This window comes from Anomaloglossus baeobatrachus, unplaced genomic scaffold (genome assembly GCF_048569485.1).
Source record: "Anomaloglossus baeobatrachus isolate aAnoBae1 unplaced genomic scaffold, aAnoBae1.hap1 Scaffold_187, whole genome shotgun sequence".
Lineage (NCBI taxonomy): Eukaryota > Metazoa > Chordata > Amphibia > Anura > Aromobatidae > Anomaloglossus > Anomaloglossus baeobatrachus.
This window is the reverse complement of record NW_027441957.1, coordinates 209,485-281,573: the sequence shown is the minus strand read 5'-3', so window position 1 is coordinate 281,573 and position 72,089 is coordinate 209,485. Positions and strand designations below refer to the sequence as shown.

At 47.4% G+C, this 72,089-nt stretch overlaps 2 pseudogenes; one reads left to right on the top strand and one right to left on the bottom strand.

Annotated features, from left to right (window-relative positions):
- Nucleotides 1–31,167: 31,167 nt before the first annotated feature.
- LOC142260796 (U2 spliceosomal RNA) lies at nt 31,168–31,374 on the bottom strand (annotated as a pseudogene).
- A 12,293-nt stretch (nt 31,375–43,667) lies between these two features.
- LOC142260795 (U2 spliceosomal RNA) lies at nt 43,668–43,874 on the top strand (annotated as a pseudogene).
- Nucleotides 43,875–72,089: the final 28,215 nt, after the last annotated feature.

Genomic DNA, 72,089 nt, shown 5'->3' with positions numbered 1-72,089 from the left:
TCATTATTGTTTAAAACACGTCATCCTTCATTCATGGGTTTCTGAATATCCGAACCCACAAAAATGCTTTTGTGCTGCCCCTGTGCCAGCAGCCGCCGTTGGTCGGATCCAGACCTTCTAAGAGAGTGGCTCGACCCGGGGGTCTCGCGGACATGTCGAATAAAAGGAGGAATGTAGATGTATGGGCTAGGCCGTATTAAGTTTGTGACGCCACCAACGGTGTGTGGTGAGGTGGGACACCACCGCTGCCGTTATGGGATACCCGGGAGAGATGTAGTGGCAGCTGGATGTTAACCCCTCCGTGTGTAGGGATGATTGCCCCGTGGCCCAGTGTCTTTGTGCAGGGTATGGTGATGGCAAGGGCCGGCGCGCCTGAGCAAGCAGGGGGATGTTTGGTTACTCACAGTAAATGAATCACACGAGTCTTTCGGTAAACCAAAGGTGCTGGTGGCCTGCCGCACCGGCCGGTTGCATTCAGGTCCCCCACCCAGGCTGGTGGTCGCTGTCCTTTACTCTGCACTTGTTTTTGTGTATGGTAGACTGCCTGGTCTGGAACTCAGGAGTCCGCTCCCGGCTGGATATGGCCGAAGGAGCCGTGCCCGCAGGCGCTGGCCCGTGGGATCTAAGGACCCTGGCGGTGGCCTTATCCCTATCAGTGGGCTGTTGTCTTCTTTGAGGGACTTTAGGTGGGATAGGACCTATAATCCTGCCCTCAATCATTTAATTAGCTAGGCCGCTGGTTTCGGTCCTGGCTTCAGGGTCCTAGGTGACTAGGGTTTCAGGTCGGCTGTGTGTTTCCTAAGTGAGGAAAGGTGTTGTGCGGGGGCCTATCTGTAACTACCTGGTTTTGCCAGGGCATCACACCTTCCTTCAGACTTGATTCTGACAGTCCCTGAAACTTGGTACACAGGTACTTAAACATCTCTCCTTCTTTCAGTAGCGCTTTCACAAACAGCTTCATCAGTCCAAGCTTACAGTGGAGTGGTGGCAAGAGAACTTTAGGTGGGATCAACTAAGCTTTATGCAACAATGTTCTTGAGTCCCGGTTACAAAGATGTTCTTGTTGGCCAATTTTTTTTGCTCCAGTGAAGAGTCCTAACCTGGCTTTCCAATTCACACAAAAAGCATGTGTTCTGCCTTCTTTTACGTAATGCTGTGAATCTCTAGCATACAGCTAAACCCTAGTTCACATTTCAAATAAACAGACTGTGGAGTTCAATAGCCTTGATTTATTAGCTGGTAACGTGAACTTGATTGCAGTATACATGGAATATACAGTGAATATAGGAATATCCAAGATGCAGTTGAAGACAGAATACGGTATATCCAAGATACTGTTTTATACGGGTAAAAACTATAACAAGAAAATGATTACAGTCAGTACAGTGTTAATACAGAGTTAACATAGCATAACAGTACATGAGATGCAGTTCTTACGAGAATGTAGGTGAAAGGTCACTGCATCTGCAATGCATAGAAATCTTATCTAGACAAACAAGACAGGGATGACACTAAAGGTGTAGAAGTACAATGTACAATGCATTTACTACACTCTTCCATCTAGGATTCTATCACTAACACATGTAATTTGCTTTGCTCACCGGATTACACTAGGCAGGGGTGAATGTACAGAGAGGTAAGTCGGCATGTCCTTTCCTGACAAATCCAAAGAGAAAATGGCTGCAGGCTTCTTCTCAGCTCAGGGAGGCATTCCTTACCCAGAATACATTTAGCTTAAAGGGAAACTCAGCAATTCAAAAGAATAACAATGACCTCTAGGGGTTGTAACAGAAATTTCAATGAATGACTATTAGCAGGCTGCCATGAGGCAGAACAGCATGGGTATTTAATATATCCTCCTTGCTGCCCAAGAAGCAATGAGAACATTTTTAGACCACCACATATTGACCACCCATGCTCCTTGTAGTTAAGTTTCTTGAGAATAAAGTCTAAATTCTCACAGCTTTCTTCCAAGTGCATAGCATGTGTGACGCCCTGGACTAGCCAGGCAGTCACAAACACAAAATCACACACACCCCCTCCCCTGGATAGTCTACATCAGTCACACAAAATCCTTGTTGCCTCCTCCAGGGTCTGATGTCCACACCAGGTGGGGCGGAGCCAGGCGGTTGGCCCCACCCACCGAGGAGTTCACAGGCCTGGAGGCGGGAAAAAGCAGTTAGTTTAGTTTTGTAGTGGAAAGTGAGAGGACAGAAACTGTTAGTGTCTGGGTAGGAGCCCAGGCACTGTCAGCAAGGTCGGCAGACGGTGGTGGCCGTCTGCAGGAGGTGGTACAAGTCAGCTGAACCGTAGGACCGGGGACGGGCGGTGACCCGAGGGGAACTGAACCGGTGAGCGGATCTGTACCAAGCACAAAGGCAGGGCCATTGGACCCTGACCAGGCTAGGAGCCGCCGACAATGGTCAAATCCGAGAGTGACCGGAATCCCAGGGGTTCCCTAACACCCAAGACCCGACAGAAGGCAACCGTCCACACCGTGAGGATAAAAAGCCACCGCCATAGGCTAGAGATCCAAGGGCCAGCGCCTGCGGGCAAACGGGCTCCCTCGGTACGTACACCCCAGCCACCCAGCCTCCCCGTACCGCCACCGGGCCCCGGGATCACCAACCCCTACCCACGGAGGGGGAACCAACATCCTAGCTGCTCCCTGCCATCGCTCCCGGGATCCCCGTCACCAGCAGTGGTGGTGCCCATTATCACCACGACCTGTGGGTGACGTCACTAACTATCTCCCCAAACAAACCACCCCCTTTTCACTCGTGGGCGAGGAGCGCTGCTCGAGTCCCCGGATCTGGCCCTCCGCTCGAGCCACCGAGCAGCAGCAGCAGCAGAAGTCCCCGAACCCGAGCGTAGCGTGCGTGGCCCCTCTGCCCGCGACACATGCCCTACACACACTGAAGAATACTTACTGCCATTGAGCAGTAGCACAGCTTTCAGACTTTTTGGATGAAACAATGACGTGTCTCCACTCGCTCACATTGTACTTAATGTTACATTTTCCATCAGCACAGGAACATCGCTTAAATACACTAGAGCACCATCTTCAGAAAAGTATGGAGGGAATCTTTTCAGAATTCTAACCTTTTGGAAACCTATTGTCACGCTCTCCGGGTCCCCTGCTCTGCCCCCCGACTCACCTGCCACGCTCCCCGGCTTCCCTGCTTCGCTCCCCGGCTCCTCTGGCAGACATCCCCCGCTCCACGGTCTCCAGCCTCCACCACCTGCGGTCCCCAGGCGGCCCGGTCCCCGCTCCCGGCGCCCGTCGGCAGCCCTGCTCCAGGCCGGCTCCCCTGCTTCCTATACACCGCTCCCTGCCCTGGCTTCTGGCACCCGGGCCTCGCGCATGCGCATTAGGGCGCGCGCGCGGTCATTGACCCTCTCTTAAAGGGCCAGCGTCCACTGACAGGAAATTGAACACACAGGTACAGGGTATAAAGGGGTTTAATGTCCAAGTGGGCGGGGCCTGTTCTTCGTGTTTCCTAAGCTAGGAGTCAGGTCTCCTTGTGTCTCTGTGATATACTTACCTATCTCTCTTCTAGAGCCGCTCCTGCCTCGCCATCCGGTCCTGCCGATTCCCGAACCCCGAACGCTGACTATCTGCCATCCCGTCAGTCCGTACCATCTCTGATCCCTGTGGTGACCCGTCCTCTCGCTCCATCGGTTCCGGACTCTGCCTGACATCTCGGCCTCCGAACCTGAGCTCCGTCACCCGGACTACCATCAGTGACTCCGTGGTCCCAGGGACTTCTCCATTCCACTCTTTTGCACGGACTGTCCTGCTACCCGTAGTGCTCCGGCTACCGGACCCCTTGCCTTCATTAAGGTGTTCGGCCCAGTGGATCCACCTCCTGGGTCTGCCCGTCCACCTGGCCCTAACACCTATAGAATCAGTGTTTGTGAAAAAACTGTACGTGATGATATTTTTTCAATATTTTTACTGAGTCCAATGATCGAAAGTATGAAAAAAATCACATCTTTCAAAAATTTTTACCCTTGGAAACCTGTGTTATTATTACTATGCACGAGCCCTAAATTGTCTGAAAAACAACAAATATGCTGGTTGGATAGACCTTGACCCCACAATTCAACGGCCACAATTAAGGAGAAAAGTGCTAAGAGAGTTAAATTTGCCCCTGAAATAACCCATGATACGGGCCAAGGAGGGACACACCATTTTGATCCGAAAATAGCCCAACACCATGAGAGACGGGCAAATCCGTGAAAAGACAAAGTTCCAAGCTACAACTGACGCAGGATCTACAGCACATACGCCCATTGTAATTGTTCATGATTTCCGGCCACTACGCATTTCAGCCTTCAGGGACCTGGTAATTCGAATGCTATGTCCAGGAGTAGAGATGAGCGAACCGGTCCCGGTTCGGCTCGAGGTCGGTTCGCCGAACGGAGCTCCCGTTCGAGTTCGGCTCGTCGAACGTTCGACGAACCGAACTCGAGCCAATAGGAAACAATGGCAGGCAATCACAAACACAGTAAAACACCTAGAAAACACCCTCAAAGGTGTCCAAAAGGTGACAAACAACTCACAACACAACACAAACACATGGGAAAGTGACAAGGACATATACTCATGCGAAAACAAAACAGCTGGACAAGGAAAAAGAGGAGGACACACAGATATAGGCATGGCACGCCATTCTAAAATCATGTAAAACACCGCAAGGTGACTCCAAGCGGAGTCTCCCTTTTTTCCAAAAATTGGGCCCCACACACACCCACCCCTTCAGTGGCAGCAGTTGTGCCCCAGTTGTACACTTCACAGCTACATTTGCATCAAGCACATTCAAAAATACGCTATTCTTAACCGTCCCCAGGATGACACCGGGGTAGGTAGCAAAGTCTTTCCTGATCCCAGCTCTGTTCATCTTGGCTTCTTTTAAAAACACAGCAAGCAAGGGTTACTCCAAGCGGAGTCTCCCTTTTTTCCAAAAATTGGGCCACACAGACACCCACCCCATCAGTGGCAGCACTTGGGCCCTAGTTGCAAACAGGATGTTTTGATTTGCATCAAGCATTTTCAAAAATACGCCATAATTAACCGTCCCCAGGATGACACCGGGGTAGGTAGCAAAGTCTTTCCTGATCCCAGCTCTGTTCATCTTGGCTTCTTTTAAAAACACAGCAAGCAAGGGTTACTCCAAGCGGAGTCTCCCTTTTTTCCAAAAATTGGGCCAAACAGACACCCACCCCATCAGTGGCAGGACTTGGGCCCTAGTTGCAAACAGGATGTTTTGATTTGCATCAAGCACATTCAAAAATACGCCATTCTTATCCGTCCCCAGGATGACACCGGGGTAGGTAGATAAAGTCTTTGCTGACCCATGACTTGTTCATCTTGGCTTCTTTTAAAAACACAGCAAGCAAGGGTTACTCCAAGCGGAGTCTCCCTTTTTTCCAAAAATTGGGCCACACAGACACCCACCCCATCAGTGGCAGCACTTGGGCCCTAGTTGCAAACAGGATGTTTTGATTTGCATCAAGCACATTCAAAAATACGCCATAATTAACCGTCCCCAGGATGACACCGGGGTAGGTAGCAAAGTCTTTCCTGATCCCAGCTCTGTTCATCTTGGCTTCTTTTAAAAACACAGCAAGCAAGGGTTACTCCAAGCGGAGTCTCCCTTTTTTCCAAAAATTGGGCCACACAGACACCCACCCCATCAGTGGCAGCACTTGGGCCCTAGTTGCAAACAGGATGTTTTGATTTGCATCAAGCACATTCAAAAATACGCCATAATTAACCGTCCCCAGGATGACACCGGGGTAGGTAGCAAAGTCTTTCCTGATCCCAGCTCTGTTCATCTTGGCTTCTTTTAAAAACACAGCAAGCAAGGGTTACTCCAAGCGGAGTCTCCCTTTTTTCCAAAAATTGGGCCACACAGACACCCACCCCATCAGTGGCAGCACTTGGGCCCTAGTTGCAAACAGGATGTTTTGATTTGCATCAAGCACATTCAAAAATACGCCATTCTTATCCGTCCCCAGGATGACACCGGGGTAGGTAGATAAAGTCTTTGCTGACCCATGACTTGTTCATCTTGGCTTCTTTTAAAAACACAGCAAGCAAGGGTTACTCCAAGCGGAGTCTCCCTTTTTTCCAAAAATTGGGCCACACAGACACCCACCCCATCAGTGGCAGCACTTGGGCCCTAGTTGCAAACAGGATGTTTTGATTTGCATCAAGCACATTCCAAAATTCGCCATAATTAACCGTCCCCAGGATGACACCGGGGTAGGTAGCAAAGTCTTTCCTGATCCCAGCTCTGTTCATCTTGGCTTCTTTTAAAAACACAGCAAGCAAGGGTTACTCCAAGCGGAGTCTCCCTTTTTTCCAAAAATTGGGCCACACAGACACCCACCCCATCAGTGGCAGCACTTGGGCCCTAGTTGCAAACAGGATGTTTTGATTTGCATCAAGCACATTCAAAAATACGCCATAATTAACCGTCCCCAGGATGACACCGGGGTAGGTAGCAAAGTCTTTCCTGATCCCAGCTCTGTTCATCTTGGCTTCTTTTAAAAACACAGCAAGCAAGGGTTACTCCAAGCGGAGTCTCCCTTTTTTCCAAAAATTGGGCCCCACACACACCCACCCCTTCAGTGGCAGCAGTTGTGCCCCAGTTGTACACTTCACAGCTACATTTGCATCAAGCACATTCAAAAATACGCTATTCTTAACCGTCCCCAGGATGACACCGGGGTAGGTAGCAAAGTCTTTCCTGATCCCAGCTCTGTTCATCTTGGCTTCTTTTAAAAACACAGCAAGCAAGGGTTACTCCAAGCGGAGTCTCCCTTTTTTCCAAAAATTGGGCCACACAGACACCCACCCCATCAGTGGCAGCACTTGGGCCCTACTTGCAAACAGGATGTTTTGATTTGCATCAAGCACATTCAAAAATACGCCATAATTAACCGTCCCCAGGATGACACTGGGGTAGGTAGCAAAGTCTTTCCTGATCCCAGCTCTGTTCATCTTGGCTTCTTTTAAAAACACAGCAAGCAAGGGTTACTCCAAGCGGAGTCTCCCTTTTTTCCAAAAATTGGGCCACACAGACACCCACCCCATCAGTGGCAGCACTTGGGCCCTAGTTGCAAACAGGATGTTTTGATTTGCATCAAGCACATTCAAAAATACGCCATAATTAACCGTCCCCAGGATGACACCGGGGTAGGTAGCAAAGTCTTTCCTGATCCCAGCTCTGTTCATCTTGGCTTCTTTTAAAAACACAGCAAGCAAGGGTTACTCCAAGCGGAGTCTCCCTTTTTTCCAAAAATTGGGCCCCACACACACCCACCCCTTCAGTGGCAGCAGTTGTGCCCCAGTTGTACACTTCACAGCTACATTTGCATCAAGCACATTCAAAAATACGCTATTCTTAACCGTCCCCAGGATGACACCGGGGTAGGTAGCAAAGTCTTTCCTGATCCCAGCTCTGTTCATCTTGGCTTCTTTTAAAAACACAGCAAGCAAGGGTTACTCCAAGCGGAGTCTCCCTTTTTTCCAAAAATTGGGCCACACAGACACCCACCCCATCAGTGGCAGCACTTGGGCCCTAGTTGCAAACAGGATGTTTTGATTTGCATCAAGCACATTCAAAAATACGCCATAATTAACCGTCCCCAGGATGACACCGGGGTAGGTAGCAAAGTCTTTCCTGATCCCAGCTCTGTTCATCTTGGCTTCTTTTAAAAACACAGCAAGCAAGGGTTACTCCAAGCGGAGTCTCCCTTTTTTCCAAAAATTGGGCCCCACACACACCCACCCCTTCAGTGGCAGCAGTTGTGCCCCAGTTGTACACTTCACAGCTACATTTGCATCAAGCACATTCAAAAATACGCTATTCTTAACCGTCCCCAGGATGACACCGGGGTAGGTAGCAAAGTCTTTCCTGATCCCAGCTCTGTTCATCTTGGCTTCTTTTAAAAACACAGCAAGCAAGGGTTACTCCAAGCGGAGTCTCCCTTTTTTCCAAAAATTGGGCCACACAGACACCCACCCCATCAGTGGCAGCACTTGGGCCCTAGTTGCAAACAGGATGTTTTGATTTGCATCAAGCACATTCAAAAATACGCTATTCTTAACCGTCCCCAGGATGACACCGGGGTAGGTAGCAAAGTCTTTCCTGATCCCAGCTCTGTTCATCTTGGCTTCTTTTAAAAACACAGCAAGCAAGGGTTACTCCAAGCGGAGTCTCCCTTTTTTCCAAAAATTGGGCCACACAGACACCCACCCCATCAGTGGCAGCACTTGGGCCCTAGTTGCAAACAGGATGTTTTGATTTGCATCAAGCACATTCCAAATCAACAAGCATTTACTCTCCCCAGGATGACACAGGGGTAGTAAATTCCTTCTGGATCCATGACTTGTTCATTTTGATGAACGTCAGTCTGTCCACATTGTCACTGGACAGACGCGTGCGCTTATCTGTCAGCACACACCCAGCAGCACTGAATACACGTTCAGAGACAACGCTGGCAGCTGGACACGACAAAATCTCCAAGGCGTAACTGGAGAGCTCTGGCCATTTTTCCAGGTTTGAAGCCCAAAAGGAGCAAGGCTCCAGTTGCACAGTCATGGCATCGATGTTCATTTGGAGATACTCCTGTATCATCCTCTCCAGCCGTTGAGTATGTGTCAGACTTGTTGTCTCTGGTGGCCTTGCAAAAGAGGGTCTAAAAAAATTATGAAAAGATTCCATAAAATTGCTGTTACCGGCACCAGATACGGTCCTACTGGTACGGGTAGACTGTTGAAGATGACGAGACCGTCCCATGTTTGTCAAGTTACAACTGGGAGATTCCCTCCCTGCACCTGCACGGTTATTTGGTGGAAAAGCCGAGCTAAGATCGAGTAACAGCTTCTGCTGATACTCCTGCATACGTGCGTCCCTTTCTATGGCTGGAATTATGTCACAAAATTTGGACTTGTACCGGGGATCTAATAGTGTGGCAATCCAGTAGTCATCATCACTTCTAATTTTGACAATACGACTGTCATGTTGGAGGTAGTGCAACAAAAAGGCACTCATGTGTCTTGCGCAGCCATGCGGACCAAGTCCACGCTGTGTTTGTGGCATAGAGGTGCTACCCGTTCTTTCTTCCTCTGACATCTCCCCCCAACCTCTTTCAACTGAAATTTGACCAAGGTCTCCCTCATCCGCTGAGTCTTCCATGTCCATGGACAGTTCGTCCTCCATTTCTTCATGTTCTCCTGCACCTTGCTCAACATTTCGCCTGCTACTATGCGCCCTTGTCGATCCCTGTTCCCCATGGTCCCATGCCTGCTGCGTTGGTGATGATGAACGTCTGGACCTTGGTGATGTTGTTGTCCCTTGCGCATATGAATCCTCCTGTAGTTCCTCCCCTTCATGTTGTCCCACCCCCTGACTCCGAATAGTGTTTAGCGTGTGCTCCAGCATGTAAATGACTGGAATCGTCATGCTGATAATGGCATTGTCAGAGCTAAACATATTCGTCGCCATGTCGAAACTGTGCAGAAGGGTGCATAGGTCCTTGATCTGAGACCACTCCATCAGGGTGATCTGCCCCACCTCTGCATCTCGTTGGCCCAGGCTATACGTCATGACGTATTGCACCAGGGCTCTGCGGTGCTGCCACAGTCGCTGTAACATGTGGAGAGTTGAATTCCAGCGTGTCGCCACATCGCATTTCAGGCGATGAACCGGCAGGCCGAAAGACTTCTGGAGCGATGCAAGTCGCTCTGCTGCGGCGCTTGAACGGCGGAAGTGAGCTGACAGTTTTCGTGCCCTGTTCAGAAGGCCATCTAGGCCGGGATAGTGTGTTAAAAATTGCTGGACGACAAGGTTCAACACGTGAGCCATACAAGGTACGTGTGTCACAATGCCCAGGCGAAGTGCCGCACCCAGGTTTGCAGCATTGTCGCACACGGCCTTACCAGGCTGCAGGTTGAGTGGAGACAACCATTTATTAAACTCGGACCGCAGAGCTGACCACAACTCCTCAGCTGTGTGACTCTTATTCCCAAGACATGTCAAGCTAAAGACCGCCTGATGCCGTTGCGCACTGCTGCCAGCATAGTAATGAGGCGTGCGTGATTCCTTCTGCGCAGTGAGAACGCTGGTGGCCTGACCAGGCAGGCTTGGGGCGGAGGTGGAGGACCCAGATGAGGTGGAGGATGCAGAAGCTGTGGCGGAACTTGGACAGACAGAGGATTGACACACAAGTCATGGGGACGGCAAGACTTGTGCAGCAGACCCTTCACCATCTATCACCATAGTTACCCAGTGCCCAGTCAGCGACATGTAACGTCCCTGTCCATGCTTACTGGTCCAAGTATCGGTGGTGAAATGCACCCGTTCACACACAGAGTTTCTCAAGGAAGCGGTGATGTTGTGTGCGACATGCTGGTGTAGCGCGGGCACACCTTTCTTAGAGAAGTAGTGGCGACTAGGCATCTGGTACTGGGGCACAGCGACAGACATAAGGTCTCTAAAATCCTGTGTGTCCACTAGGCGGAAAGGCAGCATTTCGGTAGCCAACAGCTTACAGAGGGATAGAGTCAACCTCTTAGCTTTGTCATGGGTCGGAGGAAGTGGCCTTTTATTTGACCACATCTGAGGGACAGAGATCTGGCTGCTGTTTGTAGACGGTGTTGAGTAGGGTGTCCCTGGAAAAATGCAGGTTTGTGAGGAAAGTGCAGGCGGAGACATGATGTTGCCTTCATCCAACGTTGGTGCTATCGATGTCTGAGAGAGCTGTACACACTCACTTGTTTCCCCTTCCAAACCAACTGACGACCTTACAAGCAAACTGCCTGTTGCGGTTACAGTGGTGGAAGTTTGGCGTGGAAAAACAGGTGTGACAGCTGTCCCCACAGTCCTAGAAGATGAAGAGCGCGCGGATGCACTGGCAGGGGCGGGCGGTGGATGGTTCGCTCTTGCAGCATTGCAGCACAGTGAGCTTCCCACCGGGACCTATGATATTTATTCATGTGACGATTCATGGAAGAAGTTGTCAAACTGCTGAGGTTTTGACCTCTACTAAGAGAATCATGACAAATTTTACATATCACATGATTTGGGCGATCTTTTTCTATGTCAAAAAAGGACCAGGCTAGGCAAGGCTTAGAGGCCATGCGACCTGTTGATCCACCCCGAATAATGCTCATAGGCAGAGTGGTGGCTGAGGATGCAGTTGTAGACGTGCTACCAGTGCTCCGACTCTGTCCAGGAAGGCGCAAGGTAACTTCGTCGTCGGTTGCATCCTCCTCCACCGCCTCTGTTGACCTCCTCGAGTGCCTGACTGGGGGTTGACAGTAGGTGGGATCTAGAACTTCATCATCAATTGTTGTGTTTGCACTCCCCTCCCCCTCAGACCGAGCCTCTTCTTGCCCTGACCGAATATTTAAGTTGTCATCCCAATCGGGTATCTGCGTCTCATCTTCATCAGTATGTTCCTCATTGTCTATAACCACAGGTGTTACAGTTTGTGACAAAGGGTCAACATTATGCTCAGAAACTTGGTCCTCACGGCCTGAATCAGAGTCACAAAGGTTCTGGGCATCACTGCAGACCATTTCCTGTTCTGTACTCACTGTAGCTTGGGAGCAGACCTCTGATTCCCAGGCTATAGTGTGACTGAACAGCTCTGCAGACTCAGCCATCTCAGTTCCACCATACTGTGCAGGGCTGATGGAGACTTCAGAGCTGGGAGAAATCAAGTGTGATTGGGATGACAACTCAGAGGACTGGTGTTTTTTGGATGCGGTACTTGAAGTGGCTGAGAGGGCACTTGTTGGACCACTTGAGATCCATTCAAGCATTTTCCTTTTTTGCCCATCATCTACCTTTCTTCCTGTTGTTCGTGTCCGTAAAAAAGGGAGCACATCGGATTGTCCACGGTAAGTAGTAGACATCTTACTTTTGCTGGTAGATGGTCTATCTTCAGCAGATGATAATGGAGCTTTGCCACTTTCCCCACAGACAAAACCTTTTTTGCCTTTTCCACCACGCCTCTTCCCCTTTCCACCAGCATCTGTCATTTTGCCACTCATGTTGATTGCGACAAGATTGTGGACTGAAAATGTGGTAGTAAAAATTGAGAGGTGGTGAAGATTGCAGTGGTGGTCTAGCTTTATTAACAGCAGAATAATAAAGAATAAATATCCCTGACAATGCAACTTAGTTATAATGAGTTGGAGTGTGCAACGCAGGCAGATGCGCTCTGCAAATGTCTTGGCACTAGTGGGACTATAGCAAAGTCCAATAGCCACGTATAGGATGCCACTAGGTACACTGAGTGTTTGCTAGTATAATGGCTAAGTTAAAATTAGTTGGAGTGTGCAACGCAGGCAGATGCGCTCTGCAAATGTCTTGGCACTAGTGGGACTATAGCAAAGTCCAATAGCCACGTATAGGATGCCACTAGGTACACTGAGTGTTTGCTAGTATAATGGCTTACTTATAATTAGTTGGAGTGTGCAACGCAGGCAGATACGCTCTGCAAATGTCTTGGCACTAGTGGGACTATAGCAAAGTCCAATAGCCACGTATAGGATGCCACTAGGTACACTGAGTGTTTGCTAGTATAATGGCTAAGTTAAAATTAGTTGGAGTGTGCAACGCAGGCAGATGCGCTCTGCAAATGTCTTGGCACTAGTGGGACTATAGCAAAGTCCAATAGCCACGTATAGGATGCCACTAGGTACACTGAGTGTTTGCTAGTATAATGGCTTACTTATAATTAGTTGGAGTGTGCAACGCAGGCAGATGCGCTCTGCAAATGTCTTGGCACTAGTGGGACTATAGCAAAGTCCAATAGCCACGTATAGGATGCCACTAGGTACACTGAGTGTTTGCTAGTATAATGGCTTACTTATAATTAGTTGGAGTGTGCAACGCAGGCAGATGCGCTCTGCAATTGTCTTGGCACTAGTGGGACTATAGCAAAGTCCAATAGCCACAGATAGGATGCCACTAGGTACACTGAGTGTTTGCTAGTATAATGGCTTACTTATAATTAGTTGGAGTGTGCAACGCAGGCAGATGCGCTCTGCAAATGTCTTGGCACTAGTGGGACTATAGCAAGGTCCAATAGCCACGTATAGGATGCCACTAGGTACACTGAGTGTTTGCTAGTATAATGGCTTACTTATAATTAGTTGGAGTGTGCAACGCAGGCAGATGCGCTCTGCAAATGTCTTGGCACTAGTGGGACTATAGCAAAGTCCAATAGCCACGTATAGGATGCCACTAGGTACACTGAGTGTTTGCTAGTATAATGGCTTACTTATAATTAGTTGGAGAGTGCAACGCAGGCAGATGCGCTCTGCAAATGTCTTGGCACTAGTGGGACTATAGCAAGGTCCAATAGCCACGTATAGGATGCCACTAGGTACACTGAGTGTTTGCTAGTATAATGGCTTACTTATAATTAGTTGGAGTGTGCAACGCAGGCAGATGCGCTCTGCAAATGTCTTGGCACTAGTGGGACTATAGCAAAGTCCAATAGCCACGTATAGGATGCCACTAGGTACACTGAGTGTTTGCTAGTATAATGGCTAAGTTAAAATTAGTTGGAGTGTGCAACGCAGGCAGATGCGCTCTGCAAATGTCTTGGCACAAGTGGGACTATAGCAAAGTCCAATAGCCACGTATAGGATGCCACTAGGTACACTGAGTGTTTGCTAGTAAAATTGCTTAGTTTAAAAAAGTTGGAGTGTGCAATGCAGGCAGACGTGCTCTGCAAATGTCTTTGCACTAGTGGGACTATAGCAAAGTCCAATAGCCACAGATAGGATGCCACTAGGTACACTGAGTTTTTGCTAGTATAATGGCTTACTTATAATTAGTTGGAGTGTGCAACGCAGGCAGATGCGCTCTGCAAATGTCTTGGCACTAGTGGGACTATAGCAAGGTCCAATAGCCACATATAGGATGCCACTAGGTACACTGAGTGTTTGCTAGTATAATGGCTTACTTATAATTAGTTGGAGTGTGCAACGCAGGCAGATGCGCTCTGCAAATGTCTTGGCACTAGTGGGACTATAGCAAGGTCCAATAGCCACGTATAGGATGCCACTAGGTACACTGAGTGTTTGCTAGTATAATGGCTTACTTATAATTAGTTGGAGTGTGCAACGCAGGCAGATGCGCTCTGCAAATGTCTTGGCACTAGTGGGACTATAGCAAAGTCCAATAGCCACAGATAGGATGCCACTAGGTACACTGAGTGTTTGCTAGTATAATGGCTTACTTATAATTAGTTGGAGTGTGCAACGCAGGCAGATGCGCTCTGCAAATGTCTTGGCACTAGTGGGACTATAGCAAGGTCCAATAGCCACGTATAGGATGCCACTAGGTACACTGAGTGTTTGCTAGTATAATGGCTTACTTATAATTAGTTGGAGTGTGCAACGCAGGCAGATGCGCTCTGCAAATGTCTTGGCACTAGTGGGACTATAGCAAGGTCCAATAGCCACGTATAGGATGCCACTAGGTACACTGAGTGTTTGCTAGTAAAATTGCTTAGTTTAAAAAAGTTGGAGTGTGCAATGCAGGCAGACGTGCTCTGCAAATGTCTTTGCACTAGTGGGACTATAGCAAAGTCCAATAGCCACAGATAGGATGCCACTAGGTACACTGAGTGTTTGCTAGTATAATGGCTTACTTATAATTAGTTGGAGTGTGCAACGCAGGCAGATGCGCTCTGCAAATGTCTTGGCACTAGTGGGACTATGGCAAAGTCCAATAGCCACGTATAGGATGCCACTAGGTACACTGAGTGTTTGCTAGTTAAATTGCTTAGTTTAAAAAAGTTGGAGTGTGCAATGCAGGCAGACGTGCTCTGCAAATGTCTTTGCACTAGTGGGACTATAGCAAAGTCCAATAGCCACAGATAGGATGCCACTAGGTACACTGAGTGTTTGCTAGTATAATGGCTTACTTATAATTAGTTGGAGTGTGCAACGCAGGCAGATGCGCTCTGCAAATGTCTTGGCACTAGTGGGACTATAGCAAAGTCCAATAGCCACGTATAGGATGCCACTAGGTACACTGAGTGTTTGCTAGTATAATGGCTAAGTTAAAATTAGTTGGAGTGTGCAACGCAGGCAGATGCGCTCTGCAAATGTCTTGGCACTAGTGGGACTATAGCAAAGTCCAATAGCCACGTATAGGATGCCACTAGGTACACTGAGTGTTTGCTAGTAAAATTGCTTAGTTTAAAAAAGTTGGAGTGTGCAATGCAGGCAGACGTGCTCTGCAAATGTCTTTGCACTAGTGGGACTATAGCAAAGTCCAATAGCCACAGATAGGATGCCACTAGGTACACTGAGTGTTTGCTAGTATAATGGCTTAGTTATAATGAGTTGGAGTGTGCAGAGGACAGGAGGGTACAGTGGCAGGATTGTGGTGCTCTGGGTAGAGGAATGGAAGCCTGCCTTTCTATTCCCTCCTAATGGTGAAATGCAGGGAGGAAATCCCTGACCTTGGCTACACAGATGCTGTTGCTGTTTGCAGGACCTGTCACCTATGGCTCTCTGACCCTGCCGGTTTGAGCCCTTAAAAGGACTGCTATAAAGTGCTCTCCCTATGCTGTCTAACGCTGTGTATGCAGCGCATACAGCTGTATCGGCTATAGGACTCAGGAGGACGGAGCTGCGACAGTGATGTCTGACACCAAAGACGCAGAAGGCAGATAATGGCGTCCGTGAAGAAAATGTCCGGTTTTATAATGCAGGGACATGTGACATGCAGATCCTATCACACATGCCGTTGCTTCTCTGGCTCAAAGTCAACTTAGCTGTGTGTGTGTCTGTGATTGGCTGACATGCTGGCCCGCCCCACAAGACGCGCGCACTTAGGGAAGGAAGACAAGAAAAAAAAAAAAAAAATGGCGATCGCCATTATAGAAACAGCAGTGATCTGAAGGCGCTGTTCACGCACACTATACACTGAAATGTGATAATAGTTTGATTCACAGAGTGACTTACACTATTACAGCAGAAACCAAGCTATGATTTAGCTGTTTTTTGGCTGCTAGAACCGTTCTCGAACGTTTCTAGAACTATCGAGCTTTTGCAAAAAGCTCGAGTTCTAGTTCGATTTAGAACATGCCCCAAAATCACTCGAGCCTAGAACTGGAGAACCACGAACCACGAACCGCGCTCAACTCTATCCAGGAGCTTTGGTTCCCTGAGTTTCCAATAGCAAATGTCTAGAAAAAACTCTGTCCATTGGCACAACTCAGCAAGAAAACGAGAAGACCGAGAAGATATATTTCATTTATCTTAATGCCACCTTATTAACAGCACTAAACCCTTCTATTATGTCCCTTAGCCTTTTGAGCTTATCCTCTGGTAAGCGGAAGACCATGCCTCTGGTATCGATCTCAGTGCCTAAAAACTGTATTATAGTAGCCAATCAGAATACAAAAGGATGCATAGGAAGCGTGACTTTATTTCAATATTTTAAAACAATCCAATAAAATGAAGAAAAGTCACTCATACAAGATCCACAGAAGTTGTATAATACATACATAAATCAAAACACTATAAGGCCTGTTTCACACGTCAGTGATTCTGGTACGTTTGTGCTTTTTTTTAAACATAACAGAATCACTGAGATACGCAGATCCATTATAATGAATGGGTCTGCTCACACATCAGTGATTTTTCACTGCACGTGTCTCCGTGCGGCGTACCCGCGTGTCCGTGATTGCTGCACGGAGACATGTCCATTTTTTTCTGGCATCACTGATAGGATGTCCATAAGGTGGCAGCAGAGCATAACAGAAAAAGGTGCCTATTGTGCACTGAAAAGACCCAATGTGATGCACCAGACATATAGAGCCCTAATGGATTCACAAATATAAGATATATCATGAATGACTACTGCATAATGAACGCTAGCATGAAAAAAGAAAGGAATCCATAAAAATAAATAATAAATGGTGCACATATGTTAGAGCCCCACCGAAGGACAAAAAAAGTCTGATGGAAATAGAGAGCATATAGGAACAATAAGAATGTGCAACAGAGAGGAAGGTGAGAATGCAGGATCAATCACTGCCTGTCAGATATTAATAATCAGGGAAATAACTCTGGAGCAGACGCACAAATTAGGGTCTTACCTGGTAAGGTAACAAATAATTAATAGTAGTTGCACTCACCTATTAAGGTTGTGCCAGTCACAACCCCTAAATGCACGTTACAAATGGCGACAGCCGCAGCCCCTAGTAGAAGAGCAATAACGTATAGGAGGAAAATCGGGTGCGTGCCGCGCTGTCACCAAAGGAAACTGATGTTAATTATTTCATCTCTTTATTCTTTTTTCCGGTCAATGTGTTTCAGAGATCACTGTCTCCTTCATCAGGGCAAAAAAAGAACAGTATGCAATCAAAGGAGGAAGAACCTCTATATATACACATATGGAGCTACGTCAGAGGACTGACTGCTGTATTTCAAATACTGCCGGGATGGTCAACTGTTACAATACTGGCCATAAAAGTTCTCAAGTGATATATTGAGAAACATTTATAAAATCACTGGGGTATAGTGTTTCAAATTTCATCAGCTTTTTGAGACAAAAATCAGAAAAAGAAGAAGAAGAAGGACAAAATGAAAAAAAGAAAAAAAAGAAGAAAAAAAAAACAAAAAGGGAGCATTGAGCTCCAGACCCTGTATTGAGTCTTAGAAGTGTAGTGACAAGTGCATCTGTCCACAACCCTGTAAGGGTGAACGGGATGACGGACAAGAAAAATTATGTTCGTGGCAAAAAATGGTGGTGTTGCTATATAAAATTGCATTAAGAATAAAGAAAGGAAAAATTTCTTTATAAAAGTAGTGAAGAAAAAAGTGGAAAAAAGGGGAGTGTAAGCCATTTTACTACTAAATAGTGATGAGCGAGCATGCTTGTTACTACTCGGTACTCGCACGAGTATCACTGTACTCGGTCTACTCGACGGGGACCGAGTAATCTCGCGATACTCGTGCTGTACTCGTGGTCTTCATCCCTGCATGTTGGCGCTCTTTTGAGAGCCAGCCCTCATGCAGGGATTGTCTGGCAGACCACTGCAATGCCACAGCCCTGTTAGTTGTGGAATTGCAGTGATTGGCCGGCCTGCACAGCGTGACCGAGCCTTTATACCGGCGGGCGCGCTGTGCTCTGCTCACAGCTATCCAGACAGTCAGTGCAGGGAGAGGGTCGCTGCTTCAGGGAAAGGTTTGCGGCCCTTTATAGCTATTTCCGTAGCAGGGCTGCAAACAGTGTGACCAAAAGTCCTTCTCAGGACTATTCTAGTTGTATACAGGCAGGCAGGGTATAGCCAGGTCGGAGTACAGTAGCAGAGTCCTTCTCAGGACTATTGTTGCTGTATACAGGCAGGGTATAGCCAGGTTGGAATACAGGCTAGTGACCAAAAGAGTCCTTGTCAGGACTATTGTAGCAGTATACAGGCAGGCAGGCAGGCAGGCAGGGTATATAGCCATTCCTAGTGGTGACCGTATACCAGCCTTCATCATATCTGGGGCTGGTGTACACAGTCTAAAACAGTCCTGATAGTGTCAGACTTCTCAGCAATTGTCGCTCCTAAAACCTGTTAGGTTCTTAGTGCGTCCATGCTTGCATTTAAAAACCGCACGTGTGTGCCTGTCGGTGGCAGCGTACAGGTGCACTTGTGTGCGTTTTTACCAAACTATTATATAACGCACAAGTGTAGTGTATAATACACGTCAGTCAGCAGTGGCTGATAGTGTAAGAGTTCTCGTCATTAATTTTTGCTCCTAAAACCTGTGTTAGGTTCTTAGTGCGTCCGTGCTTGCATTTAAAAACCGCACGTGTGTGCCTGTCGGTGGCAGCATACAGGTGCACTTGTGTGCGTTTTTACCAAACTATTATATAACGCACAAGTGTAGTGTATAATACACGTCAGTCAGCAGTGGCTGATAGTGTCAGAGTTCTCGTCATTAATTTTTGCTCCTAAAACTTGTGTTAGGTTCTTAGTGCGTCCGTGCTTGCATTTAAAAACCGCACGTGTGTGCCTGTCGGTGGCAGCGTACAGGTGCACTTGTGTGCGTTTTTACCAAACTATTATATAACGCACAAGTGTAGTGTATAATACACGTCAGTCAGCAGTGGCTGATAGTGTCAGAGTTCTCGTCATTAATTTTTGCTCCTAAAACCTGTGTTAGGTTCTTAGTGCGTCCGTGCTTGCATTTAAAAACCGCACGTGTGTGCCTGTCGGTGGCAGCGTACAGGTGCACTTGTGTGCGTTTTTACCAAACTATTATATAACGCACAAGTGTAGTGTATAATACATGTCAGTCAGCAGTGGCTGATAGTGTCAGAGTTCTCGTCATTAATTTTTGCTCCTAAAACCTGTTAGGTTCTTAGTGCGTCCGTGCTTGCATTTAAAAACCGCACGTGTGTGCCTGTCGGTGGCAGCGTACAGGTGCACAATTTGCACAAACTTTGATATAACGCCCAAGTCTAGTGAATACACGTCAGCACAGCATTGCAAAATGCGCAAGGGCGTTGGCAAGGAACAAGGAAGTGGACGTGATGGTGGTGCAGGCAGAGGCCGAGGTCGTGGGCAAGCTCTAATTTTGCCACAACAAAGGGCCACATCTAGTCGCTCGCACGTCCTGTCCCAAATTCTTGGGGACCGCAGCAGTACACCGCTCTTGAACCAAGACCAGTGTCAACAGGTTGTTAGTTGGATAGCGGATAATGCTTCCAGTCAGATTGGCACCACCACAAACACTCTGTCTTCCACACGGTCAAGTGTCAGTAGCCGTGATACTGCACCGCACATTTCAGAACCTGATCCTCCTTCCTACCACAAGGCTGAGTACACGTCCTCGGACATTAATGATCCCACACTTGGACACTCGGAAGAGCTGTTCACGTTTCCATTCGCACATTCTGGCCTCTCGCCAGCTCATGTTGAAGTGGGTCATGAGGAGATCGTATGTACAGATGGCCAAATATTTGAGCAGCCACGTTCTCACGAAGTTGGCAACGTGTCTCAACAAGGGGTGGACGATGATGAGACACAATTGTCAGGAAGTCAGGAGGAGGAGCAGGGTGCGGAAGAGGAAGACGACGTGGTGGATGATCCAGTAACTGACCCAACCTGGCAGGAGGATATGCAGAGCGAGGACAGCAGTGCACAGGGGGAGGGAGGCGTAGCATCCCAACAGGCAGTAAGAAGCAGGGTGGTGGCTCCAGGCAGAAGTCAGGCAACCGTTCCCCGGAACAACAACACGACACAAGGTGCCTGTACAAATGTTAGGTCTTCCCGAGTCTGGCAGTTTTTTAAGTTGGATCCAGATGATTCTAAAAAGGCCATTTGCAACACCTGCCGTGCCAGCATCAGCAGGGGTACCAAAACTAGCAGCCTGACCACCACCAGCATGATCAGGCACATGTCAGCCAAGCACCCGACTTTGTGGGAAGTACAACAGAGTCGAGGAGCAGTGCTTGCTAATGTCACTGCTACGTCTTCGCTGGTTGTGCATGCGAGCCAATCCCCTGTCCATGCTGCCTGCGAACAAGCCTCCTCCGGTCCTGCACCTGCAGTTGCCTACTCAGAAATAACACCATCATCAAGCACGTCCTTGTCCCAGCGCAGCGTTCAGTTATCCATTCAGCAAACCTTTGAACGCAGGCGCAAATACACTGCCAACACCCCACATGCCACAGTTCTAAATGCTAACATTTCGCGACTGCTTGCGCTGGAAATGTTGCCTTTTAGGCTGGTGGAGACAGAAGCATTCCGCGACCTGATGGCGGCAGCTGTCCCACGTTACTCGGTCCCCAGCCGCCACTATTTCTCCCGGTGTGCCGTCCCCGCGTTGCATAACCACGTGTCACAAAACATCACACGTGCCCTGAACAACGCTGTTTCACCCAAAGTCCACCTAACCACAGACACGTGGACAAGTGCTTGTGGGCAAGGCCGCTACATCTCGTTGACGGCACACTGGGTTAATATTGTGGAAGCTGGGACCCAGTCTGAGCGAGGGACGGAACACGTCCTTCCCACACCAAGGTTTGCAGGCCCTACCTCAGTCAGTGTTTCACCCACACTCTACAGCTCCGGAATGTCATGCTCTTCAGCCTCCTCCTCCTCCTGCGCATCCTCATCCACTGTACCCTCCACACCAGTCCCAAGCTGGAAGCACTGCAGCACTGCCTCGGCGAAGCGGCAACAGGCTGTGCTGAAGCTAATCTGCATAGGTGACAAACCCCACAATGCAGAAGAGCTGTGGACAGCTCTGAAACAGCAGGCAGATCACTGGCTCACACCTCTGAACCTAAAGCCAGGAAAGGTCGTGTGAGACAATGGCCGGAACCTGGTGGCGGCTTTGAGGCGAGGCCAGCTGACACATGTTCCATGCGTGGCCCATGTGCTCAACCTCGTGGTTCAGCGGTTTCTAAAGTCATACCCAGAGCTGTCTGATCTGCTGGTAAAAGTTCGCCGCCTGTCTGCACATTTTCGAAAGTCACCTACTGCTTCAGCCGGCCTTGCCGGCTTTCAGCGCAGTTTGCATCTTCCGGCTCACAGACTGGTGTGTGATGTCCCCACGCGTTGGAATTCAACTCTGCACATGTTGGTCAGGATATGTGAGCAGAAGAGGGCAGTTGTTGAGTACCTGCATCACCTAAGCCGTCGGGAAATGGGTCAAACTCCACACATAACACCTGAGGAGTGGAGATGGATGTCCGACCTATGTACCATCCTCCAAAACTTTGAGGACTCCACCAAGATGGTGAGTGGTGATGACGCCATTATTAGCGTCACCATACCGCTACTCTGCCTTCTAAAACGGTCTCTGCTCAAAACCAAACATGATGCATTGCAGGCGGAGCGCGATGAGTTGCAGCAAGAAACAGTAGTGGGTGTGGGTGATAACACACAGCCCAGCCTCGTCTCATCACAACGTGCAGTGGAGGACTATGACGAGGAGGAGGATGAAGACATGGAGCAAATCTCCGGCCAAATTGAGGATATGACATGCACACCAGTCATATCCTCGGTTCAGCGTGGCTGGCCAGAGGACAGGGTAGATGAGGAGGAGGAGGAGGAGGAGGAGGAGGACAGCATGTTCAGTCAACGTGTTGGTCAGGCTACTGAAGTCCTGGCTGTTAAGAGTCTGGCGCACATGGCTGACTTTATGGTAAGCTGCCTGTCTCGTGACCCTCGCGTTAAGAACATCTTGGCCGACAATCATTACTGGTTGGTAACACTGTTAGACCCACGCTACAAGGAGAACTTTATGTCTCTTATTCCCGAGGCGGAGAGGTCAACCAAAATGCAGCAGTTCCGGAAGGCCATAGTCACGGAAGTAGGCAAAGCATTCCCCTCACAAAACGCTAGCGGCATAGGTCAGGAATCAGTGGACAACCAAGGCGTACAGCCGAGAGAGGCAAAAGTCCAATCCGCCAGAGGTAGGGGAACAGTCTTTAAGATGTGGGACAGTTTTCTCAGCCCCTCACGTACCACAGCCCCTGAGGTGCGGGGTAGTGCCACAAGAAATCCTAAGTTTGCCCAGATGCTCAAGGAGTACCTTGCAGATCGAACAACTGTACTCCGACATTCCTCTGTGCCTTACAATTATTGGGTATCCAAGGTGGACACGTGGCATGAATTGGCTCTCTACGCCTTGGAAGTCCTGGCCTGCCCTACCGCTAGCGTTTTGTCAGAGCGTGTTTTTAGTGCCGCAGGTGGAATCATTACAGATAAACGCACCCGCCTGTCAACTGAAAATGCTGACAGGCTGACTCTGATCAAGATGAACAAGGGTTGGATTGGGCCAGACTTCACCACACCACCAGCAAATGAGAGCGGAATTTAAAGTTTGTAACGGGAATTTGCCATGTACCTCCAGTCACCCATGGGTACACACTTCTGGACTTTGGATAATCGCTGGACTGCTCCTCCTTCTCCTCATGCGCCACCATGATGACCGTTACAAGAGTTAGGCCTTTGTTTCAGGTATACCCCCAGTGGTAAATTTTTTCGCCCATTCTTTGCAGAATGGACATTACAACGACAGGAGACCCGCTCCTTTGCAATGGGAACAATGTTTTGAGGCCCTCATGCACGTCTCTATGCAGGGACAACGTGGAGCCTCCCAATTTTTGGCTGCCCTGCCAAAGGGCTATACTATAATACACCCACTTCCTGACAATGGACACTTAATGTTTTGAGGCCCTCATGCACGTCTCTATCCAGGGACAACGTGGAGCCTCCCAATTTTTGGCTGCCCTGCCTAAGGGCTATACTATAATACACCCACTTCCTGACAATGGACACTTAATGTTTTGAGGCCCTCATGCACGTCTCTATCCAGGGACAACGTGGAGCCTCCCAATTTTTGGCTGCCCTGCCAAAGGGCTATACTATAATACACCCACTTCCTGACAATGGACACTTAATGTTTTGAGGCCCTCATGCACGTCTCTATCCAGGGACAACGTGGAGCCTCCCAATTTTTGGCTGCCCTGCCTAAGGGCTATACTATAATACACCCACTTCCTGACAATGGACACTTAATGTTTTGAGGCCCTCATGCACGTCTCTATCCAGGGACAACGTGGAGCCTCCCAATTTTTGGCTGCCCTGCCTAAGGGCTATACTATAATACACCCACTTCCTGACAATGGACACTTAATGTTTTGAGGCCCTCATGCACGTCTCTATCCAGGGACAACGTGGAGCCTCCCAATTTTTGGCTGCCCTGCCTAAGGGCTATACTATAATACACCCACTTCCTGACAATGGACACTTAATGTTTTGAGGCCCTCATGCACGTCTCTATCCAGGGACAACGTGGAGCCTCCCAATTTTTGGCTGCCCTGCCAAAGGGCTATACTACAAAAGACCCACTTCCTGACAATGGACACTTAATGTTTTGAGGCCCTCATGCACGTCTCTATCCAGGGACAACGTGGAGCCTCCCAATTTTTGGCTGCCCTGCCTAAGGGCTATACTATAATACACCCACTTCCTGACAATGGACACTTAATGTTTTGAGGCCCTCATGCACGTCTCTATCCAGGGACAACGTGGAGCCTCCCAATTTTTGGCTGCCCTGCCAATGGGCTATACTATAATACACCCACTTCCTGACAATGGACAACGTGGAGCCTCCCAATTTTTGGCTGCCCTGCCAAAGGGCTATACTACAAAAGACCCACTTCCTTCCAATGGGCACTTCAGGTTTACAGGCCCTCATGCACGTCTCTATCCAGGGACAACGTGGAGCCTCCCAATTTTTGGCTGCCCTGCCTAAGGGCTATACTATAATACACCCACTTCCTGACACTGGACACTTAATGTTTTGAGGCCCTCATGCACGTCTCTATCCAGGGACAACGTGGAGCCTCCCAATTTTTGGCTGCCCTGCCTAAGGGCTATACTACAATAGACCCACTTCCTTACAATGGGCACTTCAGGTTTACAGGCCATCATGCACGTCTGTATGCAGGGGCATTGGTGAACCTCACAATTTTGGACTGCCCTGGCAAAGGAAAATACTACAAAGACTCAGTTCCTCAAAATGGGCACATTAGACTCAGAGGCCTTTATGTACGTCTCTTCTCAGGGACATCGGAGTGCCACACAATGTTTTACGTAAAATCTTTCATGTATTGATCTCAAAAAGTAACATACATTAGCTCTATCTCACTATTGGGTATGTGCCCTTAACATTTCCGCTATGAAAAATCATTTTGGTGTCATTTTGGAAGGTTTTCTGGTGAGTCCGTAAAAATGGCGTAAAACGCGGACAAAATTATTCACAGCTGTGACTTTTGAGTGATAAATGCTTCAAGGGGTCTTCCCCATGCTGTTGCCATGTCATTTGAGCACTCATCGGAGACTTTTGTGCCATTTTTAGGGTTTCTACATGCTGCCGGTGGTCATTTCACAAAAATACTCGGGTCTCCCATAGGATAACATTGGGCTCGGTGCTCGGGCCGAGTACACGAGTATCTTGGGAGGCTCGGCCCGAGCTTCGAGCACCCGAGCTTTTTAGTACTCGCTCATCACTACTAATAAACCTAAAAAATAAAAATAAATTGAATAAAAATCATGAATGTTGTGTTATAACAGGAAATTCGGTGTAAGAATGAATATCCGGGATGAGAGTTCAGCGAATGAGTTATAGAAATTGTTACAAAAAGGAGTGTGTACGGTTTATGCGTAAATTTTCAGAATGCGTACATGAAAATTATATGTATGTGAGAATGTCCCCCATGCTTTGTAAAAAGTTATTTATGAAAATGTAAATAAAATATATAAAAATGCCTAATTATTTATAATTTATGAGAAAGATATATATGTATGGAAGAATGTTATAAGGTGTCCAAGAACCATAAAGAAAAAGGGTGCATATATAATGTTAGAGGTCTAGAGTTCCACCAGGCTATATCACCCCTAAAGAAATAGAAAGAAGACCTTACTACCTGTGTACCCCAAAAAAAGCTATATTTCTTAGCCAGGATTATGGTGGAGATATGCACAAGTGAAATAAGAATATAAAGTAATACAATAAGATTATAAAACCAATATGTGTGCATTCATGCACCACCCGGTACGCTACCCTTGCCAAATTGCTCACTCTAGATCCCCACACGATCCATGAAGCCGTTCCCCCGGTCACACCGCCTGCTGCCGGTTCCCACTCATCCCTGGGGGAGTTAGGCGAGTGGTATCGAGAGCTACATGTCGGCACTGATGATACCCCCATACACCACAAGGAAGGGGTATACCGGGTGGTACAGGAGTATGAGCGGGTTTTTAGCAAGCACCCTCTAGATTTTGGGCAGATTAAAGGGGTTCAACACCACATCCCTACCGGTACACACTCCCCTATTAAAGAGAGATACAGGCCTATTCCCCCTGCGCACTACCAATGCTCCAAAGACATGTTGAGGAACATGAAGGAGGCAGGGGTTATTAGGGACAGCTGTAGTCCCTGGGCCGCTCCGTTGGTGCTGGTTAAGAAGAAGGATGGCACCATGCGGATGTGTGTGGATTACCGGAAGATTAACCAGATAACGCATAAGGATGCTTACCCTCTGCCCCGCATCAAAGAGTCCCTGGCCTCGCTGAGAACCGCTAACTACTTCTCCACCCTTGACCTCACCAGCGGGTACTGGCAGGTGGCCGTGGCACCGGAAGACCGAGAGAAGACTGCCTATGGGACCGTTTTGCTGTACTTGGATGATGTGATTGTGTACTCACAGACGTATGAAGCCCACCTGGAGCACCTAGCCGAGGTGTTCGCGTCCCTTGCCAAGTATGGGATGAAGTTGAAGCCCTCAAAGTGTCATCTGCTGAAACCCAGAGTGCAGTACCTAGGACATGTGGTTGGTGCGGAAGGTGTCGCCCCCAACCCCGAGAAGATCACCGCCATCCAAGACTGGCCGAGACCGACCACAGTGAGGGAAGTGAGGCAGTTTCTGGGCCTGGTGGGATATTACCGTCGCTTCATTAAGGGGTACACAAAGATGGCTGCCCCCATGCAAGACCTCCTCGTAGGACAGACCAAGGGTGGTAGATCCCTAGTAGCCCCATTGGTGTGGGAAGAAAAGCATGAGGAATCCTTCCGCCAGCTGAGAACAGCCCTGACCGGAGAGGAAATCCTAGCGTACCCTGACTACAGCCGCCCATTCATCCTCTACACCGACGCCAGCAATGTGGGCTTGGGGGCTGTTCTATCCCAGGTCCAAGACAGAAGGGAAAAGGTAATAGCTTATGCTAGCCGAAAACTCCGACCGACTGAGAGGAACCCTGAGAACTACATCTCCTTCAAGCTTGAGCTCTTGGCACTGGTGTGGGCTATCACCGAGCGGTTCCGCCATTACCTGGCAGCAGCCAAGTTCACCGCGTACACAGACAATAACCTGCTGACCCATCTAGATACGGCCAAGCTGGGCGCGTTGGAGCAGCGGTGGGTGACCAGGTTAGCCAACTACGATTTCACCATCAAGTACCGGGCCGGCCGTACCAACGTCAATGCCAATGCACTCTCCCGGATGCCCCACCTGTCGGAAGAGGGGCCAGAGGATGATGACCTCGAAGAGATCGAGTTGCCTGCATTTCACCGGCCATTCACTGAGAAGGTGCACGTCTACCAACAACGGGTGAACCTGGATCCGCTGCCCCGACAGGACTGGCAGGAAGCTCAGGACCAGGCACCTGCTGTCCGCCTGGTCAAGACTCTAGTGGAACAGGGTTCTGCTGGGATAGACCCTGCTGCCCCTGCCGAAGCCCAACGTCTGTGGCAAGAACGGACCCGGCTATACCTACACCAGGGGAAGTTGTATCGCGAGCTGATTAATCCAAAGACTCACGAGAAGATCCGCCAGCTGGTGATTCCCCAGGCTAACGTGCCCACCGTCCTGCAAGCATACCATGATGGTGCAGTGCACTTCGGGTGGAAGAAGCTAGAGATGTTGTTAAGAGAGCGGTTCTATTGGAGTGGAATGCGGGAATCTGTGGAGGCCTGGTGCCGAGAATGTGGCCCTTGCGCATTGAGAAGGAAGGACGAGGCCAGCCAGAAGGCACCCCTACACCCGATCATTACACACCAACCGCTGGAGCTGGTTGCCCTTAACCATGTAAAGCTCACCCCCAGCCGAAGTGGGTACACCTACGCTCTGACCATCGTAGACCACTACTCGAGGTTCCTGGTGGTTGTCCCAGTTAAGGACTTAACCGGCCGCACCGCTGCTAAGGCTTTCCAGGCTTATTTCTGTTGACCGCATTGGTACCCGGAGAGGGTGCTTACCGACCAGGGTCCGGCCTTTGAAGCAGAGGTATTCCAGGAATTCTGCCAGTTGTACGGCTGCAAGAAAATCCGGACCACGCCTTACCACGCCCAAACCAATGGCATTTGTGAAAAGATGAACCACTTGGTCCTGGGCCTCCTCAAGACGTTACCACTGGAAGAGCGGAACCTGTGGCTGGAGAAGCTACCTGACCTGGTCGATATGTACAACAACATCCCTTCCAGCTCTACGAAATGCACTCCAGCATACCTGATGAGAGCTCGTCCCGGCCGGCTACCAGTGGATCTGGAAATGGGCTTGGAAGCTTCAGAAGCACTCCTGTCGACAGCTGAATGGGACACTCGGCGGAGGACACAGTACCGACAGGTCCAGGAGTATGTTGAAAAGAACTTGTGCCGGAGTCGGGGACAATAGGAGCAGTGCTTCAACAAGAAGGCGCCTGCCGGTTCCTTCCAACCTGGGGATGTAGTGCTGAAGCGGAAAAGAAGGGCCCACAAGCTGGATGATCAATGGGAAAAAACCCCGTATGTAGTCCAGCCCACAGGATGGGAGAATGGGAAGGCCTACCAGATCAGCCGTGACCAGGGGGGGACTTTGGCCACGGTTTCCCGAGACCACCTGAAGAAGTGCCCACCAGCATTGAGAGTAGCGGATGAGGCTCCAGTTCCCAGTCCAGTGGAGAAGGAAAAAGAGGTAATCCACACCATGATGGGTGATTTTCCAGCAGACTGGCCTACACAGAACGGTGCGGTGATCCTTCCAGTGATACTGTTCCCACAACCCGTGGATGAAGAAATGATGGAAACGGTTAACCGCGAGCCAGTGCCCAGGGATGTACCTGTACCCAGCTCCCCTACGCCTCCGCCTGCCCCACATGATAGCAGGGAGGAGGAACTGACTGTTCCCTCTGCCCCACTGCCTGTCACCACTGACACCGGACCCCGAAGGTCCACTCGCCCCAACCTAGGTAGACCCCCACTTAGGTACAGGGAAACTACTCTTTAAAAGGGGGGGGGCTTTATGTGTTGAGTGTACCAGTTTGAAAGTTTTAAATGATAAGTAAAGATGATCAACCAAAGAAGTTTACCTGATTGAACCGTGATTAAACCGGCCGTTGCCGGCAACTGTTGTCCCCGTAGGGACTGTGCAACCATTGCGTAAGGAACTGCTTACGGACAAGCCCGAGAACTTGCAGGGCAACCACAAACTTAGTGCAATGTAAATAAAAATGTTTGTTGGCTTGACACCGTTACCGCCTCCGGAGAGGCTGATTTGGGAGGATGGGCCTGGAGGAAAGGGATGGCCTAGGCCCGCCACTACCGTAACCGGTGGCGATCCTCCGGGGGTTCAGGGGTCCCCTTGGACGTGGGCCCCCTGAAAGAGACAGAACCCGCTCGGGCAACTTGGTGCTGGACTGGGGTCAAGGGGTGCTGCCCGCTTCTTAGGGGCAGCATCAGGGCCAGGTTGTTTGGGTGGGAGAAGAGCGGAAGCTGTACCGTTGTAAAATGTTTATGATGCTTTTACATGTTTTACCGTTTTATTCTTTTTCAGTTGTGAAAATAAAACCGGTGATGGACGGGCAGCCCGCGGACGGTCTGCATTTTACTATAGGGGAATGTGGCGCCCTGGACAAGCCAGGTCGTCACAGGTACTACACCAACACACTCTACACTCCGGCTAGGCACACTGAAGCTAAACACAAATCCTAGTTGCCTTCCTCCAGGGGCTGATGTCCACACCAGGGGGTGGGCCAGGCGGTTGATCCCACCCACCGAGGAGTTCACAGTCCTGGAGGCGGGAAAAGGAGTCAGATTAGAGATCAGTTTTGGAGTTAGAGAAGTGAAGAGGAGAGGAGACTGACCGTGTCCGGGTGTGTGGCCCGGGCACTCAGCAAGGTTGGCAGACGGTGGTGACCTTCTGCAGGAGAGGCTGATTGGAGTGAACCGTACGGACCGGGGATGGGCGGTGGCCCGCCGGTACCAGATCGGGGAGTGAAGAGAAGCCAGCACCATCCGGCAGGGCCTACGGACCCCGACCAGGCTAGGAGTCGCCGTAAAACCGGTCAAATCCGTTAGCGACAGGAACCTCCAGGGTTTCCCAGCAGTCAAGACCCGATTGAAGGCAACAGCTCACACCGTAGAGGGAAGCACAGTCACCGCCAAGGCTACAGTTCCCAGGGCCAGAGCCTGCGGGCAAAAGGGGCTCCCTCAGCATCCATCCAAGCTGGGGAGCGGGTTACCGGTGGGAAGCCCGCTAGATTTTGGGGGAATAAAAGGGGTCCAACACCACATCCCCACAGGTGCACACCCACCCATCAAAGAGAGCTATAAGCCAATACCACCTTCACATTGCCAGTGTACCAAGGACATGTTGAGCAACATGAAGGCGGCTGGGGTTATCCGTGACAGTTGTAGCCTTTGGGCAGCTCTGTTGATCCTGTTAAAAAAGAAGGACGGCACCACTCCCCGTATTGAGGAATCGCTAGCTGCATTGAGAACTGCAAATTATTTTTCTACCCTTGATCTCACTAGTCACTATTGGCAAGTGTCCGTTGCTGAGGCAGACCGGGAGAAGACCGCCTTCGCCACCCCTATGGGTCTCTGCGAGTTCAAAAGCATGCCCTTCGAGCTGTGCAATGCGCCAGGAACCTTCCAGAGGCTGATGGAATGCTGCTTGGGACAAGATTTTAGGGTGTATAAAAAGGGAGATTAGATCCCGTGATCCCAACGTATTGTTACACCTCTATAAATCACTTGTAAGGCTACATCTGGAATATGGGAACCAGTTTTGGGCTCCACATTTTAAAAAGGACATTCAGAAGTTAGAGTCAGTTCAAAGGTGGGCAACTAGACTACTACAAGGAATGGAAGGCCTCCCATATGATGACAAGTTGAAAAAGTTATTAAGTGATTATTGGCTGCAATGGGGCTTTCTGGCTGGTGCCAGCCTCTTTTCTTAGCACACAGGAACCACAATCCCTACATCATGCTTCAATGGATTCTCTCATCCCAGCCCAGTAAAACTACATATTTTACACAGTCATAAGCAGCCAAAAGGGATCTATTCTATTCAATTGCAAATGATCTAGATAAGGCTGAGAATAAGATACTGCACGGGACATAGCAGAGTTGGTCAAGTTGAGTGGAGATGAGTTTGCTATTTGGCACAGCTTTTTGCATCAATAAAGCAAGTAAAAGGTGTGAAAGATAAAAAAAAGGGTGAAAGTGTGAAAAGTGAATTGGCCAAATTGAGGTACATATAAAGTTTTTGCTTTCTTTCAATTCACTAATGGGGCTCATTTGAATCAGGTGAATTGAGTTCTGCTTTTGGAAACTGGGTTAAGAAGGGGTGCACCGGTCCTGGAGGTACTGCAATACCAGGTCAATGCGTGGAGTGGACAGAGCAAGATTTTTTCCATCTCCTTGTTCTAAAAATCCATTTAATATATGGTCCCCAGAGAGGGGACGTATCAGATATTAAACTGATAAGAACAGATTTAATTTTTTTTTTTTTCTGTTTATCAGTAGGACTTCAAAATAACAAAGGTGATCGCCTCCCGTTGCCTGGGAACTGTCCAGGCACAAGAGGGCTATGTGTCACCAGAAGGCGCACACACTTCCTCAAGGCCGGCAGACGTGCAATCCCAGGCACCTTCCAGTACCGACCAAGGTAGCGTCCTCCGAAACTACACTTGATCTTAGCCAAAAGGCCGAGAAGCTATAACCCGAATTGGTTACGGCCTTGAGTGGCACCCTGGCCTATACCGGACACATCTTAGGGAGAGGGAGACAAACCCACGCCTACAGAAGACATTTTGTCACCCAAGCCAACCCTTGAAAAGGCTGTTTTGCAGAGCAAAAACAAGAAGAATGGTGCTTTTTGCAGCCGCCGCCCACTGCAATGAATCTGAATAACTCCTCCTTTTGGACACAAGCACCTCCCCTCCCCCTTGCAGTCTTTCCAATTCATGATACAAAAAGACGGACGGACAGGACAGGACAGGACAGGCTGCCTGACTTTCCGTCACTGCCACCCTTTGCCATCCTTGCCCGTAGAAAGCCCTTTCATCATCCCCAAACCCTAATCTTTTCCCTTCCCTTCCCAGATGCGTCTCACTCCCTTTCATTAGGAAGTGAGCGCAGCCTTTTCTCCGTTCTGCACATGCGCGACGTTAAACACAAATGCGCAGGCGTGCGTTCCATTACCCTCACTGCATTCCACTCCCATACAGGAAGTGGGCGCAGCTATTACTACGGTCGCACATAAAAGAACCCACGGCCACCACTGCACATAGCTGACTCCACCACAGGACACCCACTTCTACACCAACGCAGGTAAGACAGGATCGGCACCTCTATGCTCCCGTTACAATCAGGCTCAGTCACCATGTGATAACGCTCTCAACTCTTTAGTTGCAGGCTCCCCTTGCTTCACCTACACTGGCTGTGCTGCCATTTCCTCTCCCACCTGGAAGGTATACTTTATTCCACTATTTTCCTGTTTCTCTATTCCCCCTTTTCCCATAACCTACTTTTATCTGCATTTGTGGGGTATCTATATGCTATTTACATCATAGTTTTATTCATTAATATGGAAGGGAAGAGTGCCCATGAGAGTGTTGAACTGCGGAGAGCAAGAGATTAAGCTGCTCCGATTTGCCACCATTGATAAGCTGTTCTCAGTAGATACACATGCTATCCAAACAGCAGCATCCACCATTGCTTCAGCCCACCCATTCAGTGACAGCTCACCAAGTCAGCCAGAGGAGTGGTGTAAGGAATTACACGTAGGCACTGACTCCACACCTTCACATCACAAGAAGGGGGTCTACAGGCTAGTGCAAGAATACGAGCAAGTCTTCAGCAAACATCCGCTAGACTTTTGAAGAATAAAAGGGGTCAAACACTACATCCCCACAAGTGCACACCCACCCATCAAAGAGAGATATAAGCCAAAACTACCTGCACATTACCAGTGTACCAAGGACATGTTGAGCAACATGAAGGAGGCTGGGGTTATCCGTGACAGTTGTAGCCTCTGGGCAGCTCCGTTGGTCCTGTTAAAGAAGAAGGACAGCACCACTCCCCTGTATTGAGGAATAGCTAGCTGCATTGAGAACTGCAAATTATTTTTCTACCCTTGATCTCACTAGTCGCTATTGGCAAGTGTCCGTTGCTGAGGCAGACCGGGAGAAGACCGCCTTTGCCACCCCGATGGGTCTCTGCGAGTTCAAAAGCATGCCCTTCGAGCTGTGCAATTTGCCAGGAACCTTCCAGAGGCTGATGGAATGCTGCTTGGGACACCGAAACTTTGAAACGGTACTGCTATACCTTTATGATGTTATTGTTTATTCTAAAGCAAACAAGATTTTAGGGTGTATAAAAAGGGAGATTAGATCCGGTGATCCCAACGTATTGTTACCCCTCTATAAATCACTTGTAAGGCCACATCTGGAATATGGGGTAAAGTCCTGAGCAGGTTGATAACCATTGGTTTGAGCATGGTAGGGTGTAGTGCGCATCTTCCTGCATCGGTAAAAGCTGCAGAAGTCCTTGAAGATTTCCGCTTCAAAGGCTGTGCCTTGATCTGTGAGGACTCTCTCTGAGTAGCCATGAGGTCTGCATAAGTGTGCTTGGAAGACCTTCGCTGCAGTATGGGCCATTAGATCTTTGACTTGTACCACAACCATAAATCTCGAGTAGTTGTCTACCATCGTAAGTGCATACGTGAGCTCGCCTCGATATTCTGCAACAAAACTCCCTTTTTCGATTTCAGTTTCAGCAAACACTCCTCTTCCTGTAGAAAATATTTATCATTACCTAAGACAGTCATTCTAATGCATGACAATATTAAGGCAATTTAGTTAAAACTTGTTTTAACTCACCTTTAAGGGGATTGATGTATTTCATGGTCAATCCAGGTTTGTCAGTGATGGCACTGACATAATGTATGGCGTCTTTTTCGGGCGTTATCCTTTGCCTTTTCATTGTGAAAATCCAGTTGCCTATATCAAAGCAAATTCTACTACTTGTAAAGTATGCAGAAAATGAAATGTAGAACATATAACATCAACTGCTTAGGAACGCATCATAGGTTAGTACTTAAAAGGATATTGTCATGTTCTAGTCATAATGCAAGCTGGACATTTTTCATGTTACCCTGTAATCGCCGGCCTGTTCTAATGCTCACAAGCCAAGATATAGGCTCAGCTGCTACGGCTTCCCTCTGCCTTCTGAATGAAACTTGAATATGTCTGGGTCACTGTGTATATAGCAGGTGCTCAGAAAAAATAAGAGTCAATTCAATAGAAATAGCTCTGGCACACTATAGTGATCAATAACGTAAGAAAGGAACTCTTGGAATGCTGAAAATTCTTTATTTGTGCAAAAGGATAATTCATCCAACGTTTCGACCTTGTTTTTAGGTCTTTATCAAGGATAAAGTTATCTAAGATCATAAAGGGTTACAAAACCATATAAACACGTAATTAGTACATAGTACAACATAACAGTACAATATATTGCTACTTGAGAGTACAATGGGTCAAATGACCATGATGCACATACAAAAAATTTTTCCAAAGCCATAGTGAAAACATTTGTACTGAGGAAAGAAAATTTCCACATGACCTATCTGGAGAAACATTCTGGATCAAACAACCAAAAATAGTCAAGCAGGTAAATACACACCTATATGGATAACAGGATGATATGTGTTCAATTGTATAGCGTCATTGCCATTAAGGTACAAATGGAAAACTTGCAATCCTATATAGTGAAGGAAATGAACACATATCATATCAAAGAACACAGGAACATGGGTGTGAGAAAAACCTCAATGTTTATACTTTGTTCTTTATAATGGTGTGAACATGTATATGTCTCAGTACCTTATGCACTTGAGAATTCTAGTGAGTAGATCATGAAAGCCTATTTCAGAACTGGAATCGGTAAATAATTGTAGGTGGAATCTAAATGAAAAGATGGTACAAGTGTTATCATGACACGTGGGCTATAACACAATGGACCGTGTGACAAAGAAGAAAGGAGAGAAAGAAGAGGAAGAAAATGCAACTACCTGTAACATTACGTGATAGTCACTGGTAAGTATCACTTGACAATTCAAGTGAAAAAGGATTCCTTTATTAAAGGGTTCTCAGTCGCCTCAGGATCATGAAATACTAGGGTAAATGATATGAGAATGGGTAAGAAGCACCACTAAAGGAAATATGAGATGCAGGACATATATCTATAAACCCCTGAACTACATGATAGAAATAAAAAGAAGAAAAAAGAAAAAAAAGAAGAAAGAAGAAGAACACATAGAATGCGGAAAGAGAATGGGTACAACTACCTGAGTTACTGCAGGGAGGCCCCTGGTTGGTATTGTGAGGGTTAGTGGAATTCCTTCACTGAAGGGTTCTCAGTTGCCTCAGGTTCGTGAAAAATGCTATAGACAAATAATGCCCGGAGAAAAGGGGTTCATATACAGCGAATAATGGTAATACAAGGTACATGTGTCACATGTAATAGTATATATATATATATTGTACTAAGCTCTACACCAGAAATAGAAAGTAGTCCCTCTGCCTTCTGTCTAGGTGCCCTGAGTTATGTCCTGTAAACTGTCACAGGGACCCAGACACACATGTGTAGTAGGGGAATATCCCTGCTGAGATGCCAGTGCTAGAGCACTCGTTTGCTGTGGAGTTGAACGCTATGTGAGCAGTTCTTACCTTCAATGAGCAGAAGTCTCTTTTTTCAGATTTCAATATCTCTGTGGGTATCTGGCAGAAATATGGAATACTCTTTACTGCTAAGACCCTGTACACCACTCCCACTAAAGGGGGCTTTACACGCTGCGACATCGCTAATGCGGAGTCGTTGGGGTCACGGAATTTGTGACGCACATCCGGCCGCATTAGCGATGCTGCGTGTGACACCGATGAGCGATTTTGCATCGCTGCAAAAACGTGCAAAATCGCTCATCGGTGACATGGGTCTCCATTCTCGATTATCGTTACTGCAGCAGTAACGATGTAGTTCGTCGCTCCTGCGGCAGCACACATCGCTCCGTGTGACACCGCAGAAACGAGGAACCTCTCCTTACCTGCCTCCCAGCCGCTATGAGGAAGGAAGGAGGTGGGCGGGATGTTCCGGCCACTCATCTCCGCCCCTCCGCTGCTATTGGGCGGTCGCTCAGTGATGTCGCTGTGACGCCGCACGGACCGCCCCCTTAGAAAGGAGGCGGTTCGCCGGTCACAGCGACGTCGCCGGGCAGGTAAGTATATGTGACGGGTCTGGTCGGTGTTGTGCAGCATGGGCAGCGATTTGCCCGTGTCGTGCAACAGATGGGGGCGGGTATCCACACTAGCGATATCGGGACCGATATCGCAGTGTGTAAAGTAGCCTTTAATAAACTGTGTAAAGGATTTTAAGTAAAAATCCACAATAAACCAGCGCTAGATGGGTTTTTATAATTTTATTAATAGACCACAAATAAAAAATTTTTTGCTATCCTTGTTTCAAGACAGAGTATTTGATAATATACAATACACTGATTTTTACTAAAACCAAGGACCACATAAAACAAGGACCACATAAAATAAAAAATGAAAGTAATGAGAATAAAATTATTTTGTATAACCAATTAACTTCGAGGTGATACAATATTCACATTGATTTAGTTTTACCAGTCTAATGTAATGCCCCGGCCGGTGGCATATATTTTGTTTGGTTAATAATTTAGACTTATACAATGAAAGATGTACTATACCACCCCTGGCTAACTTACAAGTTTTAAGTTGTACAATATAAGTTTGCGACGTTATATTCATATATAGGAAGGCAAACAATATTGGCAATTTAGTGGCACCCACCATACGTAATCTTACAGCACCTAATAAGGGAGGATTATTTGGCCTGAAAGGTTTTTTTCCATGCAAGAGCTGTATAGTATGTAAGAATACAAAAAATATTTCACGGAAATCCTTCTTACAGGGGCAGTCAGAAGTCATGATTAGAGAATTTATTACATGTCAATCAAAGGGAGTAGTATATTGCATTCAATGTCCCTGTCAGAAAAAATACATTGGGAGAACTATTAGACCCCTATGGAAAAGGGTGGGTGAGCACATTAGAAGTGTTAAAAATAAATGTACTAAGCACCCCCTATCCAGACATTATGTGTTAAAACATGGAGGGTCCTTTAAAGGATCCCAAGTATGGGGCGTACAAAAAATAACTAAGGATTGGAGAGGTGGCGATTTCATTAAAAAAATGTCACGAGCAGAAAGCCAATGGATTTTTGAATTGAACACCTTGAAACCATATGGACTCAATAATGATATAGAACTGTTTGCTTTTAATTAATTTATATTTTTATAGGTAGAGGAGTAATAGGTACTGATAATAATACGGAGAGAAGGAAAAAAAAAAAATAAAAAAAAATAAAGCGATTGTCATGGAGATATATGTGTATATATGCATAATATATATTAAAATTGGTGCTTCACTTGCCCAAGGTTGATGTAGATATAAGGGGCTTTTCATATTATAGCAAATTTATATTACACCTTTATGATGTCCTTTTGTTAAATTTATTGTTGAAAAAAAGCATATGCATATATACACATTGTCTTCCCAGTATATGATGATACAAGCAAGGCTATATATAGGTCTTTTTAGAAAAACCTTTAGAAAAACCTTTGCACATAATTATATTATATGGCTATTATGAACGGTCTTTCACAAATTGATATATGTAGTGGTCATTGAATGTTGGTTGAATTTAAACATTGTTTAATTTTATGCAAATTATAACCAATTAAATATATGCATAAATAGTGCTCTAGGCAACAGCTGAGTTATCCTTGAGGAAGGGGGCCGTTACACGCCCCCGAAACGCGCGTCGGATCAGGACTCTGTTTTTGCCTACCTCACCTGTGCGGTGATAACCTGCCAAGTAATCTCTCCCTCGTGTGGAATCAACCGGCTTCCACTGGACACGGTACGGATTGCCTGCTGGAGAGGTTGAGAGGTTACCGCTGACATTTCCTTTGTCTGCAACCAGGATACATTGGTACCTCCAGCGGTTCTGCATTGCTCGTTTGGAAGCGGATCGGAGCCTTGTGTGGTGCTAACCTGCCAAGCAACTTCCTCCTGTGTGGAATCAGTCAGCTGACACTGGATACGGTCTGGACTGCCCGCTGGAGAGGCTGAGTAGTTACCGCTGATCTTATTGTTGTCCGCAGCCAACATCTTGGTGCTTTCAGTGGCTTCGTACTGCTTGATTTCGAAAGTACATTTGGGAGAATACGGGACCGGCTGGTTTGTGGCCTTGTGAAGTGTTATAAAGGCTCTGTAAAGAGGGATGTCGGTAACCATACATCTCCCCCAGAGCCAGCACTAGTCGCGGCCACTGGCCTCAAAACGTCCGCTCTGGAAGTCTAACAGGTCAATCCTGTACATAGCGGTTCCAGCCTAATCAACGGAGAAATCCGGGGTGTTTTTTGCGGTCAAGTTGTTGTGAGGTTTATTCCCCCAGGCCCTGGGGGCGAATATAACGTCGCAAACTTATATTGTACAACTTAAAACTTGTAAGTTAGCCAGGGGTGGTATAGTACATCTTTCATTGTATAAGTCTAAATTATTAACCAAACAAAATATATGCCACCGGCCGGGGCATTACATTAGACTGGTAAAACTAAATCAATGTGAATATTGTATCACCTCGAAGTTAATTGGTTATACAAAAGAATTTTATTCTCATTACTTTCATTTTTTATTTTATGTGGTCCTTGTTTTATGTGGTCCTTGGTTTTAGTAATAATCAGTGTATTGTATATTATCAAATACTCTGTCTTGAAACAAGGATAGCAAAAAATTTTTTATTTGTGGTCTATTAATAAAATTATAAAAACCCATCTAGCGCTGGTTTATTGTGGATTTTTACTTAAAATCCTTTACACAGTTTATTAAAGGCTACTTTACACACTGCGATATCGGTCCCGATATCGCTAGTGTGGATACCCGCCCCCATCTGTTGCGCGACACGGGCAAATCGCTGCCCATGCTGCACAACACCGACCAGACCCGTCACACATACTTACCTGCCCGGCGACGTCGCTGTGACCGACGAACCGCCTCCTTTCTAAGGGGGCGGTCCGTGCGGCGTCACAGCGACGTCACTGAGCGACCGCCCAATAGCAGCGGAGGGGCGGAGATGAGTGGCCGGAACATCCCGCCCACCTCCTTCCTTCCTCATAGCGGCTGGGAGGCAGGTAAGGAGAGGTTCCTCGTTTCTGCGGTGTCACACGGAGCGATGTGTGCTGCCGCAGGAGCGACGAACTACATCGTTACTGCTGCAGTAACGATAATCGAGAATGGAGACCCATGTCACCGATGAGCGATTTTGCACGTTTTTGCAGCGATGCAAAATCGCTCATCGGTGTCACACGCAGCAACATCGCTAATGCGGCCGGATGTGCGTCACAAATTCCGTGACCCCAACGACTCCGCATTAGCGATGTCGCAGCGTGTAAAGCCCCCTTTAGTGGGAGTGGTGTACAGGGTCTTAGCAGTAAAGAGTATTCCATATTTCTGCCAGATACCCACAGAGATATTGAAATCTGAAAAAAGAGACTTCTGCTCATTGAAGGTAAGAACTGCTCACATAGCGTTCAAATCCACAGCAAACGAGTGCTCTAGCACTGGCATCTCAGCAGGGATATTCCCCTACTACACATGTGTGTCTGGGTCGCTGTGACAGTTTACAGGACATAACTCAGGGCACCTAGACAGAAGGCAGAGGGACTACTTTCTATTTCTGGTGTAGAGCTTAGTACAATATATATATATATACTATTACATGTGACACATGTACCTTGTATTACCATTATTCGCTGTATATGAACCCCTTTTCTCCGGGCATTATTTGTCTATAGCATTTTTCACGAACCTGAGGCAACTGAGAACCCTTCAGTGAAGGAATTCCACTAACCCTCACAATACCAACCAGGGGCCTCCCTGCAGTAACTCAGGTAGTTGTACCCATTCTCTTTCCGCATTCTATGTGTTCTTCTTCTTTCTTCTTTTTTTTCTTTTTTCTTCTTTTTATTTCTATCATGTAGTTCAGGGGTTTATAGATATATGTCCTGCATCTCATATTTCCTTTAGTGGTGCTTCTTACCCATTCTCATATCATTTACCCTAGTATTTCATGATCCTGAGGCGACTGAGAACCCTTTAATAAAGGAATCCTTTTTCACTTGAATTGTCAAGTGATACTTACCAGTGACTATCACGTAATGTTACAGGTAGTTGCATTTTCTTCCTCTTCTTTCTCTCCTTTCTTCTTTGTCACACGGTCCATTGTGTTATAGCCCACGTGTCATGATAACACTTGTACCATCTTTTCATTTAGATTCCACCTACAATTATTTACCGATTCCAGTTCTGAAATAGGCTTTCATGATCTACTCACTAGAATTCTCAAGTGCATAAGGTACTGAGACATATACATGTTCACACCATTATAAAGAACAAAGTATAAACATTGAGGTTTTTCTCACACCCATGTTCCTGTGTTCTTTGATATGATATGTGTTCATTTCCTTCACTATATAGGATTGCAAGTTTTCCATTTGTACCTTAATGGCAATGACGCTATACAATTGAACACATATCATCCTGTTATCCATATAGGTGTGTATTTACCTGCTTGACTATTTTTGGTTGTTTGATCCAGAATGTTTCTCCAGATAGGTCATGTGGAAATTTTCTTTCCTCAGTACAAATGTTTTCACTATGGCTTTGGAAAAATTTTTTGTATGTGCATCATGGTCATTTGACCCATTGTACTCTCAAGTAGCAATATATTGTACTGTTATGTTGTACTATGTACTAATTACGTGTTTATATGGTTTTGTAACCCTTTATGATCTTAGATAACTTTATCCTTGATAAAGACCTAAAAACAAGGTCGAAACGTTGGATGAATTATCCTTTTGCACAAATAAAGAATTTTCAGCATTCCAAGAGTTCTTTTCTTACGTTATTGATCACTATAGTGTGCCAGAGCTATTTCTATTGAATTGACTCTTATTTTTTCTGAGCACCTGCTATATACACAGTGACCCAGACATATTCAAGTTTCATTCAGAAGGCAGAGGGAAGCCTTAGCAGCTGAGCCTATATCTTGGCTTGTGAGCATTAGAACAGGCCGGCGATTACAGGGTAACATGAAAAATGTCCAGCTTGCATTATGACTAGAACATGACAATATCCTTTTAAGTACTAACCTATGATGCGTTCCTAAGCAGTTGATGTTATATGTTCTACATTTCATTTTCTGCATACTTTACAAGTAGTAGAATTTGCTTTGATATAGGCAACTGGATTTTCACAATGAAAAGGCAAAGGATAACGCCCGAAAAAGACGCCATACATTATGTCAGTGCCATCACTGACAAACCTGGATTGACCATGAAATACATCAATCCCCTTAAAGGTGAGTTAAAACAAGTTTTAACTAAATTGCCTTAATATTGTCATGCATTAGAATGACTGTCTTAGGTAATGATAAATATTTTCTACAGGAAGAGGAGTGTTTGCTGAAACTGAAATCGAAAAAGGGAGTTTTGTTGCAGAATATCGAGGCGAGCTCACGTATGCACTTACGATGGTAGACAACTACTCGAGATTTATGGTTGTGGTACAAGTCAAAGATCTAATGGCCCATACTGCAGCGAAGGTCTTCCAAGCACACTTATGCAGACCTCATGGCTACTCAGAGAGAGTCCTCACAGATCAAGGCACAGCCTTTGAAGCGGAAATCTTCAAGGACTTCTGCAGCTTTTACCGATGCAGGAAGATGCGCACTACACCCTACCATGCTCAAACCAATGGTTATCAACCTGCTCAGGACTTTACCCCATATTCCAGATGTGGCCTTACAAGTGATTTATAGAGGGGTAACAATACGTTGGGATCACCGGATCTAATCTCCCTTTTTATACACCCTAAAATCTTGTTTGCTTTAGAATAAACAATAACATCATAAAGGTATAGCAGTACCGTTTCAAAGTTTCGGTGTCCCAAGCAGCATTCCATCAGCCTCTGGAAGGTTCCTGGCAAATTGCACAGCTCGAAGGGCATGCTTTTGAACTCGCAGAGACCCATCGGGGTGGCAAAGGCGGTCTTCTCCCGGTCTGCCTCAGCAACGGACACTTGCCAATAGCGACTAGTGAGATCAAGGGTAGAAAAATAATTTGCAGTTCTCAATGCAGCTAGCTATTCCTCAATACAGGGGAGTGGTGCTGTCCTTCTTCTTTAACAGGACCAACGGAGCTGCCCAGAGGCTACAACTGTCACGGATAACCCCAGCCTCCTTCATGTTGCTCAACATGTCCTTGGTACACTGGTAATGTGCAGGTAGTTTTGGCTTATATCTCTCTTTGATGGGTGGGTGTGCACTTGTGGGGATGTAGTGTTTGACCCCTTTTATTCTTCAAAAGTCTAGCGGATGTTTGCTGAAGACTTGCTCGTATTCTTGCACTAGCCTGTAGACCCCTTTCTTGTGATGTGAAGGTGTGGAGTCAGTGCCTACGTGTAATTCCTTACACCACTCCTCTGGCTGACTTGGTGAGCTGTCACTGAATGGGTGGGCTGAAGCAATGGTGGATGCTGCTGTTTGGATAGCATGTGTATCTACTGAGAACAGCTTATCAATGGTGGCAAATCGGAGCAGCTTAATCTCTTGCTCTCCGCAGTTCAACACTCTCATGGGCACTCTTCCCTTCCATATTAATGAATAAAACTATGATGTAAATAGCATATAGATACCCCACAAATGCAGATAAAAGTAGGTTATGGGAAAAGGGGGAAGAGAGAAACAGGAAAATAGTGGAATAAAGTATACCTTCCAGGTGGGAGATGAAATGGCAGCACAGCCAGTGGAGGTGAAGCAAGGGGAGCCTGCAACTAAAGAGTTGAGAGCGTTATCACATGGTGACTGAGCCTGATTGTAACGGGAGCATAGAGGTGCCGATCCTGTCTTACCTGCGTTGGTGTAGAAGTGGGTGTCCTGTGGTGGAGTCAGCTATGTGCAGTGGTGGCCGTGGGTTCTTTTATGTGCGACCGTAGTAATAGCTGCGCCCACTTCCTGTATGGGAGTGGAATGCAGTGAGGGTAATGGAACGCACGCCTGCGCATTTGTGTTTAACGTCGCGCATGTGCAGAACGGAGAAAAGGCTGCGCTCACTTCCTAATGAAAGGGAGTGAGACGCATCTGGGAAGGGAAGGGAAAAGATTAGGGTTTGGGGATGATGAAAGGGCTTTCTACGGGCAAGGATGGCAAAGGGTGGCAGTGACGGAAAGTCAGGCAGCCTGTCCTGTCCTGTCCTGTCCGTCCGTCTTTTTGTATCATGAATTGGAAAGACTGCAAGGGGGAGGGGAGGTGCTTGTGTCCAAAAGGAGGAGTTATTCAGATTCATTGCAGTGGGCGGCGGCTGCAAAAAGCACCATTCTTCTTGTTTTTGCTCTGCAAAACAGCCTTTTCAAGGGTTGGCTTGGGTGACAAAATGTCTTCTGTAGGCGTGGGTTTGTCTCCCTCTCCCTAATATGTGTCCGGTATAGGCCAGGGTGCCACTCAAGGCCGTAACCAATTCGGGTTATAGCTTCTCGGCCTTTTGGCTAAGATCAAGTGTAGTTTCGGAGGACGCTACCTTGGTCGGTACTGGAAGGTGCCTGGGATTGCACGTCTGCCGGCCTTGAGGAAGTGTGTGCGCCTTCTGGTGACACATAGCCCTCTTGTGCCTGGACGGTTCCCAGGCAACGGGAGGCGATCACCTTTGTTATTTTGAAGTCCTACTGATAAACAGAAAAAAAAAAAAATTAAATCTGTTCTTATCAGTTTAATATCTGATACGTCCCCTCTCTGGGGACCATATATTAAATGGATTTTTAGAACAAGGAGATGGAAAAAATCTTGCTCTGTCCACTCCACGCATTGACCTGGTATTGCAGTACCTCCAGGACCGGTGCACCCCTTCTTAACCCAGTTTCCAAAAGCAGAACTCAATTCACCTGATTCAAATGAGCCCCATTAGTGAATTGAAAGAAAGCAAAAACTTTATATGCACCTCAATTTGGCCAATTCACTTTTCACACTTTCACCCTTTTTTTTATCTTTCACACCTTTTACTTGCTTTATTGATGCAAAAAGCTGTGCCAAATAGCAAACTCATCTCCACTCAACTTGACCAACTCTGCTATGTCCCGTGCAGTATCTTATTCTCAGTCTTATCTAGATCATTTGCAATTGAATAGAATAGATCCCTTTTGGCTGCTTATGACTGTGTAAAATATGTAGTTTTACTGGGCTGGGATGAGAGAATCCATTGAAGCATGGTGTAGGGATTGTGGTTCCTGTGTGCTAAGAAGAGAGGCTGGCACCAGCCAGAAAGCCCCATTGCAGCCAATAATCACTTAATAACTTTTTCAACTTGTCATCATATGGGAGGCCTTCCATTCCTTGTAGTAGTCTAGTTGCCCACCTTTGAACTGACTCTAACTTCTGAATGTCCTTTTTAAAATGTGGAGCCCAAAACTGGTTCCCATATTCCAGATGTAGCCTTACAAGTGATTTATAGAGGTGTAACAATACGTTGGGATCACGGGATCTAATCTCCCTTTTTATACACCCTAAAATCTTGTCCCAAGCAGCATTCCATCAGCCTCTGGAAGGTTCCTGGCGCATTGCACAGCTCGAAGGGCATGCTTTTGAACTCGCAGAGACCCATAGGGGTCTGCCTCAGCAACGGACACTTGCCAATAGTGACTAGTGAGATCAAGGGTAGAAAAATAATTTGCAGTTCTCAATGCAGCTAGCGATTCCTCAATACGGGGAGTGGTGCCGTCCTTCTTTTTTAACAGGATCAACAGAGCTGCCCAAAGGCTACAACTGTCACGGATAACCCCAGCCGCCTTCATGTTGCTCAACATGTCCTTGGTACACTGGCAATGTGAAGGTGGTATTGGCTTATAGCTCTCTTTGATGGGTGGGTGTGCACCTGTGGGGATGTGGTGTTGGACCCCTTTTATTCCCCCAAAATCTAGCGGGCTTCCCACCGGTAACCCGCTCCCCAGCTTGGATGGATGCTGAGGGAGCCCCTTTTGCCCGCAGGCTCTGGCCCTGGGAACTGTAGCCTTGGCGGTGACTGTGCTTCCCTCTACGGTGTGAGCTGTTGCCTTCAATCGGGTCTTGACTGCTGGGAAACCCTGGAGGTTCCTGTCGCTAACGGATTTGACCGGTTTTACGGCGACTCCTAGCCTGGTCGGGGTCCGTAGGCCCTGCCGGATGGTGCTGGCTTCTCTTCACTCCCCGATCTGGTACCGGCGGGCCACTGCCCATCCCCGGTCCGTACGGTTCACTCCAATCAGCCTCTCCTGCAGAAGGTCACCACCGTCTGCCAACCTTGCTGAGTGCCCGGGCCACACACCCGGACACGGTCAGTCTCCTCTCCTCTTCACTTCTCTAACTCCAAAACTGATCTCTAATCTGACTCCTTTTCCCGCCTCCAGGACTGTGAACTCCTCGGTGGGTGGGATCAACCGCCTGGCCCACCCCCTGGTGTGGACATCAGCCCCTGGAGGAAGGCAACTAGGATTTGTGTTTAGCTTCGGTGTGCCTAGCCGGAGTGTAGAGTGTGTTGGTGTAGTACCTGTGACGACCTGGCTTGTCCAGGGCGCCACATTCCCCTATAGTAAAATGCAGACCGTCCGCGGGCTGCCCGTCCATCACCGGTTTTATTTTCACAACTGAAAAAGAATAAAACGGTAAAACATGTAAAAGCATCATAAACATTTTACAACGGTACAGCTTCCGCTCTTCTCCCACCCAAACAACCTGGCCCTGATGCTGCCCCTAAGAAGCGGGCAGCACCCCTTGACCCCAGTCCAGCACCAAGTTGCCCGAGCGGGTTCTGTCTCTTTCAGGGGGCCCACGTCCAAGGGGACCCCTGAACCCCCGGAGGATCGCCACCGGTTACGGTAGTGGCGGGCCTAGGCCATCCCTTTCCTCCAGGCCCATCCTCCCAAATCAGCCTCTCCGGAGGCGGTAACGGTGTCAAGCCAACAAACATTTTTATTTACATTGCACTAAGTTTGTGGTTGCCCTGCAAGTTCTCGGGCTTGTCCGTAAGCAGTTCCTTACGCAATGGTTGCACAGTCCCTACGGGGACAACAGTTGCCGGCAACGGCCGGTTTAATCACGGTTCAATCAGGTAAACTTCTTTGGTTGATCATCTTTACTTATCATTTAAAACTTTCAAACTGGTACACTCAACACATAAAGCCCCCCCCTTTTAAAGAGTAGTTTCCCTGTACCTAAGTGGGGGTCTACCTAGGTTGGGGCGAGTGGACCTTCGGGGTCCGGTGTCAGTGGTGACAGGCAGTGGGGCAGAGGGAACAGTCAGTTCCTCCTCCCTGCTATCATGTGGGGCAGGCGGAGGCGTAGGGGAGCTGGGTACAGGTACATCCCTGGGCACTGGCTCGCGGTTAACCGTTTCCATCATTTCTTCATCCACGGGTTGTGGGAACAGTATCACTGGAAGGATCACCGCACCGTTCTGTGTAGGCCAGTCTGCTGGAAAATCACCCATCATGGTGTGGATTACCTCTTTTTCCTTCTCCACTGGACTGGGAACTGGAGCCTCATCCGCTACTCTCAATGCTGGTGGGCACTTCTTCAGGTGGTCTCGGGAAACCGTGGCCAAAGTCCCCCCCTGGTCACGGCTGATCTGGTAGGCCTTCCCATTCTCCCATCCTGTGGGCTGGACTACATACGGGGTTTTTTCCCATTGATCATCCAGCTTGTGGGCCCTTCTTTTCCGCTTCAGCACTACATCCCCAGGTTGGAAGGAACCGGCAGGCGCCTTCTTGTTGAAGCACTGCTCCTGTTGTCCCCGACTCCGGCACAAGTTCTTTTCAACATACTCCTGGACCTGTCGGTACTGTGTCCTCCGCCGAGTGTCCCATTCAGCTGTCGACAGGAGTGCTTCTGAAGCTTCCAAGCCCATTTCCAGATCCACTGGTAGCCGGCCGGGACGAGCTCTCATCAGGTATGCTGGAGTGCATTTCGTAGAGCTGGAAGGGATGTTGTTGTACATATCGACCAGGTCAGGTAGCTTCTCCAGCCACAGGTTCCGCTCTTCCAGTGGTAACGTCTTGAGGAGGCCCAGGACCAAGTGGTTCATCTTTTCACAAATGCCATTGGTTTGGGCGTGGTAAGGCGTGGTCCGGATTTTCTTGCAGCCGTACAACTGGCAGAATTCCTGGAATACCTCTGCTTCAAAGGCCGGACCCTGGTCGGTAAGCACCCTCTCCGGGTACCAATGCGGTCAACAGAAATAAGCCTGGAAAGCCTTAGCAGCGGTGCGGCCGGTTAAGTCCTTAACTGGGACAACCACCAGGAACCTCGAGTAGTGGTCTACGATGGTCAGAGCGTAGGTGTACCCACTTCGGCTGGGGGTGAGCTTTACATGGTCAAGGGCAACCAGCTCCAGCGGTTGGTGTGTAATGATCGGGTGTAGGGGTGCCTTCTGGCTGGCCTCGTCCTTCCTTCTCAATGCGCAAGGGCCACATTCTCGGCACCAGGCCTCCACAGATTCCCACATTCCACTCCAATAGAACCGCTCTCTTAACAACATCTCTAGCTTCTTCCACCCGAAGTGCACTGCACCATCATGGTATGCTTGCAGGACGGTGGGCACGTTAGCCTGGGGAATCACCAGCTGGCGGATCTTCTCATGAGTCTTTGGATTAATCAGCTCGCGATACAACTTCCCCTGGTGTAGGTATAGCCGGGTCCGTTCTTGCCACAGACGTTGGGCTTCGGCAGGGGCAGCAGGGTCTATCCCAGCAGAACCCTGTTCCACTAGAGTCTTGACCAGGCGGACAGCAGGTGCCTGGTCCTGAGCTTCCTGCCAGTCCTGTCGGGGCAGCGGATCCAGGTTCACCCGTTGTTGGTAGACGTGCACCTTCTCAGTGAATGGCCGGTGAAATGCAGGCAACTCGATCTCTTCGAGGTCATCATCCTCTGGCCCCTCTTCCGACAGGTGGGGCATCCGGGAGAGTGCATTGGCATTGACGTTGGTACGGCCGGCCCGGTACTTGATGGTGAAATCGTAGTTGGCTAACCTGGTCACCCACCGCTGCTCCAACGCGCCCAGCTTGGCCGTATCTAGATGGGTCAGCAGGTTATTGTCTGTGTACGCGGTGAACTTGGCTGCTGCCAGGTAATGGCGGAACCGCTCGGTGATAGCCCACACCAGTGCCAAGAGCTCAAGCTTGAAGGAGATGTAGTTCTCAGGGTTCCTCTCAGTCGGTCGGAGTTTTCGGCTAGCATAAGCTATTACCTTTTCCCTTCTGTCTTGGACCTGGGATAGAACAGCCCCCAAGCCCACATTGCTGGCGTCGGTGTAGAGGATGAATGGGCGGCTGTAGTCAGGGTACGCTAGGATTTCCTCTCCGGTCAGGGCTGTTCTCAGCTGGCGGAAGGATTCCTCATGCTTTTCTTCCCACACCAATGGGGCTACTAGGGATCTACCACCCTTGGTCTGTCCTACGAGGAGGTCTTGCATGGGGGCAGCCATCTTTGTGTACCCCTTAATGAAGCGACGGTAATATCCCACCAGGCCCAGAAACTGCCTCACTTCCCTCACTGTGGTCGGTCTCGGCCAGTCTTGGATGGCGGTGATCTTCTCGGGGTTGGGGGCGACACCTTCCGCACCAACCACATGTCCTAGGTACTGCACTCTGGGTTTCAGCAGATGACACTTTGAGGGCTTCAACTTCATCCCATACTTGGCAAGGGACGCGAACACCTCGGCTAGGTGCTCCAGGTGGGCTTCATACGTCTGTGAGTACACAATCACATCATCCAAGTACAGCAAAACGGTCCCATAGGCAGTCTTCTCTCGGTCTTCCGGTGCCACGGCCACCTGCCAGTACCCGCTGGTGAGGTCAAGGGTGGAGAAGTAGTTAGCGGTTCTCAGCGAGGCCAGGGACTCTTTGATGCGGGGCAGAGGGTAAGCATCCTTATGCGTTATCTGGTTAATCTTCCGGTAATCCACACACATCCGCATGGTGCCATCCTTCTTCTTAACCAGCACCAACGGAGCGGTCCAGGGACTACAGCTGTCCCTAATAACCCCTGCCTCCTTCATGTTCCTCAACATGTCTTTGGCGCATTGGTAGTGCGCAGGGGGAATAGGCCTGTATCTCTCTTTAATAGGGGAGTGTGTACCGGTAGGGATGTGGTGTTGAACCCCTTTAATCTGCCCAAAATCTAGAGGGTGCTTGCTAAAAACCCGCTCATACTCCTGTACCACCCGGTATACCCCTTCCTTGTGGTGTATGGGGGTATCATCAGTGCCGACATGTAGCTCTCGATACCACTCGCCTAACTCCCCCAGGGATGAGTGGGAACCGGCAGCAGGCGGTGTGACTGGGGGAACGGCTTCATGGATCGTGTGGGGATCTAGAGTGAGCAATTTGACAAGGGTAGCGTACCGGGTGGTGCATGAATGCACACATATTGGTTTTATAATCTTATTGTATTACTTTATATTCTTATTTCACTTGTGCATATCTCCACCATAATCCTGGCTAAGAAATATAGCTTTTTTTGGGGTACACAGGTAGTAAGGTCTTCTTTCTATTTCTTTAGGGGTGATATAGCCTGGTGGAACTCTAGACCTCTAACATTATATATGCACCCTTTTTCTTTATGGTTCTTGGACACCTTATAACATTCTTCCATACATATATATCTTTCTCATAAATTATAAATAATTAGGCATTTTTATATATTTTATTTACATTTTCATAAATAACTTTTTACAAAGCATGGGGGACATTCTCACATACATATAATTTTCATGTACGCATTCTGAAAATTTACGCATAAACCGTACACACTCCTTTTTGTAACAATTTCTATAACTCATTCGCTGAACTCTAATCCCGGATATTCATTCTTACACCGAATTTCCTGTTATAACACAATATTCATGATTTTTATTCAATTTATTTTTATTTTTTAGGTTTATTAGTAGTGATGAGCGAGTACTAAAAAGCTCGGGTGCTCGAAGCTCGGGCCGAGCCTCCCAAGATACTCGTGTACTCGGCCCGAGCACCGAGCCCAATGTTATCCTATGGGAGACCCGAGTATTTTTGTGAAATGACCACCGGCAGCATGTAGAAACCCTAAAAATGGCACAAAAGTCTCCGAAGAGTGCTCAAATGACATGGCAACAGCATGGGGAAGACCCCTTGAAGCATTTATCACTCAAAAGTCACAGCTGTGAATAATTTTGTCCGCGTTTTACGCCATTTTTACGGACTCACCAGAAAACCTTCCAAAATGACACCAAAATGATTTTTCATAGCGGAAATGTTAAGGGCACATACCCAATAGTGAGATAGAGCTAATGTATGTTACTTTTTGAGATCAATACATGAAAGATTTTACGTAAAACATTGTGTGGCACTCCGATGTCCCTGAGAAGAGACGTACATAAAGGCCTCTGAGTCTAATGTGCCCATTTTGAGGAACTGAGTCTTTGTAGTATTTTCCTTTGCCAGGGCAGTCCAAAATTGTGAGGTTCACCAATGCCCCTGCATACAGACGTGCATGATGGCCTGTAAACCTGAAGTGCCCATTGTAAGGAAGTGGGTCTATTGTAGTATAGCCCTTAGGCAGGGCAGCCAAAAATTGGGAGGCTCCACGTTGTCCCTGGATAGAGACGTGCATGAGGGCCTCAAAACATTAAGTGTCCAGTGTCAGGAAGTGGGTGTATTATAGTATAGCCCTTAGGCAGGGCAGCCAAAAATTGGGAGGCTCCACGTTGTCCCTGGATAGAGACGTGCATGAGGGCCTGTAAACCTGAAGTGCCCATTGGAAGGAAGTGGGTCTTTTGTAGTATAGCCCTTTGGCAGGGCAGCCAAAAATTGGGAGGCTCCACGTTGTCCCTGGATAGAGACGTGCATGAGGGCCTGTAAACCTGAAGTGCCCATTGGAAGGAAGTGGGTCTTTTGTAGTATAGCCCTTTGGCAGGGCAGCCAAAAATTGGGAGGCTCCACGTTGTCCCTGGATAGAGACATGCATGAGGGCCTCAAAACATTAAGTGTCCATTGTCAGGAAGTGGGTGTATTATAGTATAGCCCTTAGGCAGGGCAGCCAAAAATTGGGAGGCTCCACGTTGTCCCTGGATAGAGACGTGCATGAGGGCCTGTAAACCTGAAGTGCCCATTGGAAGGAAGTGGGTCTTTTGTAGTATAGCCCTTTGGCAGGGCAGCCAAAAATTGGGAGGCTCCACGTTGTCCCTGGATAGAGACGTGCATGAGGGCCTCAAAACATTAAGTGTCCATTGTCAGGAAGTGGGTGTATTATAGTATAGCCCTTTGGCAGGGCAGCCAAAAATTGGGAGGCTCCACGTTGTCCCTGGATAGAGACGTGCATGAGGGCCTCAAAACATTAAGTGTCCATTGTCAGGAAGTGGGTGTATTATAGTATAGCCCTTAGGCAGGGCAGCCAAAAATTGGGAGGCTCCACGTTGTCCCTGGATAGAGACGTGCATGAGGGCCTCAAAACATTAAGTGTCCATTGTCAGGAAGTGGGTCTTTTGTAGTATAGCCCTTTGGCAGGGCAGCCAAAAATTGGGAGGCTCCACGTTGTCCCTGGATAGAGACGTGCATGAGGGCCTCAAAACATTAAGTGTCCATTGTCAGGAAGTGGGTGTATTATAGTATAGCCCTTAGGCAGGGCAGCCAAAAATTGGGAGGCTCCACGTTGTCCCTGGATAGAGACGTGCATGAGGGCCTCAAAACATTAAGTGTCCATTGTCAGGAAGTGGGTCTTTTGTAGTATAGCCCTTTGGCAGGGCAGCCAAAAATTGGGAGGCTCCACGTTGTCCCTGGATAGAGACGTGCATGAGGGCCTCAAAACATTAAGTGTCCATTGTCAGGAAGTGGGTGTATTATAGTATAGCCCTTTGGCAGGGCAGCCAAAAATTGGGAGGCTCCACGTTGTCCCTGCATAGAGACGTGCATGAGGGCCTCAAAACATTGTTCCCATTGCAAAGGAGCGGGTCTCCTGTCGTTGTAATGTCCATTCTGCAAAGAATGGGCGAAAAAATTTACCACTGGGGGTATACCTGAAACAAAGGCCTAACTCTTGTAACGGTCATCATGGTGGCGCATGAGGAGAAGGAGGAGCAGTCCAGCGATTATCCAAAGTCCAGAAGTGTGTACCCATGGGTGACTGGAGGTACATGGCAAATTCCCGTTACAAACTTTAAATTCCGCTCTCATTTGCTGGTGGTGTGGTGAAGTCTGGCCCAATCCAACCCTTGTTCATCTTGATCAGAGTCAGCCTGTCAGCATTTTCAGTTGACAGGCGGGTGCGTTTATCTGTAATGATTCCACCTGCGGCACTAAAAACACGCTCTGACAAAACGCTAGCGGCAGGGCAGGCCAGGACTTCCAAGGCGTAGAGAGCCAATTCATGCCACGTGTCCACCTTGGATACCCAATAATTGTAAGGCACAGAGGAATGTCGGAGTACAGTTGTTCGATCTGCAAGGTACTCCTTGAGCATCTGGGCAAACTTAGGATTTCTTGTGGCACTACCCCGCACCTCAGGGGCTGTGGTACGTGAGGGGCTGAGAAAACTGTCCCACATCTTAAAGACTGTTCCCCTACCTCTGGCGGATTGGACTTGTGCCTCTCTCGGCTGTACGCCTTGGTTGTCCACTGATTCCTGACCTATGCCGCTAGCGTTTTGTGAGGGGAATGCTTTGCCTACTTCCGTGACTATGGCCTTCCGGAACTGCTGCATTTTGGTTGACCTCTCCGCCTCGGGAATAAGAGACATAAAGTTCTCCTTGTAGCGTGGGTCTAACAGTGTTACCAACCAGTAATGATTGTCGGCCAAGATGTTCTTAACGCGAGGGTCACGAGACAGGCAGCTTACCATAAAGTCAGCCATGTGCGCCAGACTCTTAACAGCCAGGACTTCAGTAGCCTGACCAACACGTTGACTGAACATGCTGTCCTCCTCCTCCTCCTCCTCCTCCTCATCTACCCTGTCCTCTGGCCAGCCACGCTGAACCGAGGATATGACTGGTGTGCATGTCATATCCTCAATTTGGCCGGAGATTTGCTCCATGTCTTCATCCTCCTCCTCGTCATAGTCCTCCACTGCACGTTGTGATGAGACGAGGCTGGGCTGTGTGTTATCACCCACACCCACTACTGTTTCTTGCTGCAACTCATCGCGCTCCGCCTGCAATGCATCATGTTTGGTTTTGAGCAGAGACCGTTTTAGAAGGCAGAGTAGCGGTATGGTGACGCTAATAATGGCGTCATCACCACTCACCATCTTGGTGGAGTCCTCAAAGTTTTGGAGGATGGTACATAGGTCGGACATCCATCTCCACTCCTCAGGTGTTATGTGTGGAGTTTGACCCATTTCCCGACGGCTTAGGTGATGCAGGTACTCAACAACTGCCCTCTTCTGCTCACATATCCTGACCAACATGTGCAGAGTTGAATTCCAACGCGTGGGGACATCACACACCAGTCTGTGAGCCGGAAGATGCAAACTGCGCTGAAAGCCGGCAAGGCCGGCTGAAGCAGTAGGTGACTTTCGAAAATGTGCAGACAGGCGGCGAACTTTTACCAGCAGATCAGACAGCTCTGGGTATGACTTTAGAAACCGCTGAACCACGAGGTTGAGCACATGGGCCACGCATGGAACATGTGTCAGCTGGCCTCGCCTCAAAGCCGCCACCAGGTTCCGGCCATTGTCTCACACGACCTTTCCTGGCTTTAGGTTCAGAGGTGTGAGCCAGTGATCTGCCTGCTGTTTCAGAGCTGTCCACAGCTCTTCTGCATTGTGGGGTTTGTCACCTATGCAGATTAGCTTCAGCACAGCCTGTTGCCGCTTCGCCGAGGCAGTGCTGCAGTGCTTCCAGCTTGGGACTGGTGTGGAGGGTACAGTGGATGAGGATGCGCAGGAGGAGGAGGAGGCTGAAGAGCATGACATTCCGGAGCTGTAGAGTGTGGGTGAAACACTGACTGAGGTAGGGCCTGCAAACCTTGGTGTGGGAAGGACGTGTTCCGTCCCTCGCTCAGACTGGGTCCCAGCTTCCACAATATTAACCCAGTGTGCCGTCAACGAGATGTAGCGGCCTTGCCCACAAGCACTTGTCCACGTGTCTGTGGTTAGGTGGACTTTGGGTGAAACAGCGTTGTTCAGGGCACGTGTGATGTTTTGTGACACGTGGTTATGCAACGCGGGGACGGCACACCGGGAGAAATAGTGGCGGCTGGGGACCGAGTAACGTGGGACAGCTGCCGCCATCAGGTCGCGGAATGCTTCTGTCTCCACCAGCCTAAAAGGCAACATTTCCAGCGCAAGCAGTCGCGAAATGTTAGCATTTAGAACTGTGGCATGTGGGGTGTTGGCAATGTATTTGCGCCTGCGTTCAAAGGTTTGCTGAATGGATAACTGAACGCTGCGCTGGGACAAGGACGTGCTTGATGATGGTGTTATTTCTGAGTAGGCAACTGCAGGTGCAGGACCGGAGGAGGCTTGTTCGCAGGCAGCATGGACAGGGGATTGGCTCGCATGCACAACCAGCGAAGACGTAGCAGTGACATTAGCAAGCACTGCTCCTCGACTCTGTTGTACTTCCCACAAAGTCGGGTGCTTGGCTGACATGTGCCTGATCATGCTGGTGGTGGTCAGGCTGCTAGTTTTGGTACCCCTGCTGATGCTGGCACGGCAGGTGTTGCAAATGGCCTTTTTAGAATCATCTGGATCCAACTTAAAAAACTGCCAGACTCGGGAAGACCTAACATTTGTATAGGCACCTTGTGTCGTGTTGTTGTTCCGGGGAACGGTTGCCTGACTTCTGCCTGGAGCCACCACCCTGCTTCTTACTGCCTGTTGGGATGCTACGCCTCCCTCCCCCTGTGCACTGCTGTCCTCGCTCTGCATATCCTCCTGCCAGGTTGGGTCAGTTACTGGATCATCCACCACGTCGTCTTCCTCTTCCGCACCCTGCTCCTCCTCCTGACTTCCTGACAATTGTGTCTCATCATCGTCCACCCCTTGTTGAGACACGTTGCCAACTTCGTGAGAACGTGGCTGCTCAAATATTTGGCCATCTGTACATACGATCTCCTCATGACCCACTTCAACATGAGCTGGCGAGAGGCCAGAATGTGCGAATGGAAACGTGAACAGCTCTTCCGAGTGTCCAAGTGTGGGATCATTAATGTCCGAGGACGTGTACTCAGCCTTGTGGTAGGAAGGAGGATCAGGTTCTGAAATGTGCGGTGCAGTATCACGGCTACTGACACTTGACATGGTGGAAGACAGAGTGTTTGTGGTGGTGCCAATCTGACTGGAAGCATTATCCGCTATCCAACTAACAACCTGTTGACACTGGTCTTGGTTCAAGAGCGGTGTACTGCTGCGGTCCCCAAGAATTTGGGACAGGATGTGCGAGCGACTAGATGTGGCCCTTTGTTGTGGCAAAATTAGAGCTTGCCCACGACCTCGGCCTCTGCCTGCACCACCATCACGTCCACTTCCTTGTTCCTTGCCAACGCCCTTGCGCATTTTGCAATGCTGTGCTGACGTGTATTCACTAGACTTGGGCGTTATATCAAAGTTTGTGCAAATTGTGCACCTGTACGCTGCCACCGACAGGCACACACGTGCGGTTTTTAAATGCAAGCACGGACGCACTAAGAACCTAACAGGTTTTAGGAGCAAAAAATAATGACGAGAACTCTGACACTATCAGCCACTGCTGACTGACGTGTATTATACACTACACTTGTGCGTTATATAATAGTTTGGTAAAAACGCACACAAGTGCACCTGTACGCTGCCACCGACAGGCACACACGTGCGGTTTTTAAATGCAAGCACGGACGCACTAAGAACCTAACACAGGTTTTAGGAGCAAAAATTAATGACGAGAACTCTGACACTATCAGCCACTGCTGACTGACGTGTATTATACACTACACTTGTGCGTTATATAATAGTTTGGTAAAAACGCACACAAGTGCACCTGTACGCTGCCACCGACAGGCACACACGTGCGGTTTTTAAATGCAAGCACGGACGCACTAAGAACCTAACACAGGTTTTAGGAGCAAAAATTAATGACGAGAACTCTGACACTATCAGCCACTGCTGACTGACGTGTATTATACACTACACTTGTGCGTTATATAATAGTTTGGTAAAAACGCACACAAGTGCACCTGTACGCTGCCACCGACAGGCACACACGTGCGGTTTTTAAATGCAAGCACGGACGCACTAAGAACCTAACACAGGTTTTAGGAGCAAAAATTAATGACGAGAACTCTGACACTATCAGCCACTGCTGACTGACGTGTATTATACACTACACTTGTGCGTTATATAATAGTTTGGTAAAAACGCACACAAGTGCACCTGTACGCTGCCACCGACAGGCACACACGTGCGGTTTTTAAATGCAAGCACGGACGCACTAAGAACCTAACACAGGTTTTAGGAGCAAAAATTAATGACGAGAACTCTGACACTATCAGCCACTGCTGACTGACGTGTATTATACACTACACTTGTGCGTTATATAATAGTTTGGTAAAAACGCACACAAGTGCACCTGTACGCTGCCACCGACAGGCACACACGTGCGGTTTTTAAATGCAAGCACGGACGCACTAAGAACCTAACACAGGTTTTAGGAGCAAAAATTAATGACGAGAACTCTGACACTATCAGCCACTGCTGACTGACGTGTATTATACACTACACTTGTGCGTTATATAATAGTTTGGTAAAAACGCACACAAGTGCACCTGTACGCTGCCACCGACAGGCACACACGTGCGGTTTTTAAATGCAAGCACGGACGCACTAAGAACCTAACAGGTTTTAGGAGCGACAATTGCTGAGAAGTCTGACACTATCAGGACTGTTTTAGACTGTGTACACCAGCCCCAGATATGATGAAGGCTGGTATACGGTCACCACTAGGAATGGCTATATACCCTGCCTGCCTGCCTGCCTGCCTGTATACTGCTACAATAGTCCTGACAAGGACTCTTTTGGTCACTAGCCTGTATTCCAACCTGGCTATACCCTGCCTGTATACAGCAACAATAGTCCTGAGAAGGACTCTGCTACTGTACTCCGACCTGGCTATACCCTGCCTGCCTGTATACAACTAGAATAGTCCTGAGAAGGACTTTTGGTCACACTGTTTGCAGCCCTGCTACGGAAATAGCTATAAAGGGCCGCTAACCTTTCCCTGAAGCAGCGACCCTCTCCCTGCACTGACTGTCTGGATAGCTGTGAGCAGAGCACAGCGCGCCCGCCGGTATAAAGGCTCGGTCACGCTGTGCAGGCCGGCCAATCACTGCAATTCCACAACTAACAGGGCTGTGGCATTGCAGTGGTCTGCCAGCCAATCCCTGCATGAGGGCTGGCTCTCAAAAGAGCGCCAACATGCAGGGATGAAGACCACGAGTACAGCACGAGTATCGCGAGATTACTCGGTCCCCGTCGAGTAGACCGAGTACAGTGATACTCGTGCGAGTACCGAGTAGTAACAAGCATGCTCGCTCATCACTATTTATTAGTAAAATGGCTTACACTCCCCTTTTTTCCACTTTTTTCTTCACTACTTTTATAAAGAAATTTTTCCTTTCTTTATTCTTAATGCAATTTTATATAGCAACACCACCATTTTTTGCCACGAACATAATTTTTCTTGTCCGTCATCCCGTTCACCCTTACAGGGTTGTGGACAGATGCACTTGTCACTACACTTCTAAGACTCAATACAGGGTCTGGAGCTCAATGCTCCCTTTTTGTTTTTTTTTTCTTCTTTTTTTTCTTTTTTTCATTTTGTCCTTCTTCTTCTTCTTTTTCTGATTTTTGTCTCAAAAAGCTGATGAAATTTGAAACACTATACCCCAGTGATTTTATAAATGTTTCTCAATATATCACTTGAGAACTTTTATGGCCGGTATTGTAACAGTTGACCATCCCGGCAGTATTTGAAATACAGCAGTCAGTCCTCTGACGTAGCTCCATATGTGTATATATAGAGGTTCTTCCTCCTTTGATTGCATACTGTTCTTTTTTTGCCCTGATGAAGGAGACAGTGATCTCTGAAACACATTGACCGGAAAAAAGAATAAAGAGATGAAATAATTAACATCAGTTTCCTTTGGTGACAGCGCGGCACGCACCCGATTTTCCTCCTATACGTTATTGCTCTTCTACTAGGGGCTGCGGCTGTCGCCATTTGTAACGTGCATTTAGGGGTTGTGACTGGCACAACCTTAAGAGGTGAGTGCAACTACTATTAATTATTTGTTACCTTACCAGGTAAGACCCTAATTTGTGCGTCTGCTCCAGAGTTATTTCCCTGATTATTAATATCTGACAGGCAGTGATTGATCCTGCATTCTCACCTTCCTCTCTGTTGCACATTCTTATTGTTCCTATATGCTCTCTATTTCCATCAGACTTTTTTTGTCCTTCGGTGGGGCTCTAACATATGTGCACCATTTATTATTTATTTTTATGGATTCCTTTCTTTTTTCATGCTAGCGTTCATTATGCAGTAGTCATTCATGATATATCTTATATTTGTGAATCCATTAGGGCTCTATATGTCTGGTGCATCACATTGGGTCTTTTCAGTGCACAATAGGCACCTTTTTCTGTTATGCTCTGCTGCCACCTTATGGACATCCTATCAGTGATGCCAGAAAAAAATGGACATGTCTCCGTGCAGCAATCACGGACACGCGGGTACGCCGCACGGAGACACGTGCAGTGAAAAATCACTGATGTGTGAGCAGACCCATTCATTATAATGGATCTGCGTATCTCAGTGATTCTGTTATGTTTAAAAAAAAGCACAAACGTACCAGAATCACTGACGTGTGAAACAGGCCTTATAGTGTTTTGATTTATGTATGTATTATACAACTTCTGTGGATCTTGTATGAGTGACTTTTCTTCATTTTATTGGATTGTTTTAAAATATTGAAATAAAGTCACGCTTCCTATGCATCCTTTTGTATTCTGATTGGCTACTATAATACAGTTTTTAGGCACTGAGATCGATACCAGAGGCATGGTCTTCCGCTTACCAGAGGATAAGCTCAAAAGGCTAAGGGACATAATAGAAGGGTTTAGTGCTGTTAATAAGGTGGCATTAAGATAAATGAAATATATCTTCTCGGTCTTCTCGTTTTCTTGCTGAGTTGTGCCAATGGACAGAGTTTTTTCTAGACATTTGCTATTGGAAACTCAGGGAACCAAAGCTCCTGGATAGAGTTGAGCGCGGTTCGTGGTTCGTGGTTCTCCAGTTCTAGGCTCGAGTGATTTTGGGGCATGTTCTAGATCGAACTAGAACTCGAGCTTTTTGCAAAAGCTCGATAGTTCTAGAAACGTTCGAGAACGGTTCTAGCAGCCAAAAAACAGCTAAATCATAGCTTGGTTTCTGCTGTAATAGTGTAAGTCACTCTGTGAATCAAACTATTATCAAATTTCAGTGTATAGTGTGCGTGAACAGCGCCTTCAGATCACTGCTGTTTCTATAATGGCGATCGCCATTTTTTTTTTTTTTTCCTTGTCTTCCTTCCCTAAGTGCGCGCGTCTTGTGGGGCGGGCCAGCATGTCAGCCAATCACAGACACACACACAGCTAAGTTGACTTTGAGCCAGAGAAGCAACGGCATGTGTGATAGGATCTGCATGTCACATGTCCCTGCATTATAAAACCGGACATTTTCTTCACGGACGCCATTATCTGCCTTCTGCGTCTTTGGTGTCAGACATCACTGTCGCAGCTCCGTCCTCCTGAGTCCTATAGCCGATACAGCTGTATGCGCTGCATACACAGCGTTAGACAGCATAGGGAGAGCACTTTATAGCAGTCCTTTTAAGAACTCAAACCGGCAGGGTCAGAGAGCCATAGGTGACAGGTCCTGCAAACAGCAACAGCATCTGTGTAGCCAAGGTCAGGGATTTCCTCCCTGCATTTCACCATTAGGAGGGAATAGAAAGGCAGGCTTCCATTCCTCTACCCAGAGCACCACAATCCTGCCACTGTACCCTCCTGTCCTCTGCACACTCCAACTCATTATAACTAAGCCATTATACTAGCAAACACTCAGTGTACCTAGTGGCATCCTATCTGTGGCTATTGGACTTTGCTATAGTCCCACTAGTGCAAAGACATTTGCAGAGCACGTCTGCCTGCATTGCACACTCCAACTTTTTTAAACTAAGCAATTTTACTAGCAAACACTCAGTGTACCTAGTGGCATCCTATACGTGGCTATTGGACTTTGCTATAGTCCCACTAGTGACAAGACATTTGCAGAGCGCATCTGCCTGCGTTGCACACTCCAACTAATTTTAACTTAGCCATTATACTAGCAAACACTCAGTGTACCTAGTGGCATCCTATACGTGGCTATTGGACTTTGCTATAGTCCCACTAGTGCCAAGACATTTGCAGAGCGCATCTGCCTGCGTTGCACACTCCAACTAATTATAAGTAAGCCATTATACTAGCAAACACTCAGTGTACCTAGTGGCATCCTATCTGTGGCTATTGGACTTTGCTATAGTCCCACTAGTGCAAAGACATTTGCAGAGCACGTCTGCCTGCATTGCACACTCCAACTTTTTTAAACTAAGCAATTTTACTAGCAAACACTCAGTGTACCTAGTGGCATCCTATACGTGGCTATTGGACTTTGCTATAGTCCCACTAGTGCCAAGATATTTGCAGAGCGCATCTGCCTGCGTTGCACACTCCAACTAATTATAAGTAAGCCATTATACTAGCAAACACTCAGTGTACCTAGTGGCATCCTATCTGTGGCTATTGGACTTTGCTATAGTCCCACTAGTGCCAAGACATTTGCAGAGCGCATCTGCCTGCGTTGCACACTCCAACTAATTATAAGTAAGCCATTATACTAGCAAACACTCAGTGTACCTAGTGGCATCCTATACGTGGCTATTGGACCTTGCTATAGTCCCACTAGTGCCAAGACATTTGCAGAGCGCATCTGCCTGCGTTGCACACTCCAACTAATTATAAGTAAGCCATTATACTAGCAAACACTCAGTGTACCTAGTGGCATCCTATATGTGGCTATTGGACCTTGCTATAGTCCCACTAGTGCCAAGACATTTGCAGAGCGCATCTGCCTGCGTTGCACACTCCAACTAATTATAAGTAAGCCATTATACTAGCAAACACTCAGTGTACCTAGTGGCTTCCTATCTGTGGCTATTGGACTTTGCTATAGTCCCACTAGTGCCAAGACATTTGCAGAGCGCATCTGCCTGCGTTGCACACTCCAACTAATTATAAGTAAGCCATTATACTAGCAAACACTCAGTGTACCTAGTGGCATCCTATACGTGGCTATTGGACCTTGCTATAGTCCCACTAGTGCCAAGACATTTGCAGAGCGCATCTGCCTGCGTTGCACACTCCAACTAATTATAAGTAAGCCATTATACTAGCAAACACTCAGTGTACCTAGTGGCATCCTATACGTGGCTATTGGACCTTGCTATAGTCCCACTAGTGCCAAGACATTTGCAGAGCGCATCTGCCTGCGTTGCACACTCCAACTAATTATAAGTAAACCATTATACTAGCAAAAACTCAGTGTACCTAGTGGCATCCTATCTGTGGCTATTGGACTTTGCTATAGTCCCACTAGTGCAAAGACATTTGCAGAGCACGTCTGCCTGCATTGCACACTCCAACTTTTTTAAACTAAGCAATTTTACTAGCAAACACTCAGTGTACCTAGTGGCATCCTATACGTGGCTATTGGACTTTGCTATAGTCCCACTAGTGCCAAGACATTTGCAGAGCGCATCTGCCTGCGTTGCACACTCTAACTAATTTTAACTTAGCCATTATACTAGCAAACACTCAGTGTACCTAGTGGCATCCTATACGTGGCTATTGGACTTTGCTATAGTCCCACTAGTGCCAAGACATTTGCAGAGCGCATCTGCCTGCGTTGCACACTCCAACTAATTGTAAGTAAGCCATTATACTAGCAAACACTCAGTGTACCTAGTGGCATCCTATACGTGGCTATTGGACCTTGCTATAGTCCCACTAGTGCCAAGACATTTGCAGAGCGCATCTGCCTGCGTTGCACACTCCAACTAATTATAAGTAAGCCATTATACTAGCAAACACTCAGTGTACCTAGTGGCATCCTATACGTGGCTATTGGACTTTGCTATAGTCCCACTAGTGCCAAGACATTTGCAGAGCGCATCTGCCTGCGTTGCACACTCCAACTAATTATAAGTAAGCCATTATACTAGCAAACACTCAGTGTACCTAGTGGCATCCTATACGTGGCTATTGGACCTTGCTATAGTCCCACTAGTGCCAAGACATTTGCAGAGCGCATCTGCCTGCGTTGCACACTCCAACTAATTATAAGTAAGCCATTATACTAGCAAACACTCAGTGTACCTAGTGGCATCCTATCTGTGGCTATTGGACTTTGCTATAGTCCCACTAGTGCCAAGACATTTGCAGAGCGCATCTGCCTGCGTTGCACACTCCAACTAATTATAAGTAAGCCATTATACTAGCAAACACTCAGTGTACCTAGTGGCATCCTATACGTGGCTATTGGACTTTGCTATAGTCCCACTAGTGCCAAGACATTTGCAGAGCGCATCTGCCTGCGTTGCACACTCCAACTAATTATAAGTAAGCCATTATACTAGCAAACACTCAGTGTACCTAGTGGCATCCTATACGTGGCTATTGGACTTTGCTATAGTCCCACTAGTGCCAAGACATTTGCAGAGCGCATCTGCCTGCGTTGCACACTCCAACTAATTTTAACTTAGCCATTATACTAGCAAACACTCAGTGTACCTAGTGGCATCCTATACGTGGCTATTGGACTTTGCTATAGTCCCACTAGTGCCAAGACATTTGCAGAGCGCATCTGCCTGCGTTGCACACTCCAACTAATTATAAGTAAGCCATTATACTAGCAAACACTCAGTGTACCTAGTGGCATCCTATACGTGGCTATTGGACTTTGCTATAGTCCCACTAGTGCCAAGACATTTGCAGAGCGCATCTGCCTGCGTTGCACACTCCAACTAATTTTAACTTAGCCATTATACTAGCAAACACTCAGTGTACCTAGTGGCATCCTATACGTGGCTATTGGACTTTGCTATAGTCCCACTAGTGCCAAGACATTTGCAGAGCGCATCTGCCTGCGTTGCACACTCCAACTCATTATAACTAAGTTGCATTGTCAGGGATATTTATTCTTTATTATTCTGCTGTTAATAAAGCTAGACCACCACTGCAATCTTCACCACCTCTCAATTTTTACTACCACATTTTCAGTCCACAATCTTGTCGCAATCAACATGAGTGGCAAAATGACAGATGCTGGTGGAAAGGGGAAGAGGCGTGGTGGAAAAGGCAAAAAAGGTTTTGTCTGTGGGGAAAGTGGCAAAGCTCCATTATCATCTGCTGAAGATAGACCATCTACCAGCAAAAGTAAGATGTCTACTACTTACCGTGGACAATCCGATGTGCTCCCTTTTTTACGGACACGAACAACAGGAAGAAAGGTAGATGATGGGCAAAAAAGGAAAATGCTTGAATGGATCTCAAGTGGTCCAACAAGTGCCCTCTCAGCCACTTCAAGTACCGCATCCAAAAAACACCAGTCCTCTGAGTTGTCATCCCAATCACACTTGATTTCTCCCAGCTCTGAAGTCTCCATCAGCCCTGCACAGTATGGTGGAACTGAGATGGCTGAGTCTGCAGAGCTGTTCAGTCACACTATAGCCTGGGAATCAGAGGTCTGCTCCCAAGCTACAGTGAGTACAGAACAGGAAATGGTCTGCAGTGATGCCCAGAACCTTTGTGACTCTGATTCAGGCCGTGAGGACCAAGTTTCTGAGCATAATGTTGACCCTTTGTCACAAACTGTAACACCTGTGGTTATAGACAATGAGGAACATACTGATGAAGATGAGACGCAGATACCCGATTGGGATGACAACTTAAATATTTGGTCAGGGCAAGAAGAGGCTCGGTCTGAGGGGGAGGGGAGTGCAAACACAACAATTGATGATGAAGTTCTAGATCCCACCTACTGTCAACCCCCAGTCAGGCACTCGAGGAGGTCAACAGAGGCGGTGGAGGAGGATGCAACCGACGACGAAGTTACCTTGCGCCTTCCTGGACAGAGTCGGAGCACTGGTAGCACGTCTACAACTGCATCCTCAGCCACCACTCTGCCTATGAGCATTATTCGGGGTGGATCAACAGGTCGCATGGCCTCTAAGCCTTGCCTAGCCTGGTCCTTTTTTGACATAGAAAAAGATCGCCCAAATCATGTGATATGTAAAATTTGTCATGATTCTCTTAGTAGAGGTCAAAACCTCAGCAGTTTGACAACTTCTTCCATGAATCGTCACATGAATAAATATCATAGGTCCCGGTGGGAAGCTCACTGTGCTGCAATGCTGCAAGAGCGAACCATCCACCGCCCGCCCCTTCCAGTGCATCCGCGCGCTCTTCATCTTCTAGGACTGTGGGGACAGCTGTCACACCTGTTTTTCCACGCCAAACTTCCACCACTGTAACCGCAACAGGCAGTTTGCTTGTAAGGTCGTCAGTTGGTTTGGAAGGGGAAACAAGTGAGTGTGTACAGCTCTCTCAGACATCGATAGCACCAACGTTGGATGAAGGCAACATCATGTCTCCGCCTGCACTTTCCTCACAAACCTGCATTTTTCCAGGGACACCCTACTCAACACCGTCTACACACAGCAGCCAGATCTCTGTCCCTCAGATGTGGTCAAATAAAAGGCCACTTCCTCCGACCCATGACAAAGCTAAGAGGTTGACTCTATCCCTCTGTAAGCTGTTGGCTACCGAAATGCTGCCTTTCCGCCTAGTGGACACACAGGATTTTAGAGACCTTATGTCTGTCGCTGTGCCCCAGTACCAGATGCCTAGTCGCCACTACTTCTCTAAGAAAGGTGTGCCCGCGCTACACCAGCATGTCGCACACAACATCACCGCTTCCTTGAGAAACTCTGTGTGTGAACGGGTGCATTTCACCACCGATACTTGGACCAGTAAGCATGGACAGGGACGTTACATGTCGCTGACTGGGCACTGGGTAACTATGGTGATAGATGGTGAAGGGTCTGCTGCACAAGTCTTGCCGTCCCCACGACTTGTGTGTCAATCCTCTGTCTGTCCAAGTTCCGCCACAGCTTCTGCATCCTCCACCTCATCTGGGTCCTCCACCTCCGCCCCAAGCCTGCCTGGTCAGGCCACCAGCGTTCTCACTGCGCAGAAGGAATCACGCACGCCTCATTACTATGCTGGCAGCAGAGCGCAACGGCATCAGGCGGTCTTTAGCTTGACATGTCTTGGGAATAAGAGTCACACAGCTGAGGAGTTGTGGTCAGCTCTGCGGTCCGAGTTTAATAAATGGTTGTCTCCACTCAACCTGCAGCCTGGTAAGGCCGTGTGCGACAATGCTGCAAACCTGGGTGCGGCACTTCGCCTGGGCATTGTGACACACGTACCTTGTATGGCTCACGTGTTGAACCTTGTCGTCCAGCAATTTTTAACACACTATCCCGGCCTAGATGGCCTTCTGAACAGGGCACGAAAACTGTCAGCTCACTTCCGCCGTTCAAGCGCCGCAGCAGAGCGACTTGCATCGCTCCAGAAGTCTTTCGGCCTGCCGGTTCATCGCCTGAAATGCGATGTGGCGACACGCTGGAATTCAACTCTCCACATGTTACAGCGACTGTGGCAGCACCACAGAGCCCTGGTGCAATACGTCATGACGTATAGCCTGGGCCAACGAGATGCAGAGGTGGGGCAGATCACCCTGATGGAGTGGTCTCAGATCAAGGACCTATGCACCCTTCTGCACAGTTTCGACATGGCGACGAATATGTTTAGCTCTGACAATGCCATTATCAGCATGACGATTCCAGTCATTTACATGCTGGAGCACACGCTAAACACTATTCGGAGTCAGGGGGTGGGACAACATGAAGGGGAGGAACTACAGGAGGATTCATATGCGCAAGGGACAACAACATCACCAAGGTCCAGACGTTCATCATCACCAACGCAGCAGGCATGGGACCATGGGGAACAGGGATCGACAAGGGCGCATAGTAGCAGGCGAAATGTTGAGCAAGGTGCAGGAGAACATGAAGAAATGGAGGACGAACTGTCCATGGACATGGAAGACTCAGCGGATGAGGGAGACCTTGGTCAAATTTCAGTTGAAAGAGGTTGGGGGGAGATGTCAGAGGAAGAAAGAACGGGTAGCACCTCTATGCCACAAACACAGCGTGGACTTGGTCCGCATGGCTGCGCAAGACACATGAGTGCCTTTTTGTTGCACTACCTCCAACATGACAGTCGTATTGTCAAAATTAGAAGTGATGATGACTACTGGATTGCCACACTATTAGATCCCCGGTACAAGTCCAAATTTTGTGACATAATTCCAGCCATAGAAAGGGACGCACGTATGCAGGAGTATCAGCAGAAGCTGTTACTCGATCTTAGCTCGGCTTTTCCACCAAACAACCGTGCAGGTGCAGGGAGGGAATCTCCCAGTTGTAACTTGACAAACATGGGACGGTCTCGTCATCTTCAACAGTCTACCCGTACCAGTAGGACCGTATCTGGTGCCGGTAACAGCAATTTTATGGAATCTTTTCATCATTTTTTTAGACCCTCTTTTGCAAGGCCACCAGAGACAACAAGTCTGACACATACTCAACGGCTGGAGAGGATGATACAGGAGTATCTCCAAATGAACATCGATGCCATGACTGTGCAACTGGAGCCTTGCTCCTTTTGGGCTTCAAACCTAGAAAAATGGCCAGAGCTCTCCAGTTACGCCTTGGAGATTTTGTCGTGTCCAGCTGCCAGCGTTGTCTCTGAACGTGTATTCAGTGCTGCTGGGTGTGTGCTGACAGATAAGCGCACGCGTCTGTCCAGTGACAATGTGGAAAGACTGACGTTCATCAAAATGAACAAGTCATGGATCCAGAAGGAATTTACTACCCCTGTGTCATCCTGGGGAGAGTAAATGCTTGTTGATTTGGAATGTGCTTGATGCAAATCAAAACATCCTGTTTGCAACTAGGGCCCAAGTGCTGCCACTGATGGGGTGGGTGTCTGTGTGGCCCAATTTTTGGAAAAAAGGGAGACTCCGCTTGGAGTAACCCTTGCTTGCTGTGTTTTTAAAAGAAGCCAAGATGAACAGAGCTGGGATCAGGAAAGACTTTGCTACCTACCCCGGTGTCATCCTGGGGACGGTTAAGAATAGCGTATTTTTGAATGTGCTTGATGCAAATGTAGCTGTGAAGTGTACAACTGGGGCACAACTGCTGCCACTGAAGGGGTGGGTGTGTGTGGGGCCCAATTTTTGGAAAAAAGGGAGACTCCGCTTGGAGTAACCCTTGCTTGCTGTGTTTTTAAAAGAAGCCAAGATGAACAGAGCTGGGATCAGGAAAGACTTTGCTACCTACCCCGGTGTCATCCTGGGGACGGTTAATTATGGCGTATTTTTGAATGTGCTTGATGCAAATCAAAACATCCTGTTTGCAACTAGGGCCCAAGTGCTGCCACTGATGGGGTGGGTGTCTGTGTGGCCCAATTTTTGGAAAAAAGGGAGACTCCGCTTGGAGTAACCCTTGCTTGCTGTGTTTTTAAAAGAAGCCAAGATGAACAGAGCTGGGATCAGGAAAGACTTTGCTACCTACCCCGGTGTCATCCTGGGGACGGTTAATTATGGCGTATTTTTGAATGTGCTTGATGCAAATCAAAACATCCTGTTTGCAACTAGGGCCCAAGTGCTGCCACTGATGGGGTGGGTGTCTGTGTGGCCCAATTTTTGGAAAAAAGGGAGACTCCGCTTGGAGTAACCCTTGCTTGCTGTGTTTTTAAAAGAAGCCAAGATGAACAGAGCTGGGATCAGGAAAGACTTTGCTACCTACCCCGGTGTCATCCTGGGGACGGTTAAGAATAGCGTATTTTTGAATGTGCTTGATGCAAATGTAGCTGTGAAGTGTACAACTGGGGCACAACTGCTGCCACTGAAGGGGTGGGTGTGTGTGGGGCCCAATTTTTGGAAAAAAGGGAGACTCCGCTTGGAGTAACCCTTGCTTGCTGTGTTTTTAAAAGAAGCCAAGATGAACAGAGCTGGGATCAGGAAAGACTTTGCTACCTACCCCGGTGTCATCCTGGGGACGGTTAATTATGGCGTATTTTTGAATGTGCTTGATGCAAATCAAAACATCCTGTTTGCAACTAGGGCCCAAGTGCTGCCACTGATGGGGTGGGTGTCTGTGTGGCCCAATTTTTGGAAAAAAGGGAGACTCCGCTTGGAGTAACCCTTGCTTGCTGTGTTTTTAAAGAAGCCAAGATGAACAGAGCTGGGATCAGGAAAGACTTTGCTACCTACCCCGGTGTCATCCTGGGGACGGTTAATTATGGCGTATTTTTGAATGTGCTTGATGCAAATCAAAACATCCTGTTTGCAACTAGGGCCCAAGTGCTGCCACTGATGGGGTGGGTGTCTGTGTGGCCCAATTTTTGGAAAAAAGGGAGACTCCGCTTGGAGTAACCCTTGCTTGCTGTGTTTTTAAAAGAAGCCAAGATGAACAGAGCTGGGATCAGGAAAGACTTTGCTACCTACCCCGGTGTCATCCTGGGGACGGTTAATTATGGCGAATTTTGGAATGTGCTTGATGCAAATCAAAACATCCTTTTTGCAACTAGGGCCCAAGTGCTGCCACTGATGGGGTGGGTGTCTGTGTGGCCCAATTTTTGGAAAAAAGGGAGACTCCGCTTGGAGTAACCCTTGCTTGCTGTGTTTTTAAAAGAAGCCAAGATGAACAAGTCATGGGTCAGCAAAGACTTTATCTACCTACCCCGGTGTCATCCTGGGGACGGATAAGAATGGCGTATTTTTGAATGTGCTTGATGCAAATCAAAACATCCTCTTTGCAACTAGGGCCCAAGTGCTGCCACTGATGGGGTGGGTGTCTGTGTGGCCCAATTTTTGGAAAAAAGGGAGACTCCGCTTGGAGTAACCCTTGCTTGCTGTGTTTTTAAAAGAAGCCAAGATGAACAGAGCTGGGATCAGGAAAGACTTTGCTACCTACCCCGGTGTCATCCTGGGGACGGTTAATTATGGCGTATTTTTGAATGTGCTTGATGCAAATCAAAACATCCTGTTTGCAACTAGGGCCCAAGTGCTGCCACTGATGGGGTGGGTGTCTGTGTGGCCCAATTTTTGGATAAAAGGGAGACTCCGCTTGGAGTCACCTTGCGGTGTTTTACATGATTTTAGAATGGCGTGCCATGCCTATATCTGTGTGTCCTCCTCTTTTTCCTTGTCCAGCTGTTTTGTTTTCGCATGAGTATATGTCCTTGTCACTTTCCCATGTGTTTGTGTTGTGTTGTGAGTTGTTTGTCACCTTTTGGACACCTTTGAGGGTGTTTTCTAGGTGTTTTACTGTGTTTGTGATTGCCTGCCATTGTTTCCTATTGGCTCGAGTTCGGTTCGTCGAACGTTCGACGAGCCGAACTCGAACGGGAGCTCCGTTCGGCGAACCGACCTCGAGCCGAACCGGGACCGGTTCGCTCATCTCTACTCCTGGACATAGCATTCGAATTAACAGGTCCCTGAAGGCTGAAATGCGTAGTGGCCGGAAATCATGAACAATTACAATGGGCGTATGTGCTGTAGATCCTGCGTCAGTTGTAGCTTGGAACTTTGTCTTTTCACGGATTTGCCCGTCTCTCATGGTGTTGGGCTATTTTCGGATCAAAATGGTGTGTCCCTCCTTGGCCCGTATCATGGGTTATTTCAGGGGCAAATTTAACTCTCTTAGCACTTTTCTCCTTAATTGTGGCCGTTGAATTGTGGGGTCAAGGTCTATCCAACCAGCATATTTGTTGTTTTTCAGACAATTTAGGGCTCGTGCATAGTAATAATAACACAGGTTTCCAAGGGTAAAAATTTTTGAAAGATGTGATTTTTTTCATACTTTCGATCATTGGACTCAGTAAAAATATTGAAAAAATATCATCACGTACAGTTTTTTCACAAACACTGATTCTATAGGTGTTAGGGCCAGGTGGACGGGCAGACCCAGGAGGTGGATCCATGTTAAAAAATATACTCTTAAATATATTTTTTCTTCAAATACGTAAAGCCGCATGAAAGAAAGAACTTCCAAAGATGTAAAAAAATAAATGTATTTTATCTATTTAAAAATGGTTGCCAGGGTTCAGTTACAGAAAGGAAAAATAATATACTTTGATAGCTTACGCAAAGAGTTCATTTAGTCCATAATGATCTATGGGAAGTCTTTACCCAACTTTCTTAGGTTCCAGAATGGCATGGCAGGAGATGTCATCTCTTGGACAGCATGTCTTGCAGCACTGGAGTCTTCTCACAGCAGGCAAAGTGGAGGAGCGAGCCCCCTAGCCCCCTCCATCGTGTATTATATACCAGCTGCTCAGTCCATATAGGGTGTTCTAGTGGAACGTAGTTGAATATAGTTCCATATTACGTAACCTTCTGGAAGCTTCGGGAAGCTTCTGGAGGGATTTATATATATCCTTCCATGCTCAGCATATATATATTCAATATGGATATTTTAATACTTATTCCTTATAAAAACTTAATTAATAAACTATGCCCTCCCACATAATCAGAACTGTGAACTTATATGTCTTACTATAACATATTTGATAACTAGATGTATTAATTTTAAGGTTTTTACAATTCCCCCTTGAAGCGGGTAGAATAACCCCGAAATTAATTAATACATCATTAAAACAACAAATCTTCTTTCCTTATTTGGCGATAATGGATTAATATCAATAATAATGATGAATAATAATTAATTTGCATTATTCATGTTGTAAGTTCAATAATATAATATTGTGGATTCCTGTTATGACAGGCTGTGACTGATCAATCATATAAAAATGTATATAACTATACTTCGCTAGACCTAAAAAGAAATGCAAAAACCAAATCCGGTCACCATATGATGTCCTCTGAGTTGATGTCTTCTTATCTCCGATGTAATCCGGCATTAACACAGTCTCTTAGAAATAAATCCTTTGATAAAAATGAATGGTTACCAATTTATACAGTCCCATATTGCGTTTATCATTGTTAGATCAAAGTCCATAAACCTTATTTTTTTTTATTGCAAAGTCCATAGCCAATGTTGATAAACCACAGTTCATGAATGTAGAAGAATAGCAAAAGTCTTTGATGTCTGTGCAGTGTGATTTACACTAGTCACCTTTCATGCTGCCTGTTGTCAAATAACCCAGGAACAGATGTTAAGACGTTCTTGGTCAGCACGACAGGGGTTAACTTTAACACGTCATTGCTCTTCTTAGTAACTTTAGGGAGGTCTTAATGCACAGACCATGTGTCATTGTCCATCCTGGAATCATAGGATCACTGTGTTTCTGAGGTGCTAACGCGGTAAGTGTATTTTGTATGTTTCACAGTCTTATTTGAGACGTTACCTTTTGGACCTTTTGCAGAATCCCTTTTAACTTTAGGAAAAATATAAAGTCGTTTTATCTTCTATAATCTTGATTGAAGACTTCATTCCCTACCTAAATACCAAATATGGCAATAACTATCACTAATAAATGTCACAGCGTATCATAACTCTAATACTATAATACCATGTCATTATTATTATCGTAAAAGTATTAATATAATTGATACTCAGAATGATAAAATACTGCATAATGGTATAGACAATAGTATTCTCTTGTAATGACCTTTTTTGTCATTGGTGCATTACCCTTCCAAACCCATAGGTGGCAATGTGTTGAATGTAACCAAAATATAATATAAAATATGAAACAATATAATGTGTACCTATAACATGTATCATATTATAAATATGAAAGGCAACAATGTGGCTTATTAGTTAGATCATTTGTAAATTATAAACCAAAGCAAATAACCTTTTAGAAAAGACTGGATGATACCATCAAAACACAACAATATCCATTATAAATTATTATTGA